The sequence below is a fragment of the Arachis ipaensis genome, chromosome B3 (assembly GCF_059453495.1).
Source record: "Arachis ipaensis isolate K30076 ecotype BB chromosome B3, ASM5945349v1, whole genome shotgun sequence".
Taxonomy (NCBI): domain Eukaryota; kingdom Viridiplantae; phylum Streptophyta; class Magnoliopsida; order Fabales; family Fabaceae; genus Arachis; species Arachis ipaensis.
In genome coordinates, this window is record NC_142438.1 from 51,138,218 (window position 1) to 51,209,560 (window position 71,343).

General features: G+C 37.3%; 3 protein-coding genes, 1 long non-coding RNA gene and 1 other non-coding gene across 22 annotated transcripts; 3 read left to right on the plus strand and 2 right to left on the minus strand.

Annotated features, from left to right (window-relative positions):
- Positions 1-6,849: 6,849 nt before the first annotated feature.
- Positions 6,850-8,321, plus strand: LOC107633100 (uncharacterized). Its single transcript, XM_016336734.1, has 3 exons — positions 6,850-7,760; positions 7,962-8,040; positions 8,097-8,321. The coding sequence occupies exons 1-3, from the start codon at positions 6,850-6,852 to the stop codon at positions 8,319-8,321; spliced, it is 1,215 nt and encodes a 404-aa protein (XP_016192220.1).
- Positions 8,322-24,234: 15,913 nt separating this feature from the next.
- LOC110262505 (pantothenate kinase 2) lies at positions 24,235-29,587 on the minus strand. Of its 7 annotated transcripts, XM_088507121.1 has the most exons (11): positions 28,124-28,262; positions 27,927-27,959; positions 27,657-27,730; positions 27,518-27,535; positions 27,187-27,398; positions 26,630-26,674; positions 26,492-26,540; positions 25,925-26,007; positions 25,681-25,797; positions 24,744-24,801; positions 24,235-24,509 (listed from the first exon to the last, which is right to left on the minus strand). In XM_088507121.1, the coding sequence occupies exons 5-11, from the start codon at positions 27,387-27,389 to the stop codon at positions 24,471-24,473; spliced, it is 594 nt and encodes a 197-aa protein (XP_088363247.1). In that variant the 5' UTR covers positions 27,390-27,398; positions 27,518-27,535; positions 27,657-27,730; positions 27,927-27,959; positions 28,124-28,262; the 3' UTR covers positions 24,235-24,470. The 7 variants fall into 7 exon arrangements, 2 of the variants coding, with proteins under 2 accessions (XP_088363247.1, XP_016189072.2); XM_016333586.3 differs by lacking the exons at positions 27,927-27,959; positions 28,124-28,262 and having other exon boundaries at positions 27,518-27,578; positions 27,657-27,735; XR_015907017.1 differs by lacking the exons at positions 24,235-24,509; positions 24,744-24,801; positions 25,681-25,797; ... (1 more) ...; positions 26,492-26,540; positions 26,630-26,674 and adding exons at positions 28,445-28,520; positions 28,667-28,818; positions 29,268-29,358; positions 29,446-29,587 and having other exon boundaries at positions 27,518-27,578; positions 27,927-28,007; positions 28,124-28,192.
- A 62-nt stretch (positions 29,588-29,649) lies between these two features.
- On the minus strand, positions 29,650-30,958 carry LOC107630457 (uncharacterized). 12 transcript variants are annotated; one of them, XM_088507124.1, is made up of 3 exons: positions 30,407-30,958; positions 30,136-30,322; positions 29,650-30,017 (listed from the first exon to the last, which is right to left on the minus strand). In XM_088507124.1, the coding sequence occupies exons 1-3, from the start codon at positions 30,567-30,569 to the stop codon at positions 30,002-30,004; spliced, it is 366 nt and encodes a 121-aa protein (XP_088363250.1). In that variant the 5' UTR covers positions 30,570-30,958; the 3' UTR covers positions 29,650-30,001. The 12 variants fall into 12 exon arrangements, with proteins under 12 accessions (XP_088363250.1, XP_088363253.1, XP_088363255.1 ...); XM_088507127.1 differs by having other exon boundaries at positions 29,753-30,001; positions 30,245-30,322; XM_088507129.1 differs by having other exon boundaries at positions 29,753-30,001; positions 30,245-30,322; positions 30,410-30,914.
- A 6,324-nt stretch (positions 30,959-37,282) lies between these two features.
- Positions 37,283-38,402, plus strand: LOC148570621 (uncharacterized). The gene is made up of 3 exons (XR_015907192.1): positions 37,283-37,484; positions 37,841-37,939; positions 38,342-38,402. It is a non-coding gene; the product is annotated as an uncharacterized LOC148570621 (long non-coding RNA).
- A 30,876-nt stretch (positions 38,403-69,278) lies between these two features.
- LOC148570622 (small nucleolar RNA R71) lies at positions 69,279-69,386 on the plus strand. The gene has a single exon (XR_015908015.1). It is a non-coding gene; the product is annotated as a small nucleolar RNA R71 (small nucleolar RNA).
- The last annotated feature ends 1,957 nt before the right edge of the window (positions 69,387-71,343 follow it).

The following is a 71,343-nucleotide window of genomic DNA, read 5'->3' on the forward strand; positions in this document are numbered from 1 at the left end:
ACAGCTTGTGCGCGCACATATCTAAGGAAGAATTTCAACCTATGCGGACGCACACATTGGGAAGGCCAGTCTGTTGGGGGAGCTAGCACAGGTTATGCGAGTGAACAGATCTTGGAAATTTTGACACTTGTGTGTACGCACACCTCTGTGCGTACGCACACATTTTAAAACTCAACCAGAACGTGTGCACGCACACTCTTGTGCGGCCGCACACGCCCTATTTCTCAAAATTTTATTTTGTTTTCAACTATTCTACCTTCCCAACAAGGTTGTAAGCTTCTCGAACACCATTTTAGGGCTATTGGGCCTAGTTTTAGAGTTTTGAAATATTTGGAAAGAATGTAGGGATAGTAGATGATATTAATTGGAGAACTTAGAAAACGGAGGCCTAGGTTTCTGGCGTGCTGAGGAATGATAAACTGTTGATGTATGGAAACTAAGATATGAATGGACAGTAGTTGAGATGAGTTGGGGACTCGGAATGTGATGATTGATCCATGTGTACTGAAAATGCTTTCTGAAAACCACTGAAATAATGTTTTTACTGAGATTATGAGACGCTATGCACCCGGCAAGGACGGTGGTTAATCCCGCCTGTCGAGGTAGCGGCGGCGGCGTAAGGATGGTGGTTTATCTCGCTTACGTTGAGATGTGAGGTCTGAGGCAATAGTATCCCGCTCGCATCCCTTCAGATCAATAGAGCGTGCAGGCGCAAAACCTTGGACAGTGATCTGAGCACTATATCTCGGGGGTTCCCATTGATGATTCCGAAGGGCGACATCTCCATGGAGATGTGTCGGGTTGGCAGTTGAACCAAAAATGTGATATCACAGCCAGTAGGACAGGCATTCATCATATGCATTTTCTATCTGTTTGTATGCTTTGTCTACTTGTAATGGCTTGCCTATTTGTATAATATGTCTAATTGCTATTTGAATTAATTGCCTTATATGTAGGGGTGTAAGTTACCGAACCGGACCGAAATTTACCGTAAAACCGAATCAAAATTTACAACAACCGAATGAAAACCCAAAAAACCGGTTTTTTCCGAATTAAACCAATCCGTTCGGTTCGGTTTTTGGTTGGCTCAGTAAAAACCGAACCGAACCAAATCGAACCGAAATATTGGTTCAGAAATCTTGTTTTTACACATTTACCCTTTAACCTAATATGCAATCCTCTAACCTCCCAATCCCTACTCACTCAGCGCAGCCATAACACAAGTCACAACCGCACAAGTCACAACCTCCATCTTTCTCTTCTATGACCGATTGCCTGAGACCCTGAGAGAATGAGAGCTTGAGAGAGCCAGAGAGCCAGAGAGCTGATAGCACCGTCGTCGAGTCACCGTGAAGGACGTCGTCGATCTCCATCACGGGCATTGCAAAGAGCTGTCTTCACGCCATCGTCTCACTGTCGTCGATCTCCGTCTGAGCCGTTCTTCTGTCTAGCAGTCCTCGTCACCGTCCAGCAGTCCTCGTCGCCGTCCAGCAGTCTCTGTCGCCGAGCCTTCTTCTGCAACTCACAATGTCGTCTTCTGAGGTTGGTAACTCGATTTTTTCACAATTTGTTGCAAGTTATTACTTATTAGATGTTCTTGTTGGTAGGTTGATTGAAAGTTTGTTGCTGTTGCTGTTAGTTGAATTGAAAATAAAAAATAAAAAAATTAAATAAAGTTTGTTGGTGGGCTGATTGAAAGTTTGTTGTTGTTGCTGTTCACAATGTTCTTGTTCGTTGATTTTTTTACAATTTATTCTGAATATTAACTCATATAACTAAAATAAAAAAATTTGGTGCTTACAGAGATATTTTACCTACTTTAGTCACTGATTTTGTCTCCCTGATAAAAAAATTTTGTTGATTAATCTTTAGGACTGGTTTTGTCTCCCTGATCTTTAGTTTTTTTAAAATTTATTGCAAGTTATTAGATATTTTTGAGTACCTTTTTCTGTCTATGAAGCTGAGGGATTTGGATACCTTTTTCTGTTTAAGTATCTTCATAATTTAATTTTTGGTGTTCTTTTTTCTTTAAGTTATGGATTTGGGATATTGTAGTTAGCCGGAAATTTTTAAACATGGCATGTCCTTATATCTGCATTATGTCATGCAGTATCCCATATTTAATAAATCAAGTTTAGAGGTAAAAATGAACGTGAATAGTAGTCCTCTTTAGTATTTTCTAGACCAAAAGACCAATAATTACTTTGATGCAGGTTTGATAACACTAACACAGAAAGATTAAATAAAGAGTACTTAATTTAGAAAATAAAGAGTACATAGCACATGGGTTTACTGTTTCTTTCACAATGGTTCTTTCACAATGAAGCTTAGAAATAGGTACATGGCACATGGGTTTACTGTTCTTCATTCAATAATTTAGGCTGCATAAGTGCATATATATGGCTGCATAAGTGCATATATATAGCTGCATATAATTAATATGTTTCACAAGTTTGAATGCTACAATTAATAATTTTTGGTGCTGTTGATGAGTTAAAATGCTAATTTTTTATTGTTATGTTTATATATATGCAGCCAACAAGCAATGAACAGCCCAATGAACCGATGCCTGAAGTTAGGGGTGAAAATTTTGAGTCCGTGGTACGTTCTTCAACGGACAGCGGCGTGCTTACCAAACCCCTGCCCCATCCAAGATCAAAGAAGAGGAAGGTTGATTCAACTAATGTGGGTGCAACTCCGGGAGTAACTCCTACAAATCCAGCTCCAAGCACTGTGGAAACTGATGAAGAGGATGGCAAGGATGATCCCAATGAAGGTAACAGAAAACCTTCTAGACCTAGATCTTGGACTTGGGAACACTTTACAAAGGATCCTAAGTCTAAGCCATCACATCCTAGGGCTAAAGGTAATTGGTGTGGTGCATCATATGCATATGACTCTCATAGAAATGGTACAACTAATATGTGTTATCATTTGTTGAATCAATGTAAAAGATTTCCTAGGGACTCGGGTGACCCTAGTCAAACAATCCTTACCTTCCAACAAAAAAAGAGAGGGTGAAGGGGTATTTACTGTCGTTACTTTTGATGCTGAAATGTGTAGAAAATCCCTTGCTAGGATGATAATTGTTGATGAACTACCGTTCAAGTTTGTTGAGGGGGAGGGATTCAGATTCTATATGAGTATTGTGCAACCTAGATTTCCACTTCCTGGAAGGATTACTGTTGCTAAGGATTGTTGGAATCTTTATATTAGTGAGAAGAATAAGTTGAAAACTGTGTTTAAACAACCAAATCAATCTGTTTGTTTAACTACTGATTGTTGGACTTCTGTGCAAAATCTGAATTATATGTGTCTCACTACTCATTACATTGATCATGATTAGAAATTACAAAAGAGGATTATCAATTTTTGTCTTATTAAAAACCACAAGGGAGAAACATTTGGTAGAAAAATTGAGAGATGTCTTTTGGGGTGGGGGATTTCTAGAGTGTTCACAATTACTGTTGATAATGCTAGTTCTAATGATACTGCAATATCTTATCTAAGAACTAGAATGGAGGATTGGAATTTACATCCTTTGAAAGGAGAGCATTTACATGTTAAGTGTTGTACACATATTCTTAATCTTGTTGTTAATGATGGATTGAAAGAGATGCATGAATCTATTAGCAAGATAAGGAATGCTATTAGATATGTGCGTGCTTCCCCTAGTCACATGAATAGGTTCAAAAATTTCATTAAGGAAGCTAGGATACAAGACAAGTGTACTGTTCAACTTGATGTTCCCACTAGATGGAACTCTACATACACCATGCTTGAAAGTGGTTTGAAGTTTCAAAAGGCATTCAAGAGGCTAGGGGAGAGAGATATAGAATATGCTCTAATGCAAGGTGGGATTCCGAGGAATATTGATTGGGACAATGCAAAACACTTTATAGAATTCTTGAAAATTTTTCATGATGTTACAAATAGTGTGTCTGGTAGTTTACTTGTAACTTCTTCTCAATATTTTCATGAGTTTTGTAAGATCTTGCGAGTGTTCAAGGAATCTTGTGGTAGTCGAGATCCATTACTTGGGAGTATGGCTGAGAGGATGAAGCTTAAGTATGACAAGTACTGGGGTAACATAAAAAATATTAATATGATGATTTTTATTGATGTGGTTCTTGATCCTAGATACAAGTTGGAGTTTATGAACTTTAGCTTTGAAAAGCTATATGATAAGGATGATGCTGATTTTTTGGGTGTAAAAGTGAAAGAGACCTTCCCCAAGATGTTTGAATGCTATGTGAATGCAAATAATGGGGGTAGATATTTTACTTCAGCAACAATGGATGGTGCATCAGATGTGAGAGTACCTGATGGCGACATGGCTGGTGATTTTTTCAAGCAGGTGCATTTTCATTAGATCATCAACAAGAATGAGGTGGATTTGTATTTGATGGATGGTTTAGAGAAGCCTCGTGATCAAAATACTTTTGACATATTGAATTGGTGGAAGGTAAATTCTAGCAAGTATCCTATCTTATCCCAAATAGCTAGAGATGTCTTAGCAATGCTGGTCTCGACTGTTGCTTCAGAATCCGCTTTTAGCACTGGTGGAAGAGTGCTTAACAACTATAGGAGTTCTTTAACTCCAAAGACAGTTGAGGCATTGATATGCACATAAAATTGGATTCGTGCTTCTCCAATGATAACTGATTTTGAGGAGCTTATTGAAGAGTTTGAGAAACTTGAATTAGGTATGCAAAAAAGAAATTTGTAGTTCCTTTTATGGTTTATGTTTATAATTTATAATCTATATTATGTTTATAATCTATATTGATTTTTTGTTTTATTTTTGTAGAAATTGCACCAACCGGAGAAGATGATGATGAGTCTGGTGTGGATTCAGATTAAGCATGGTGGCTATTTGGTTTTTATTTGTTACAAAGTGACTGTTTTAGTTTAAAGTGTGTTTATTTTTGTTGTTTTTCTAGAAATTTTTAGTTGTCTTTGTTTTATGTTTAATTAAGTTGAATTTGTATTGAATTTGGATGTGATATACTCTTGTTATTCTAGTTTATTGAAGGTTTTAAACTTTATTTTATGATAATTTTAATTCTGATCAATAGGTGTAAAAAACCCGAAAAAACCGACCGAACCAAACCGCAATTAGTTCGGTTCGGTTCGGTTTGGTTGATCAAACAGCTGCCAACCGAATGGTTGGTATTATTATAGGACCGATCAGGTCAGTTCGATTGGTTTTCGGTCCAAAACCGAACCAAACCGAACCAATTACACCCCTACTTATATGTCAATTCTTGTGTTTTACTTGCACCGTATATTATCTGTGTTTTCTACTGGGATTGAACAGGTTCGGAAGGCGGTGGCGATGGGATCGCATGGAGGATCGGTTGGTGAAGGCTGGGACAGCGATGCTTGGTTAGAGTAGAAATCCCTAAGATAGATTACCCGGTTCATTCAAGTTAATGTTGTTTTAATTATGCTTATTTGTTTTAGAATGCTATAAGTTTGAATCTTGTGATGGATATGGAGCTTAGGATTGTCTTTGGCATCCCGGGGTCTTATCCTACATCATTGGGCATTGTTACTATACTGAGAACCTCCGGTTCTCATACCATATTCTCTGTTGTGTTTTTCAGATGTAGGTCGTAACCCACCTTGGTGAGTTGCTTTGGATGGTGACAGAAGCGGATGATCTTGGATTCTTTTGGAGTCTTTTTAGTTTATTTTGTTTATATGTCTCTCACTTTGTATTTTGTTTAGCCTAGAGGCTTGTATTTGAGAGAACAAAACTGTATAAGCTGTTTTACTGTCTGGTTCTGTATATCTATATTTGGCTAGCCGGCTTAAACTTCACGAGCCGTGGCTAGTTTCTTATGGTATTAAACTATTATACTATTATCTTTGTTTATATCACATCTATTTCTTGTGCTTTAAGTTAGACGCTTTGTTAGTATGTTTTGCGCTTTGAAATCCTATTTTTAAGTATTATCCTTCATCGGGCTTCTAGTTTATATTATTCTTTCTATAAAGATATTATGTATGAGCTTAGAACTATCGTAATCTCTGATTAACCTTTGCTTTACGACGCGTGGTAAAACTTAAGCTAATTAGGGTGTTACATTTAGTGGTATCAGAGCGGTTCGTCCTCGTGAGCCTGAGGGATGGACTGATTGTGCTTCATTGCATACTCTGTGCCTCTTTTCTTTGATGCTATTAGGTTATCTGTTTGATATTGCATAGCATGCTTGTTTGTGAGTGCCTGTTGGGATGATTGAAGCACTAGGCTTTTGATATTGAGACTGATCACCTTGATATCGATTGTTTGGTGTAGACAGGAACCCTAATGGCCACTCGCGGGCGAGGTCGAACACGTACACGAGAAAGTAAGAACGAGCAACCGGCTGATAACCATGCTGAATTCATGCGGCCATGGCTGACTTAGCGAACACCATGGAAGATAATTCTGCTGCAACTCTGCAAGCTGTGCAGAGATTGGGCCAATCGGCCGGGAACGGAAACGGGAATGGTGAAGGGAATGCCAATGATAATGCTGAGGGAAACAGAGATAACACAGGAAGAGTTTCGATGACCTTGGCGACGTTCCTCAAGGTCCATCCGCTAACTTTTCGAGGATCCACAAATCCTACTGAAGCGGACCACTGGTTCTAGGCTATGGAGCGTGCTTTACAGGCGCAACATGTTCCCCTCAATCAGTATGTCGAGTTTTCCGCTTATCAGCTAGCGGGAGAGGCCCAACCTTGGTGGCAAGCAGAGTGTTGCTTGCTACAGCTTCAGAACGCCGACATTCCATGGGAGGTGTTCTAAACAGCCTTCTACAAGAAATATTTCCCTGAGTCTGCAAGGGAAGCAAAGGAAATGGAACTAATGCAGCTAAAGCAACGTTTCCTATCTGTGGCGGACTACACCAACAAGTTTGAGGAGCTCTGTAGGTTTTCTAGGGTATGTCAAGGTGCCCCGAAGACTTACGAGAGCTGGAAGTGCATTAAGTATCAGAGGGGTTTAAAGGATAGCATTATGACTGCTGTGGCGCCTATGGAGATCCGTGTCTTCTCCGACTTGGTGAACAAGGCAAGAGTGGTGGAGGAGTATGCCAAGACTGTGGCGGATCCGTTGATGAGAGGTATATGTCTAATTGGTGATAAGTCCTTAGTTGCATTATATGATACTGGAGCTTCGCATTCGTTTATTTCATTTGCTAAAGTTGAGGAATTAGGTTTGAAAGTGTCAGAGTTACCATTTGATCTACATGTACATACTCCACATCAGACAGTTATGACTAGGTCAGGTTGTAGACAAGTAGGTTTCAAGCTTGAAGGTAGAGATTTTGTGCATGATTTGATCTGTTTACTAATGGTGGGAGTAGAAATGATTTTGGGGTTTGAATGTTTGTCGAAGAATCGGGTTTTGTTGGACTGCCTTGAGCGGACCATTCGGTTTATGCCGGAAGGAGAGAATGGAGCAGTGGTAGCTACGGGGTATTATCTGAACTCTGTAATGGTGCATTGTAGTGGGAAGGAGTGTCAGGGTTATATTCTGTTGGCTGCTAATGCGTTGGGTGATGCCCAGAACTTGGATCAGATACCGGTGGTTAGAGAATTTCTGGAAGTATTTCCGAAAGATATCCCTGAGTTCCCACCTCAAAGGGAAATTGAATTTGCGATTGAATTGGTGCCTGGAGCTAGACCAGTGTCGATTGTGCCTTATAGAATGGCTATGATAGAGCTGGCAGAATTAAAGACTCAGTTGGAGGAGCTTCTGAACAAGAGGTTCATTCGACCGAGTGTATTACCGTGGGGAGCGCCAGTTTTATTGGTAAAGAAGAAGGATCGAGGAATGCGACTGTGCGTGGATTACCGACAGTTAAACAAAGTGACAGTGAAGAACAAGTACCTGCTGCCAAGGATAGATGACTTGATGGATCAATTGTAAGGAGCTGGAGTGTTTTTCAAGATCGATTTGAGATCCAGTTACCATCAGATACGGGTGAAAGAGGATGATATCCCTAAGACTGCGTTTAGAACACGCTATAGACACTACGAGTTTGTGGTAATGTCCTTTGGGTTAACAAATGCACCTGCTATTTTCATGGATTACATGAACAGGGTGTTTCGTCCCTTTTTAGACAAATTCGTGGTGGTTTCATAGATGACATCTTGGTTTACTCTAACATGGCAAAGGAGAATGAGGAACACTTGAGGATTGTGTTGCAAATCTTAAAGGAGCGGAAGTTGTACGCTAAGTTGTCAAAGTGCGAGTTCTGGAAGGAGGAGGTGAAGTTCTTAGGCCACGTGGTGAGCAAAGGAGGAGGAATAGCTGTAGATCCTTGATGAACGGATTTTTGACGGTCTAGAATTTCACAAATGAAACCTCGTTGCAAGTATAGTTTCTAAACCGACAATAATTCTTTCATACAAAAATTTGGTTGTCACTAAAACAAACCCAATAAAATTAAACCGAAGTATTTAAACCTCGGGTCGTCTCTCAAGGAATTGCAGGGAAGTGTTCTTGTTATTGGTTATGAGTTTTCTGAGAAATTTTAAGAGTTGGAGAATAGAAAAATAAATGATTGTAAATTAAAGCAATGAAAATTAACAAGAGAATTTATATAATTAAAATAAAAAGCCTTGGCAAGGAAAAGATTAGTCGGAAGTTCTATCCTTGTTGAATTTCCCAAGATTAATAGTAATAGGTTATTGTTTCTACTTAGTTAACCCTTACCGAATAAAGGAAAGTCAAGTATGGAGCCAACTTCTATTCACAAGTAGGGAGTCAAGTAGAATGATAAAGACTTCAATGGAGGTAGTAACTCTCTTCAATATCCAACTCAAAAGCATAAAACTAGGAATCCTAAAACCTAGAGAGAGGAGAGAGCCTCTCTCTCTCTAGAAAACTACATCTAAAATCTAAAATTATGTGAATGAATGTTGTATGAATGAATTGATGTGATTCCCCCACTTTGTAGCCTCTAATCTGTATTTTTTGGGCCGAAAACTGGGTCTAAAACCAGCCCAAAATCGCCCCCAGCGTCTTCTGCACTTTCTACACGTGGCACATGTCACGCATACGCGTCAATCAATTCCCTTGTGCTCTTCCTTGACAACTTCCACCTCTTTGCAAGCTTCTTCAATTTCAACCTCTTCCTCTTGGTAGTTTTCTTCCAATTTAATTTCTTCTTCATTGCTTACCAAGGGCATGGGAGGTTGTGCCTTTTGTGTTTTAATCTCCATGTCAAGTCCAATGGGAGAGGATTCAATTGTAGATAAGAATTCATCAATGATTGAATCCATCTCTTGATCATCCCCTTCAAAGTCTTCAACCATGATATGCCTTGGAGGTTGTACACCCTCCTCAATATCAATTTCAAAGTCTTGGAAGGAGGTTCTATGACTTGACTTTCCCATGGAGGTTACGCATCTCCTAAGTCTTCAACCACTTCCTCTTCTTCTATAATTTTGGCTTTCTCCACTTGCTCTAATACAAAATTGAACTCCTCCTTAATGTCTTCCCTCACCAATTCTTCAGCTACTCATTCATCTTCAAGGGTCTCTACTTCCACATTTTGAGCCTCCTCGTGCTTCTGTTGAAGTATGGGTGCTTGAACCCGATCCATTATGTCCCTAAGCCGATCCCTTCTCTCTTGTTCCGAGTCAATAGCATAATTGGGATCATGTTGCTCTTGGATTGATGCATCCACATGGGATATAAAAGCTTGGATAGTAGAGGTTAGACCAGTGAAAGTAGAGGTAATTGTGGTTTGAAGCTCTATTTGCCTTTGGCGAATAACATTAAGGGTGTTGTCATCCAGTGGAAGTTGGGGTGGATAGGAGAGTTCATTATTTTGGAGAAAGGGTTCATAATAGGAAGGTGGTTCTTCTTGGTAAGGATATAGAGATGGTGAATATTGAGGTGGTGGTTCTGGGTATGGCTCATATGGTTCGTATGGTGGTTGGTATGGTGGATATGGGTTATGGTCATATGGAGGTGAATGGTGGAAAAGGGGCTTGTGAGTATGGTGGTTCAGAGTTATGTTGAGGAGGTGGTTCATAAGCATATGGTGGGGCTTGTTGGTAACTACAAGGGGTCCACCATATCAATCGTCTTGGTACGCACCCTGGAATGGCTCTTGACCATAGTAATTTGGTAGAGGTTGGTTGTCACGAAAAGGTCCACCATAACCATTGTCTTGGGATGCATCGTAGAATGGTCGTTGCCCATGACAGATTAGAGGAGGTTGTTGCCAAAAGGGTTGATCAAATTCGGGGTCCCACACTTTATTTTCACACCTGTCTTGAAGTTGATCATCATTATTAGTCCATCCGGGTGGTATGACCGTAGAATTCTCAATTAAGCGACCAAAAATCCCCCTAGACCCAAGCAATCTAGCTTTATACCAACCCTTGCTATTAAGCTTCGAACATGTCACCATAACCATCTCCCTATTGCTCTTAAAGCCATAAATATTTCTAAGTTGACCATCCGTCTCAAGCAAACTATATTCAAGGGGAATAATAAAGCTTAAGTATAAAGAATTTACCCACTTGAATGAAAGAATAGATGGTGATGGCTTAGGGAGAGGTATCTCCAATGTCCTTGCAAGCTCTACTCCCTTATGGTCTTCCTTGTCCACTTCCACCTCCTCACAAATTTCTTCACTTTCAATCCCTTGTTTATCAATTTCATCTAACTCTTCTCCATCACTCAAATCATAAATGGGAGGAAGAGAAAAATCTACCTCCACATTGCTTTCCATCTCATTGGGAAAAGGTTCTTCAAAAAGGATTCACCACCAAGAGGGTTGGATGCAAGATCTTCATCTCCAAGGGAACTCAAGTTTTGCTCCACTCCTTCTAAGTCTTTCTTCAACAATTGTCTTGGAAGTTTTGCACTCTCCTCTTCAACATCAAATTCAATTGTCTTGGAGAGGTTTTCTATGATTTTAGCTTCCCATGGAGGTTCCGCATCTCCTAGGTCCTCAACCACTTCTTCCTCTTCTTCAATGATCATGGGCTCCTCCAATTGCTCTAATACAAAATAACATCCCTCATTTTCCACTGGAGTTTCCAATCTCTCCTTCATATTATGCTCTTCAATTGATTCTCCACATGTGGCCATGGGAGTGCCTTGAGTACTCAAGCATTGGGAGGCTAAAGTGCTTACCACCTTGGTCAAGGTAGCCACAAATTCTAGTGTCTCCCTTTGCATTTCTCCTTGCCCTTGAAGTATAAGGCCAAGGATTTCATCTATTGAGGATTGGGGTGGATAAGAGGGTTCATTGTCTTGGAGAAAGGGTTCATAATAGGAAGGTGGTTCTTCTTAGTAAGGGTATGGTGGTGTATATTGAGGTGATTCTTGGGAGTATTGATATTGGAATGGCGGTTCCATGTATGGCTCATATGGTTCAAAAGGTGGTTGGTAGGATGGATGTGGATTAAGGTCATATGGAGGTTTTTGGTGAAAAGAGGCTTGTGAGTATGGTTGAGGTTCATGTTGAGGATATGACTCGTAGGCATATGGTGGTGGTTCTTGAAAGTCACAAGGAGATTCACCATAGCCATTTGATTGGTATGCATCATAGAATGGCTCTTGTTTATAGTGTATTGGTGGATGTTGTTGCCATGAAGATTGATCATATGCATATGGCTCCACCCACCGTTGATTGTCCCATCCTTGATACACATCTTCATTGAAGCCCTCATTACCTACAAAGTTGTAATCACACTCATAGCCAAAGTGAGAATTCATAATAGCAAGAGAAAAGGAAAATAAACTCAAATAAGAAACAAAGAAGACCAAATTCTAAAGCTAACAAGAACTAACAAAGAAGCAAAAGGCAAACCTATTTACAATATTCACATATATACAATAACCAATAACATAACACCATTGCAATTTCCCGGCAACAGCGCCATTTTGATGAATGGATTTTTGACAGTTTAGAATTCACAAATGAATTCTCATTGCAAGTATAGTTTCTAAACCAACATTAATCATTTCATACAAAAATTTGTTTGTCACTAAAACAAACCCCTAAAATTATAAACTGAAGTATTTAAACCTCGGGTCGTTATCCCTAGGAATTGCGATAAAGTGTCTTGTTATTGGTTATGGAGTATGTTTTGGGGTTTTTGAGATAATAGAGAAGAAATATAAATGGCAAGGAAATAAACTAACAAAAAGGTCTTGGTAAGGTTTGGTGGTCAAGGATCTCTATCCTAGTCACTAACCACAACATGAGAATTGGCAAGAATCAATCCCATTAAGTCATCCTCTAACTAGGTAAAGGAAAGTCAAATGAGCTATATCAATCCAAGTCCATAAGTCCTAGCTCTCCACCAATTCAATTAGTGAGACCTAGAGTTAATGGCTCCCAATCATCAATCACTTGGACATTAGTAACTCAAGAGTTCCTAAGTTACCTTCCCAAGCCAAGAGCATAAAATTTTACCCTAACATCCTTCCAAGCATTTCATCAAACACTTGGAAGGCATAAAAGGAAAGCATAGTGAAATTGCAAGGAAATTAAATCTACACTACTCAATTGCAAGGAATTAAACAACAACAAATCAAATCAACAATAAAGAAACATGAATCATAAATTGCATTAAAGAAAAATGGAAGAAGAAAAGTGCATCAACATGAAAGTAGAGAATTACAAGAATTGAAATACAAAACTAGAGAGAGGAGAAGTAGAGGAAGAAGAATTGATAAAGGAAAAGTAAATCTAAGCATGAAATTAACTTAGATCTAAGAAATTCTAATCTAGATCTAACTTAATCCTAATTCTAGAGAGAAGTGAGAGCTTCTCTCTCTAGAAACTAACTCTAAACTATTCCTAATGTGTGTGAATGAGCTAAAGATGTGAATGATCCCCATTCCCCTTTAATCCTTGGTCCTTATATGCATTTTGGCGCCAAAGTTGGTTGTAAACTGGGCCCCACAGCTCTCAGAAATCGCTGGGCACATTTTCTATTTAAAAATCACGTACGGCCACCGACGTGTACGCGTACAGTGCGCGTGCGCGTCCCTTGCATTTTCGCGATCCACGCGTGCGCATACAGTGCGCGTGCGCGTGGATTAAGATATCTAAATCTTTGGCTTTTTCATGTGTTCTCCACTTTGCATGCTTTCCTCTTCACTCCTTTGATTCATTCCTAGCCTTTTCAACCTGAAATCACTTAACAAACAAATCAAGGCATCTAGTGGAATCAAAGGCGAATTAAATTTAGCTAATTAAGGACCTAGAAAGCATGTTTTCACACTTAAGCACAACTTGGGAGACAATCATGAAACCATGCTATTTCATTGAATAAATATGGGTAAAAGGTCATAAAATCCCCTAAATTAATCATAAGATAAACCCTACAAATGGGGTTTATCATTAACCCTTACCGAATAAAGGAAAGTCAAGTAGGGAGCTAACTTCTATTCACAAGTCCTAATCCTCTCCCTTGGGAAGGATTAGCGTTAGTGACTAGATAGCCAGCCAACAATTCCCAATTACAAATTAACTCTTGAGTCTTCCAATTCAAGGGTCTCCAAATATTAATCAATTCCAAAGCCAAGTTGGAAGCCTACTCCATTGACATGGATGCCAATTTTGCATACATGTAAAGAGAGTAGAAAGAAGACATGATAATTGGACTCAATTGAAAATAATCAAGAAATAATAAAATTAAATAGAAAAGTATCTTTGCATTAATTAATTCCAAAATCGAAGGTATCCATATAACATTAAACAAAGTAAATGGGGAATAAAAAGAGTAAAGGAAAAGAAAACAAACTAGAATGATAAAGACTTTAATGGAGGTAGTAACTCTCTTCAATATCCAACTCAAAAGCATAAAACTAGGAATCCTAAAACCTAGAGAGAGGAGAGAGCCTCTCTCTCTAGAAAACTACATCTAAAACCTAAAATTATGTGAATGAATGTTGTATGAATGGATTGATGTGATTTCCCCACTTTGTAGCCTCTAATCTGTGTTTTCTGGGCCAGAAACTGGGTCTAAAACAGCCCAAAATTGCCCCCAGCGTCTTCTGCCCTTTCTGCACGTGGCACATGTCACGCGTACGCGTCAATCATGCGTACGCGTCGATTGTCATCTTCGCGTGTCACGTGTACGCATCGGGTACGCCCACGCATCGCCGTGCAAACTCCGATTCACGCGCACACGTGAGCCATGCGTGCACGTCACTTCTCGCTGGTTGTCTCCTTTATTTCTTGTGTTCTTTCCATTTTTGCATGTTTTCTTTCCATCCTCTAAGCCATTCCTGCCCTATAAAGTCTGAAAATACTTAACACACATATCACGGCATCGAATGGTAATAAGAGAGGATTAAAATTAGTGAATTAAGGCCAAAGAAACATGTTTTCAATCATAGCACATAATTAGGAAGGAAAATGTAAAACATGCAAATTATATGAATAAGTGTGAGTTTAGTGGATAAAATCCACTCAATTAAGTACAAAATATACCATGAAATAGTGGTGCATCAATCCTTCTAAGGTAGAGGCAGTGATGGAATGGGAAAGACCGACAACGGTGACAGAAGTCAGAAGCTTTTTGGGTTTAGTTGGATATTACCGAAGATATATCAAAGGATTCTCCCGGATTGCGCTACCGATGACGAAATTAACGAGGAAAGAGGTGCCTTTTATGTGGACGTCAGAGTATGAAGAGAGTTTCCAGACTTTGAAGCAGGTTAACTTCAGCATTGTTTTAATCTTGCCAGAACCGCATGTACCATTTGAAATATATTGTGATGCTTCCTTGAAGGGTTTGGGTTGCGTGTTGATGCAACACCGGAATATGGTGGCTTACGCATCGCGTCAGCTGATACCACATGAGGTGAATTACCCCACTCATGACTTGGAATTAGCAATAATTGTGTTTGCATTGAAAATTTGGAGACACCACCTGTACGAAGTAAGGTTTAGCGTCTTTTCTGATCATAAGAGTCTCAAGTACATCTTTGATCAGAAAGAGTTTAATATGCGCCAGAGAAGGTGGATGGAGTTGCTTAAAGATTATGATTTCGAGTTGAGCTATCACCCTGGAAAGGCGAATATAGTAGCAGACGCTTTGAGTCGGAAATCCTTAACGATTGCTTGGATGAGGATTAAGGAAGAGGAACTAGTAAATAAGTTTATGGATCTTAAGCTGGATATTGGTGAAGTTTTCGGAAGGGTTTATTTAAATCAATTGCAGATCTCAAGCACGTTTAAATCAGAAATACAAAGGGCTCAGCAAGATGAGCATAAGCTTCAGCAATTGTTTCAACCAATTGGTGATAATAGATGTGAAGAATTCACTAAGGATGTGAAGGATTATGGAGATACAAGGGAAGGATCTGTATATCGGATGTCAGAAGTTTGAGACAAGATTTGTTGTCAAAAGCTCACAATAGTGGGTTTTCTATTCATCCCGGAGGCACAAAGATGTATTATGACTTGAAGAATATGTTCTGGTGGCCTGGGATGAAAGGTGATGTAGCAACTGTGGTATCCAAGTGTTTGACTTGTCAGAAAGTGAAGATAGAGCATCAGAAACCGTCGGGAATGTTACAACCACTTGAGATTCCTCAGTGGAAGTGGGAAGGAATTGCAATGGATTTTGTGACCAGTTTACCGAGGACTAGATCGGGATTTGATGCGATTTGGGTGATCGTAGATCGCTTAACCAAATCTGCTCACTTTCTACCTATCCGAGTGAACTGTTCTATGGAGGAGTTAGCAAGGTTGTATATAAAGGAGATAGTAAGGTTGCATGGTATGCCGTCAAGCATAGTATCGGACCGTGATCCCCGATTCACTTCAAGGTTTTGGGGAGCTTTCCAAAGAGCTTTCGGTACGAATCTATGTCTCAGTACCGCATATCATCCGCAAACTGATGGACAGTCGGAAAGGACTATTCAAACCTTGGAAGATATGCTGAGAGCATGTGTTTTAGATTAACTCGGAAGTTAGGACCGATACATGCCATTAGTGGAGTTTGCGTATAACAACAGCTTTCACGCGAGCATTGGGATGGCTCCGTATGAGGCCTTGTATGGACGGAAGTGCCAGTCTCCACTTTGTTAGTATGAATCTGGCAAAGCAATTGTTTTGGATCCTGATGTAATAGCAGAGACTACTGAGAACATTAAGAAGATTCGTGCAAGGATTCTAACTGCTCAGAGTCGACAGAAAAGTTATGCGGACCAGAGGAGGAAACCATTAGAGTTTAAAGTGGGAGAGCACGTATTCCTTAGGGTTACACCGACAAATGGGATTGGAAGGGCGATTAAGACCAAGAAGTTGAACCCAAGATATATAGGACCGTTTGAGATTTTGAAGAGATTCGGGCTGGTGGCGTATCAAGTAGCTTTGCCACCTCATCTGTCTAACTTGCATGACGTATTCCATGTGTCACAGCTTCGTAAGTACACGTCGGATGCGGCTCATATGTTGGAGCCTGAATCGGTCGAGTTGAAAGAGAACTTGACTTTCCAAGTAACACCAGTGAGGATCGATGACACTAGTGTGAAGAAGCTCGAGGAAAGGATGTTCCATTGGTTAAAGTTGCTTGGGAGCGAGCAGGAATTGAAGAGCGTACTTGGGAGTTGGAGTCTGAAATGCGAAAGGATTATCCCGAGCTTTTCTCAGGTAATTCAAATTTTGAGGGCAAAATTTCTTATTTGGTGGGGAGAATGTAAGAACCGCAACTAATCAACCGGTTAATTAAGTGATTAATTGCCCAAATTAGACTTCGAAAAGTTAGAGTGAGAATTTGAGGATTTAAAGGTGATTTTCGGACTCAGTAGGTCTTTCTGAGTCATAAAATGTGCTTTCTGCGAAAAACCGTGAATAACTGCGAACCGACAGTTGAACCGGTCTAAGTCTGCCCGGTACCGCACGAGAAAAGTGAAAACCGGCAAAAACCTTAGAAAAATATTAGAAGTTAAAAACCGGACATTAATTTTAAAGGTTTGACCCGAAGTTGGGCCAAACGGGCTAAAAACGCTAGCGAGTTGAACCGGGTCCAAGTTGGGCCCAAGCCCAATATATAAAAGGCTCATTAAGTGAACCAAACCAGCCACAACTCGATTAAACACACACACACACTTCAGAAATAGAAAGGGGAAGAGAGGAAGAAGAAGCACTATTCACCATCTTCTTCCGAATCTCATATCTTTAGCTATAGAGCTCCGATCGCCGCACCGTTTGCGGCTACGCATTCCTTGTGAAGAGATCTACAAAACCCATACAAGAAAATGGAGAGGTAACCCCGAAATCCTTTCTATTATTCTCTCCAAAATTTCGATTCTTAGGGTTTGTGATTAAGTGAGTTTTTGTGATTTTGGATGTTTAGGTTTGTTCTAATCCTTGCTTAGCCTTGGGTTTTGACATCCAAATATATTGGAAGAGGTAAGAGCCATTAAACCCCTGTGAACTTATGTTTAATTGGAACCCTAGGTTGATTTGAGGTGATTTATATGTATATAGTTTGATTATTGTGGCTTTGGGAGCTTTTAGAACTTAATTGTGCTTATTGGAGTGGAAGTGAAAGCTTGGATTTTGGTTGAAAGCTCTTGGGTGCTCAATTTTGAGTTTTGGACATATAGGAGATCGGCCAAGGTATGGTTTCGGTTTCCTCTATGTATTATATAATATTCATGGACACTTAGGCTAGTGACCGATAGGATAGGTTTGAATTTAAATGGTTGTTGAGTTGTTAAATGATGATATGTGGTGATTTATGATGAATTAATGATTGTTGGGTTTGAGTATGATGAATGATGGTAATATGATAATGATGATTGATTGTGTAACTTGAAAAGGCATAATGATGATGTAAGTGATGTTGAATTTGATGATTTGGCATTATGGTTGTAAAAGTGTGATATATTGGTGTTGATGTTGAAGATGATGAAATGTGAAGGAAAATGTAGTAATGTTGGTATATTATGGCACAACAGGTTAATTTTGATGAAAGATGAAGTTTTTGAATGGTTTGGTATGATTTGGAATGTGTATGGTAAGAAATTGTGTAAATGGTGAAGTTTGGTAAAATTGGGTTTTTGGTGAACTTTGCTTGATCATAACTTTTGCCTCGGTTTTTGAAACTGATTGAAATTTATTTAGAATTAAAGATCTTTGAATACCCTTTATATCGATATAAAGTTTGTGAAAATTTGAATTTTGTAGAGGAAGTTATGATCATTCAAAGTTGGTGTTAAAAATCTGAAATTCTGCAGAGTTGCAGAATTTTGTGATTTTTGATATGTGCGCACACACAGCCTTGTGCGGATGCACAACCTGCAAAAATTTTAATCTGTGCGGACGCACACACTTGTGTGCACGCACAGGCAGGGAAATGCGTTCTATTTGCAGCGCTAGCACAGCTTGTGCGCACACATATCTAAGGAAGAATTTCAACCTGTGCGGACGCATAGGTCTGTGCGGACGCACACGTTGGGAAGGCCAGTCTATTGGGGGCGCTGGCACAGGTTGTGCGAGTGAACAGATCTTGGAAATTTTGACATCTGTGCGTACGCACACCCCTCTGCTCGCACACATTTTAAAACTCACTGGAGCGTGTGCACGCACACTCTTGTGCGGCTGCACACGCGCTGTTTCTCAAAATTTTATTTTGTTTTCAACTATTCTACCTTCCCAATAAGGTTGTAAGCTTCTCTAACACCATTTTAGGGCTATTGGGCCTAGTTTTAGACTTTTGAAATATTGGAAAAGGATGTAGGGATAGTAGATGATATTAATTGGAGAACTTAGAAAACGGAGGCCTAGGTTTCTGGCGTGCTGAGGAATGATAAACTGTTGATGTGTGGAAACTGAGATATGAATGGACAGTGGGTGAGATGATTCGGGGACTCGAAATGAGAAGACGGATCCATGTGTACTGAAAATATTTTCTGAAAACCACTGAAATAAAGTTTTTACTGAGATTATGAGACGCTATGCGCCCGGCAGGGACGGTGGTTAATCCCGCCTGTCGAGGTAGCGGCGGCGGCGTAAGGACGGTGGTTAATCCCACTTACATTGAGATGTGAGGTCTGAGGAAATAGTATCCCACTCGCATCGCTTAGGATCAATAGAGTGTGCAGGCGCAAAACCCTGGACAGTGATCTGAGCACTATATCTCAGGGGTTCCCATTGATGATTCCGAAGGGCGACATCTCCATGGAGATGTGTCGGGTTGGCAATTGAACTGACAATGTGATATCACAGCCAGTAGGACAGGCATTTATCATATGCATTTTCTATCTGTTTATATGCTTTGTCTACTTGTAATGGCTTGCCTATTTGTATAACATGTCTAATTGCTATTTGAATTAATTGCCTTATATGTCAATACTTGTGTTTTACTTGCATCGTATATTATCTGTGTTTTCTACTGGGATTGAGGAGGTTCGGAAGGCGGTGGCGATGGGATCGCATGGAGGATCGGTTGGTGAAGGCTGTAGGACAGTGGTGCTTGGTTAGAGTAGCCTAAGATAGATTACCCAGTTCATTTAAGTTAATGTTGTTATAATTATGCTTATTTGTTTTAGAATGCTGTAAGTTTGAATCTTGTGATGGATATGGAGCTTAGGATTGCCTTTGGCATCCCGGAGTCTTATATCCTACATCACTGGGCATTGTTACTATACTGAGAACCTCCGATTCTCATACCATATTCTCTGTTGTGTTTTTCAGATGCAGGTCGTAACCCACCTCGGTGAGTTGCTTTGGATGGTGACAGAAGCGGAGGATCTTGTATTCTTTTGGAGTCTTTTTTGGTTTATTTTGTTTATATGTCTCTCACTTTTGTATTTTGTTTAGCCTAGAGGCTTGTATTTGAGAGAACAAAACTGTATAAGCTGTTTTACTGTTTGGTTCTGTATATCTGTATTTGGCTAGCCGACTTAAACTTCGCGAGCCGTGGCTAGTTTCTTATGGTATTACACTATTATTCTATTATCTTTGTTTATATCACATCTGTTTCTTGTGCTTTAAGTTAGACACTTCGTTAGTACGTTTTGCGCTTTGAAATCCTATTTTTGAGCTATATCCTTTATCGGGCTTCTAGTTTATATTATTCTTTCTATAAATATATTATGTATGAGCTTAGAACTGTCGTAATCTCTGATTAACCTTTGCTTTACGACGCGACGTAAAGCTTAGGCTAATTAGGGTGTTACAGTGGTCAATGACTAGGATAGGTAATCTTAGCTCCCAATCCTTGCCAAGAGGTTTTTAGCATTTGAATTTTCCTTTTCTTTGATTAATTGTCTTTGAATTTAATTGTTTTCATTGAATTTCTTGCATGTTAACTTACTTTCTTACTATTTACATTTCTTGCTTCTCTTGCAATCAATCATAGCCAATAATTGATCACTTAATTGCAACTCCTAGAGAAGACGACTCGAGAGTTTAAAAACTACTGGTTTATAATTGTTTTGGATTGTGATAATCCTTAGAATTAAATTTGATTGTTGGCCAATTGTTGGGTTGGGAGATATACTTGCAATGGCAATTCTAATTTGAGAAAAATTTCCTAACCGCTTTGGCCCTTACATCAAATTTTTGGAGCCGTTGCCGGGAGTTGCAATGGTGTTATATTATTGGCTATTATAAATATGTTAATATGTAAATAGCTTGATTTTTGGTTGTCTTTTGTTTGTGTTAATGGTTAGGATTGGGATCCCGGAGGACATTGGAAATTTAAGCATTGGTGGGGAAGTCAAGCACAAGCCACCATAGCAAGGGCTCTCCCAATTGTCTAACTTAAAGACAATAAATGAAAGTGCTAGGTGGGAGACACCCCACCTTGGTAACACCTTTCTAACCCTCTCTTGTATATAGTTTTAATTCATTGCATTTTGTTTCTTGTAGATAGCTTAGGTTTAGTTTAATTTCAAGCTTAATTTGATTAGATTTTAGTTTTGATCATGTGTTCTTGAGGAATAATATGTTTTGGGGTTGAAAAGCTATTTTGGATGTCAAGTTTGGTGCCTTAAGACACTAAATTTTTTTTAGAAAAAACAGAGCATGTGCGCGCGCACACACCTGTGTGTGCACACACCTCCCCAATTTCGCATTCTGGGTGTGTACGCACACTTATGAACACCCCCTGTTGGGAGCGCTTGCACACCTTGTGCGTTCGCATCCCCCTTCTTTTTTGCCTCTCGTGCGTACGCACGGACCTGTGTGCATACGCACAGATGGCGGATCAGGCGTTACATTCTGACGCTTCATTTTCTCAAAAAAAAAAATTTACCTTTCTGTGCGTGGGCACTCTTTCATTTAAGGCCTCTGCCCATGGCGTTCACACACATAGTACGAACACATAATCTTTAAAATTTTTCTTTTCACGCGTACGCGTCGATCTCCATTTTCGCAAGCATCACGCGCACGCGTCCCCACGCGTATGCGTGACCCCTTGTGCATACGCGCGGCCCTGTGTGCGTACGCACGCCCCTGTTTTCTCACCACTATACTTCTTTTCTTCTTTTCTTCTCTTCTCTCTACTTCTTCTCTTCTTTTCTCTTCTCATCTCTTCTTTCCCTCCTTCAACCACCACTCGCCACTATACTTCACCAGCCACCACATTCACCTTTAGTTAGTTAGTTAGTTAATTTGTTAGTTAGTTATTTGTTTAGTTAGTTAGTTTAATTTTCTGTTTTGGTGCTAAGTGTTGGATGATTGAGTTGATTGATTGATTCTGTTGAGATATTCCTGCTTAATTATTGATATTGTTAATGCTATTTATTTAATGGATATCCTTATTGAGGTTATAAATTGTTGATTAGTATTGAGTTATTAATGTTGAATGTTTTTACATACCAAGTACTTATGACATTACCTTCATGAATCCTTTTGGATTTCTAAATTGTATGTTTTGGCCACCATGTGATTTGATTTTATTATCTATTAATAGGCAATTTGTTCTTAGTTGATGCATATTTTGTTAGGTGATGCTCATTTCCGATTGATTTTTATTTAAGTCACCTACTTGATGCATTAACATTAGGAATTGTAAAATTGGATCATAAGCTTACCTAATGACACTTTTTGAGCTTTTTAAGCTTTGTGGATTACGCTTGCTATGTTTTTCACTTCATGCCAATTAGGTGTTGCTTTATTATCCAATTCACAAGTACCTAATTCTTGCTTGAATGCTTTAATGCTTCTTTATTGCTTGTTTTTTTATCTTGGCATACAAGTTTCTTTTTAAGCATCTCAAGCACACTAGAATGAGTGAAGTGCATGTTTATTTTGTCTAATTGTGGCATAGTCTTCTATGTTAATGTGTGTGTTCTAAACTGCACAACTTAGAATTCACACACTTCTTTTCATCAATGTCACAAACTAACTCACTCACTCATTCTAGTGAATACCACCTCATTCCAGCAATCCATGCTTCCTTGTTTTTGCATTTACTTGTATTTCCATCATGTTTTCTATTTTTTTCATGGATGATGCACCATTAAGCAACAAGGGAAGCGAGAAAAAGAGCATGCAGTAGCCGATCGATCCACCAGCTGAAGGTGGCAATCCGAAGTCGGCATACTCCCTTTGCTCACCTTTGAGTGCACGGAGGACCGTGCAAACCCTTAAGTATGGGGAGGTCGCCACTGATCGACGATCTTGGGTGACATACTCTAATCCTAACATTTTCACATTTTTTTGAATTCTTAGTTGCATTTTTCTTCTTGGTTTGCATATATATTTTAGAGCTTTAATTGCATTTTTCCATAGTCTATTGAATTTCTTTGCATACATATAATAAGCTTAGTTAATTTAATAAAATTTTCCAAGAAAAAAAACATTCTTGATAGGGCATTGATATCCTAATTGATTTAAGTTAGAACTTTTGATTGAAACTTGCTTGAAATGTATTGTGGAATATGTTTTTGAGCTAAGAACACATATGCATGTGAGTTTTGAGTCTAATTGTGTGGTTACATCATATTAACCACTATCTTCATTCTTTTGTGTGTTATTCTCCTTTTATGATTGTAATATTTGATTTGTTTGATTCTTTATGTCCATTGTTTGATGTGATTGAGGACATCTTTTCATTAAGCTCACTTGTCCCAACTAGCCTACCCTTTTATCTTCCCTTGTTAACCAACTTTGAGCCTATTTCAATCCCTTCTTGTTCTTAAAGTTAGCACATTACTAGCCTTAAAGTGAAAAACAAATAAATGTCCCTTATTTAGATCTTTGATTAGTTTAGGCTAGTGAGAGTGTATCATCTAAGTGTGGGGAAGTTTGAGAACTTTGGTTGAGGTAAAAGTAGATTTTTGTACCTTTATTGGAAATCTTGGGAATTGGGTACATACTCATGCATTAAATACTTAAACCATATGCATTGACACCTTTGTATATATTATGTATTGAAAAAAAAAATAAAGCAACAAAAAAAGGGGACAAAATGCCCCAAAGTAAAGTAACAATAACAATGCATAAGAGTTGTGATTAAAAAGAAAATGCATGAGTGTGTAAGAAAAGTGAGGAATGGGTAGTTAAGTTTGCTTTGAGTTTTATAGGTTGTTATGTAGGTTAAGTGAGATCTTAGACTAATCAAAGATGCAAATTTCAAGCACACTTGACCATATATAACCTTACCTTTACCCTAGCCCCATTACAGCCATGAAAAGTCCTCATGATACTTGTATGCATGCATTGAATAAGTGTTGATTGTTAGATGAAAAATAAATCTTAGAAAGCTTGATTAAAGAAGAAATGAGTAATCATCCTATGGATACACTTGAGTAATTAGAGCGGATACATATCCAGTGAGGGTTCAAATCACAACTAGAAAATTGATTAATACAGACAGATTTACAGACAGATTTAGTCTTTATTACAGACAGATTTTTTGTTACCGACGAAATTACCGACGGATTTTTTTCCGTCAAAAAATTACCGACAAATTTTTACCAGTTACCAACGGATTTTCCCTCTATAAATTCTCCATCCATTTCCCGCAAGCGACGAACTTTCTGACGAATTTTCCGTCTGTAATTATAGACGGATTTTTCGACGAATTTTCCGTCTGTAATTACAGACGAATTTTCCGACAGATTTTCTGTCTGTAATTTGAACTTTGGAAAATCATCTCACTCTGATTACAGACAGAAAATCCGTTTGTAAATCCGTCAGTAAGGTAAAATAGAATTTTTTTTTAAATTTTTCCATTGCAAAATGAATACTTTAGGTTTGTTTTCTAAATTTACTCCATCTAACACTGTAAATTGAAAAAAGAAAGCCAAAAATCACATAAATAAACATAATATTCATTACATGATACCTATAAAATTGGATGTTATTTTTCAACATCATTGGCCAACATCTCACTGTTTTAATAAAAAGATACCCAAAAAAAATAAGATGACCATCCTAATGTTACATGAATGTCACAAATTACACTTAGCACTTAAAGATAGAATAATCTAACATATTAATAAATAACTAAATTGCATCGGTAGCATCAAGCTTCACATTGAAAGTTAATCTTGATATCTCCTGACTGAAATAGAATCAAAACCCGAATTGGAATTGGAGTGAATTGGAATGCTTGAATAAAAATAAAGCATATTATTTAAAGCATTTTACACTCCAGAAGTAGTCTCTTTTTGCATGAACAATTTTCTATAAAAGAATCAATAAATAGAGAATCACATCTCTTCTTAGAAAGCAATAACCATGAGCTTCTTAAAGGAGGGTAAAGGAGGAACTGTAGTAAAATTTGAAGACATAATACCTCATAGTAGCTGAATGCAAGCTTGCTAAGTAGTAGCATTATCCAAAATAAAGTATACCTGCCATAACAAAGTACAATCATATACTTTAATACCAAAATATACAAAGAGCTAAACGAAAACTCTCAATTGAACCATTATCAAATAGTGGTTGTATACTTTAATGCCCCATTATCACTGCCAACTTCACTTCTCTATATTAAATGTACACACGACAAATTTTGCTTCACTCATAAAGGTACCTCTAGAACAATTTATGCCACAGAATCAAAACAGAGAAAAACAGAGATCAGAATAAAAATAAAATAATTAAAAAGTGGATTAATTAAGACTAGCAAATTTTAAGGCAAACCCTCTACTAGAATAAGCAAAAATGTGGATAAGACTAGCACATAGAGAACTTAATGACAACGAAGACTTCTTAATTCAACTAAAGCTTCACTAATTGTTAGTGTCAGTAAAAGTTGTGTTTCAGTGTCAGTAAAAGTTGAGAAAGCTTGATTGAACTCCTACAGATGGAAAGAAAGAATAAGAGATTGTGATTGGGGATGGAAAAGAAGAAAGTAAGAGAGAGAGAGAGAGAGAGAGAGAGAGAGAGAGAGTTAGAGTATTATTTTTATAAAAAATACTTCTAGCAGTGAAAAGATAATAAACATTGCATTGGTGTATTAACAAGGGAATGAAAATGGTGATGCAAAGAATTAGCATGAGTTTTGGGAAGATGAGAGCAAAAACACATAGATGAACATCCTGCTTAGTAAATGGCATAAATAATAAAAATATAAAGTTCATAAGAAAAAAAAAACAAGGTATATGGGTTTTGGCCATGGCAACAACTTCTCTGACCACTATGTATAAGGTAGTCTAAGTTTGTTGACAAGAAATCAAGACAGAAAAACCTTGGTTTTATGGCTATATGAAGAAAGAAAGCATAGTTACCTCTGTTTTATACTTCTATAGGCATCAACAAACTGGAACTCTCTCAAGCACTCTTCCCTCATTTCCAATAAATTGGCTAGGCCTAATTTCCCATATGCAGCAGCCTCCTCTATCAACCTATTGAATTGGTGTGTTAGTTTATTGAGAGAAGAAAACAAAAGCCAAGTACAGAATAAGCAAATAGATGCCAAATTTTCAACAATGGTACCAAACCATCAAAACATAATAGGAATGTCGGTATTACCGTGCCAAGTGAGCAGAAAATGCTCGAGCAAATGCATCACCCCTTCGTTTGGCATCATCTGTTCTGCCTTCACTTGCTACAGCCTATCATATTTTAATCGAGAACTTACAAGCATATACTGCCATGAAAGAAGTTTCACACAATTTGTTTTGAAAATTTACTTCAACCAAGATGGACAACACAATATACCCAAACAATAAAACAAATAAACGAAGGCTCTGATGCACCCCACTGTATGTTCTTCTCAAGAACAATAAGCATTTATATTATGTGGTCCAACCAATGGAAAGGAAAAATATGAAAGCTAAAGTATAAATGAGAATGCTTATCATTAACATTGCAATTAGTTAATAAATTCAGAGACGCAGACCAGAAAAAGCTTTTTATTGTGACGTATGTTTTAAATTTCCTTTCATCTTTTCTCTTCTTTTATATTCGTAATTTTTCATATGTATGTATGCATGCATGTATTAACATTAGTGAAAATTGATTATCAGTTTGATTATTGTAAGAAATGTCTATACACAGGTAGAACCTAATGGCTCTTTTTCGAGACAACATGATTACCTTGTCCACAAGATCTGGCAAGTGCTCTGACAAAATAGTGAACCAATATCTACATCAGTTGTGAATTTCATGTTAGCCATAAAAGCATAAAAAACTATGAATCATGGATCAAGTGTGAAACGATGGTCAGTTACTTACTCTAATTCACTAGGATCTGCAAGATCAATTGTATTAGGCTCATACCTGTACAAACACAATTCAATATCTGTTAAAACATTAAAAGAATACTATTACGACGACACCAGCCTTTGCCTTGTTAGGTTGGGTCAACTATGATCCATATTATAAAGATTCAGCAATATCTTTCATGTCATCTGTCAATTTCTTGACAAAATTTTCCTTTTTTATGTAGGTTTGGGACCCACTATATAAATATTTACAATAAATGGAGGGGACAAAACAATAACATATAACCACCTTAGAATAAGAACTTTGAAGTAGCAAAAAGATTCAGTGATGAATGACCAAATCTTGATTATTGGGTCTTTCAAGTATGGCAAGAACAAAATTATTTACAAAGATTTCATAAACAAGATTTGTTTCCTTACAATAACCACTAAATCTATGTGTATTGGTTCATGCATGCACTGCGTGTACACACACACACACAACTCTCCATAGGTATCACAAACAATTGAAATCAACAAAAAAATATAGGCAGCCCATCAGCCACCTCATTCAGCAATCAAGCTTACGTTTTTGGGTCTTCTAACAATGGGAACACATCCAAAGTGGGGACAAGATGGAGAACACCAACATTCAAAGCACTTGCATTGGACCGTAGAGAACTTCCTCTTGATAGTTGAACATCAAAACCACCAAGTCCAGTAGTTCCAGCAGCTGGTGTCATTGGAACAGGCGCAGTGATCTTAGTTCCCTTCCGCAAAAACTTCTCCATCCACGAAATCTGTGTTGGAAAGTCAGAGTTAGATAATGTAACTACCAAGAAGAAAAGAACACGTCTAATTGAAGTTCAAATTCATGGAAATGATTGATCAAAATGAAATTGAAATAAGAAGGAAGTACCTCTCGAATAGCTTGAACCTTCCATCAACAATAGCAGGGAGTTTCTTGAAAGGGTTGATAGCTGATAGAGACGGATTATAGAGGTTTAATTAAAGAGGTAGATAAGTGTCTTCGGAAGCATAGTAATTGTAACGATTACCTGCAAATTCGGGAGATAACTGCTGTCTTTTGGAGATTTCAACTTTAATCTCGTCGAATTCTATTCCATTAACTCTATTGAGAAATTAAGCATTAGCAGTAGTAGTAGCAGAATTCAAATTCCAGCAAAGAAATAACACATTGAAATAATTTTCAATTGGCTTCCATCATTTTCTTTTTGCTTTCTTTTTTCCTCTTAATGCCTAATGTTTTACAAATGAAATAACACATTGAACCAGATTAATGATGTAGCAAGCAACTGCCAAGTTACCTTTTCAACAAGGAGGATGTGAAAGAAGAAAAGCTGTGCAACATGCAAGGTAGCAATCATAGTCAGAATGGTGCAAACAGACTGAAAACAAAAGAAATGAAATATATTCCGATTTCCGAACACATAATAAAATAATATGTTATAGCAGTATAGTAGCCATGTACTAAGATAAGAGAAAGACAAGGCAGAATGCTTACCACCACAATGACAAAGGGAACAATAGAGAAACTACTTCCCAACTTAGAGGAGATGTCAGCAGAAAATTGCTTTCTCTCAACAAAACCATAGATAAGCACAAATATCCCAGTCAACCGTTGAAGCAAATCAGTAAGAACACAGTAAGAGGATTTGGCGATTCAACAAAAAAAAAAGGAAATCAAGTGAGAAATAATGCACAACTAAGCTTCTAATATAAACAAAGTATCATTTGGAAGATCCACAATAAACCATACAAAGTATTAAATCCAATAACAACAAAACAAGACAAATAAGATGCATAAACCAACGAAAACACTGACCAAAAATGTGGATAACTCGGTTGACATCTCCAGCATAAGACTGAATGAATGGAATCTGCCGCAGCAGAAGAAAACTCTACAACAAGCAACATAAAAAAAAGAGTTAATCCATTCCATTCCCTTGCTTTCCTCTCCATCTTATTCCATTCTATTAGCTTCCACTAATTACCAATCCAAACATAAATATGACATTGGTTTATCAGAATTTAGCACTCTTAGTACCTTGTCTGGATGAGGAAGGAGGCAAGACCCAACAGAAAATGAAACCTCTGACCTATCAACATAGAAGAATGAAGGAGTGGTTGAGAGTGAGGAATGATTGCAGCCCTCAATATGGGAATTTTCATTGCTTCCTTCTTCCTCTCCTTCACACACTGCCACTGCCATGAATTGTGAAAATGAACGTTTATCGCTTACGATAAAAGAAACAAAATTACAAAGTATGATATAAATGTTAAACAAAGTTACAAAGTATGAATGTTTATCCATATTGAAGAACTACTAAACTAAACAATCAAGAGATTTTTCTTGGTCTCGTTAGGCACCTGAGCAAGGGAGGCAGCACTTCAATTGCTTAATTAAACTACTAAACTAAACAAAGTATGAACGTTTATCCTTAATTGATCTGATCATCACTTCAATTGTCCCCTTCTTACCATATTTGCTACCACTCCTCCTTCAAAATTCTCTTTGTTTCTTCTCTAATGTAAACAAATCATTTTATCCTTCAAATTTTAGGGACATACATAACTCTGTTCTGGTTTTAAGACTTTTGCTAATTATTAAAAAGAAAAAAGAAAAGAAAGAATTGCTTGTTTGTCACCTGATCTGGAAAGGCTGAATGGAAAACCAATTCTTTCTGAATGGTGGCATGTCCCATCACCAGCACCATCCAATTCATCAGTTTGAAGCCGCTTCAATGCAAACAACATGGCGTCATCATTCGTCATCATCATCATCCATGGAAATTCATCAACAAAATAATGTTGTAAATTGCTCACCTGAGAATAATAATCACCAAAACCAAGATTCCTTCTACAACAACAACAACATCGATCATAACAACCTTCAATTTGACTCCTCAGCTTTGAGCTCAATGGTTTCATCTCCATCAACAGCAGCACCGAATTTCAACATGATCCAAAACGACAACAGTTTCGTCATAAGAGAACTCATCCGAATTTTATTGAAGATGACCATGGTAAGCATTCAGACAAGCACTGATTCAATCAACAGAGTAGCAAACACCTAAATTTTAACTAGAGAAACTATTCCAATTTTTTAAATACTTTCTCACCTCTCCCTGGAATTAAGTTCATCACCTAAACATAATCTCAAGATAAAATAGAAAACCCATAGCATCAAAATGACAGCCAACAAATAACAGCAGCTAATTGTTTCACAGCATCTGTGAAACCAAGCAAAATGCAAGGAAATTTCTAAAGCCTCAACTATAGACTATAACCTTTATATGACATACTCGCTCTCTATTAGTCACAAATGTTCCACCTTTCTCAGGATTTTGTGCTGTCACCTGCACTCCATTCAGGAGAGAACCTATAAAGAGTGATATCTGCTTTTCTTTAAACTCCTTATATATCCAAAGCATCCCAATTATACTCAACATAGTAAGAGTCATAAACAAATAAACTCTAAAAAGGGGGAAATGATGGAAAAAAAGTTGTTCTCACCGTTGTGCTAGAGCTTTCAAATCTTCGTGCAGTATCAACATATAGATACCTTGATTGTGTACAGTAATGAAGAGCAGAAGCAGCATAAACACAGATAATAATGATATACCTTGAAGGCGAAACAGGGGAAGGTTCACAACAGAATCACCATCCAAGAAAGCTGTTCTGTGGCGAGTGTCTTCAATTTCTGTGGCATGCAAGTATTATTAATTAGGTTAAACAGAAATGCATTTCTCTTCATAAAAAACTAACCTATATAAAAAAAAAGTACCACCGAGATATGTGTGCAAAGATGGTTCAGCTAAGTGAACAACACCATCACCATCGTCATCCTCGAGGCGGTCTTCCTCTTCCAAATATTGACGAAGAAAGTAGGTGTAGTCTTGTTCCACCTCATCATCTTCTAACAAAAGGTCCTGATCCTCCAGATCCATGGCTATTGTGCTAGGGTTTAGGATTTTGTGGAAGGGTAATTGAGCATAAATTTCTGTGTGTAGTTTGCAATTGGAGCTCACTGGTATGGGGTAACTGCATCGGTGTTAGATTTGAAGGGAAGAAAAAGTCGCTGAAGGAGGATTAGGGTTTGTCCTCGTAAAAGAGGGGAAGAGAAGGGACAGCACGGGAACAGCGATGATTGACGATGACGAGTGATAGAAGTCCCAAAGGTGTTGATGATGGAAGAATGTGGTGGATGAAGGCGCTGAGAAGAAAGGTTTGGAGTGTAAATGGAGTTCTCGTTTGGAGTGTGGAGAAAGGCGCTGATGGAAGATGACTCTGAAGTTCGCGGAGCTCGAGATGATGGAGGGAGAGTTGGATTTAACTCGATATTTCTGACAGAAAATTTTAAATTATAGACGGAAAATTGGTTTGTAATAATTTAATAAAATACAGCATTTTTGTCTCTTTAATTACAGACTGATTTTCTGTTTGTAACTATTTTTCACGAAAAAAATTAATTTTTTTGACAGAATTATCGACGGATTCTCTTTTCTATCTGTAATTTATACTAATTCATTTTTTTTGTTTTCCGACAAAAAATTTCTCGGAAATTCCGTTTGTATTTCCGTGGGATAAAATCCGTCGGAAATATCCGTCTGTAATAACTAGTTTTCTAGTAGTGAATGCTCAATTACATACATGTTCTTACCTATGCTTAATTCTTATCTTGCAAGTTTATAAATTCTTTTCTAGAACTTAATTCAATTATGGATTTAAATTGCTTTAACCCCCATGTTCATATATGCTTTCTTGGAATTTGATTTATTTTGACTAAGTAGTTGTATTCATGTAGATAGATTGCATATAGATAGTTTCCTTGCTTTGAATAAATATAATACCCCTTGTTTCTTTCTTGAGTATAGCATGAGAACATGCTATTGTTTAAGTGTGGGGATGTGATGAATCCACATTTCATGATATTTATTTGCTCTAATTGGGTGGATTTTATCAACTTTTCTTGCACTTATCCTTTGAAATAGCATAGGTTCATGATTTCTTCCTAAATTATGCTTGAAAGTAAAAACATGCTTTTTAGGCCTTTTAATTGCTAAATTTTATTCATTTTAATCCCATTTGATGCCTTGATTTGTTTGCTAAGTGATTTTAGGTTTTCAAGGCAAGTATGGGTTGAAGAAGTGAGAAAAAGAGCATGCAAAAGAGAAGAAACCATGAAGAAATGGAGTTTGGAAGTTCTAGCATCCGTGCGTGCGCACAAGTGATGTGTGCGCGTGCACAAGTGCGAGCTCAGCGACACGTACGCATGATCCATGCGTACGCGTGGGAGTGAATTTCGCCAGGTGACGCGTACGTGTGACCCTGATTTAACGAGATTTGCCATGTCGATGTAAAATTTCTTCAATTGAATGAATTCTCGTTGCAAGTATAGTTCTACACCAACAAAAAATCCTCCCAATCAAATTTTTTTTTTTTGGTTGTCACAAAGAACAAGCCCCAAATAAGAATTAACTGAAGTATTTAGACTCCGGGTCGTCTCCCTAGGATTGCAATGAGGTGGTCAATTATTGGCTATGAAGGGGCAAGGAGGTTTTGGTTTATAAAAGGGCAAGAAAAGTAAATCAAGCAAGCAATTAAAGAAAGCAAAATAAAGAAAAGTAATTAATAAAGAGAGACATTCATGGCAAGAATTGAGATCATAGGCCTTCCATCCTAGTCACTAATAATAATAATTAACAAGAATTTATCTTATTACGTCATCCCCAATGATGGAAGAAGATATAGGTTATCTTCCATGAGAGAAAATCTAACAAGACTAGCTAATCTCAATCCAAACGCCCTAATCAACTCACTAATTGGATTAGCAAGAGATTAGAGTCAATGGAAATGATATTAACTAACCATTCTAAATCACCAACATAGGTTGGGTTTTCGTGACTCAAGATTGCCTAATTACTCTTTCCAAGCCAAGAATGCTCAAGGTCTACTCTAAAAAATAACCAAGCATTTTGTCAAACACTTGGTGGGTAATAAAGGAAAGCATGGTAATTATGCAAGAATAATAAAATCTAACAACTACCAATTGCAAGGAAAGTAAATCAACAATTTAATTCATCAATGAAAGAAATATCAACATCAAATTGCATTAAATGTAAACCAAATTCAACATGAGTTCATCATTACAAAAGAGAGCAAAATGAGAAATTAACATTACAACTAAGAAAATCAAGATGTAGAAATGAGAAATTATAGAAGAAACAAGATGAGATTAAGTAATTAATTCAAGATCCAAGACAATCTAACCTAATCCTAACCTAATTCTAGAGAAAAGAGGGAGCTTCTCTCTCTAGAAAACTAACTAAAGGCTCATGTTGACTAACTAATTGCTCCCCCTTTGCTTGAACTTCAATTCTGCATGAAATACACTCAGAAACAAATTGGATTTGGGCCTGGGCAGCTCAAAAATTGCCCCCAGCGTTTTGCCTTTAAGTGAGTCACGTGAGAGTATCGGCGCGTACGCGCCATGTGTGCGTGCGCGTCGATTGGCTATTTCTTCATCCGCCCGGACGCGACGTGTACGCGCGTGCGCGTCTCTATGCAAAATCACTTCTGGGCGTGCGTACCTTGTACGTGTGCGCGCCCATTAATGCATTCCCAATCTTTGTTTCTTCATGCATTCTCCACTTTGTATGATTTTCTCCTCATTTCTTCCATCCAATACTTGCCTTATGAACCTGAAATCACTCAACAAACACATCAAGGCATCGAATAGAATTAAAGTGAAACAAAATCACCAAATTAAGGGCCTAAAAAACATGTTTTTACACTTAAGCACAATTCAAGGGAGAATTACAAAACCATGCTATTTCATTGAATAAATGTGGGAAAAGATGGTAAAATTCTCTAAAATAAGCACAAGATAAACCACGAAATCGGGGTTTATCAGACCCGTGTCACGTGAGCTCATTAATTACAAATCGCTTAGGGCGAATTTTGGGCCTCCAAAACCCAATCCAACTCATTTCTGAAGCTATTTCAATCCTAATTCAAGTGGAAGCAAGGGGGGCAATTAGGTTTAGCTTTTCTATGTTTTTCTCTTAGTTTTCTAGAGAGAGAAGCTCCCGCATCTCTCTAGAATTAGGTTAGGTTTAGTTAATTTCTCTTTAATTTCATGCTTTAATTCTTGTTTTAATGTAGTTTCATTTATGTTTTCATGCTCTCTTGTCTTAATTCTCTTAGTTCTTCTTCTTAATTTCTCATTTTTGTCATTTTTATGTTTATGGATACTCTTGTTAATTTTTTAATTTTAATTAATACAAATTTATATTTTCAAGTTAATTGTAGCTTCCTTTAATTGTTATTATCATTTTCTTGCTTTTGGTAGTTATATTTTATTTTTAATATAATTTAATATTATTTTATTTTCATGCACACCAAGTGTTTGATAAAATGCTTGGCCTAGTTTTTACTTAGTTTTTCCTCACTCTTGGCTTGGTGTTGAGGACTTTGGTGATTCTTGAGTCATTGATGTCCATTCTTGTTTGATACAATAGAGTAGTTAGTTGATTTGGTTTTTGTTGACTCTAAGTCTTCCATTAATAGAGTAGTTAGTTGATTTGGTTTTTGTTGACTCTAAGTCTTCCATTAATAGTGTTGACTAGGACTTATGGATTGGGATCAACTATGCCTATTTGACTTATCCTCGATGTAGGGTTGACTAAGTAGGATTAACTCTTCATAATCATCATGTGTTTGTGGTTAATGACTAGGATAGGTAATCTTAGCTCCCAATCCTTGCCAAGAGGTTTTTAGCATTTGAATTTCCCTTTTCTTTGATTAATTGTCTTTGAATTTAATTGCTTTCGTTGAATTTCTTGCATGTTAAGTTACTTTCTTACTATTTACATTTCTTGCTTCTCTTGCAATCAATCATAGCCAATAATTGATCACTTAATTACAACTCCTAAGGAAGATGACCCGAGATTTTAAAAACTCCCGGTTTATAATTGTTTTGGATTGTGACAATCCTTAGAATTAAATTTGATTGTTGGCCAATTGTTGGGTTGGGAGCTATACTTGTAACGCCAATTCTAATTTGAGAAAAATTTTCTAACTCGCTTTGGCCCTTACATCAGATATCCAGAAATATTGAAAGCCAAATTACTATAGAATTTCTGATGGCCTTTCATTGGATTTCTACTTTTGTTATTTTTTAGTTAACATTTCAACCATGAAAATCATACTCAAATAATATATTATGTTTAAAGTTTTAACATGCTAAAAGTAAATATATTTGGTTCTGTTTTAAGAGCCGAAAAGGGGTTTGGGTGGACTTGAGTTGGTTCAAAACTTAAAGGATGCTTTATTTAGTTTGTCTTTAAATGTGATATAAAGGAAAAAGGGTGTGGTTTTAAGAAAGTGTTTAGGTTGATGATTTCAAGAACTTTATGCTAATTAGTATGACATCCTGCCTAATGAAAAACTTATGGAGCTAACACAATGTAAATTACTTTTACTAAATGCTTTCCTATGTTAACAAAATATTGCAGCTTGTCCACCCTGATTGAAAACAGGATTTTCAGATAGGAAGACAGACTATAAAAGTGAAATTGAAGATGATTCAAAATGAAAGAATTTTAAAATTGTGTATATACTTCTAATCCCTTTCTGAATCACTCAATCTTGATATTGGTTGTGAATTGTGATTTGTTAATATTGGAAGTGTTTATGAATTTTTATGTTGGTACTTTTCTTTATAAAGTGATTCATTGATAAAATATCAAAAAATTTTAGTCTAATAAAGTAGGTGAGCCAATTTGTGCATGTGAGTCAAGAAGAGTAGCTGTGATGTACTTAGGTAACTTATGACCCACTCCTTTCTCTTTTGGTTTTTTTCTTCTGATTTAAAAAACTCATTTCTTTTTTAGTCAGAAGTCATTCAAAACAATTGAGATAAGCTAATATCTACCGTTATCGTGACATCATCGGTGAGTAGTATGGTGTGGATGAGGTGTTGTCAAGATTTTCTCCTAATGCTAGTGTTAATTTCAAGTTAGGTTTTTAAATTTCGTTCATCTTTAAATTGCCGCATGTCTGGGAGATTCTAGATTGTTTTTTTTAAGTCATACATATATCAATCTATAGTTTCATTGCAAGATCCATTTTATTGTTTCATCAATGGTAGTTTATATGTTGAATTCTATTGATGCAGAATTTTGCCCATTCATATGTTTCAGAATTTATTTGTTTAAAACATCTTCTTCAATATATCTATACATAACTAGCAACATTATAAATTCTTCACCGAGGTGGATTCTTCTCCCACTTTGAATTCTTTTTTCAAAATAAAAAAATGAATTCATTGTGTTTAGGTGGGGAAATTGATTCTCTTTCCTGATTTTTAGTGGACTCACACATGGAAAACCAAATTTTGGTGATTTGGTGGGTGAAATGACATCCTTTGCTATAACAAATAGTACTCTTTTCTGATTTTCAGTGTGCTCTCACATGAAAAATTAGATTTTGGTGATTTGGTGGGAGAAATGATGTCATATTATATAATATATAGTACTATCTTCTATTATTCTGTCAAAAAAATATTTTGTCAATGAGAATAGTTACCGTAACTTGTGGCCTCCTCTCATTCCCACTCTCCTTTTTCATTTTTTTTTCTTATTATTACTCTATAATATTAAAGAATGTGAGAAGAAGAAGATTTCACTAGCTCATTATTGTTGGGCTTGTAATTTTGTTGTTTTACTTTATGAATGGCAATATATTTTGGAGTTATGACTCATGCTTAGGGGTAGATATCTATGGATCTACTAAGGATGGAGACATATCAATTTGAATGTATGGCTACTTGATAGATCATATTTGTTTGCTATTTATGACAATATGAAATTTATAGAAAGTTTTTTCTTGACTTCTAAACTTCTTCTCTAATGTATGAATGTATATAGGGAATCATTCAATAATATCAAAGTTTAAAGCATTGGATCCTATCAGGAGGCTCAAACTTGATTTGGTTGAGGTGATTATTTTTAGTTTATTATTTTTTAGAGTCTTTTTTCATGTAACTTTTTTTATATACCTGCAGAATAGAGGTGTTGAGTTGAGGTAGGTTAGTAGGTTACATAAATTTGATAAAATTGTCTACCAAAAATTTATAATTTTATCTACTATCTTAGTATATTTTTAGTGTTTCTATCGTAATCTAAATTTTGGTAACAAGTGTGATTATTTTTTGCCCCTACCAAGAGCATACCCTTGATACTAGAAATTTTCACTATAGGTGAACTAAAAACTATTGAGATTAAAAAAGGCTTGTGATTTTAAAGAAATAAAAGTAAACAATTTTCTGATTGCCTCGGCTGAGAAAAATTGCTTCAGGCATGTGATTTCAGAAATATTTACCAAATTTAGATTCATTAAAATAAGAACACCAAAAGTGCCACTACCAGAAGTCCCACATCTACCCTCCAAATTAACATCTAATTTAATTTTTGAATGTACTTAGAATAAAACATAATGATTAATCCATTGCTGTGTCTCCTACTATTACTGATGAATTATGAATAAAAGATTTGATTACTATTAATGCACAAAGTAAACCTGCTTCCTTGAAAGACTTTTAATTTATCTTTGCTTCGATGCACTGAAATCTTCATAGTAGAGAGGATGCAATGTCTTACGTTGTAGTAGTTATAGGAGCTTAGTGTGTCTTCCATAGAGGAAGCAAAGAGTTCATTTGCCTCTGATCGGTTTCTTTCGTGTTGAGCATCGCACAAGCCATAGTGCAAGATAGAGTTGTCCAGTTGATTAGAGAGAGGAGGATGGAAGAGAGACGAAAGAGGCAGTAGCAAATCAAAGTCAGAGAAAAGAGACAGAACAAAGTGAGTACTTTTTTTCTTAATTTTTCTCTTTCTAAAATTTTAAGCTATGTATGTTTATTTATTTACATTAGTTGATGAAAACTTGGAATTGGAGGTAGTGGACTTCTTTTGACTTAGTGATTAAATTCTATATAGATTGATCATTGACGTAGTTGAATGAGTTGTAACTGTTTATATTATATCCAATGTTTTTTTGGTGGAGAGTGGAGGATTATAGCCTTTCTTTGTAAATTATATACTAGAAACAGAGCTTTATGTCTTTACTCTATGGTTATTTTCCATTATCTTTGTTTCGAAGATAAATAATTTGATGCAAAAATAACTATTTAATTATTTTCTATACAATTTTGTTGCAGTCGGGTCTTCATTCATGGAGACCCTGAAGGGGGGGTTACTGACATGGTCTTCAAAAATTTTTCACTTAAGGAAGAAATAAATTGATTGGTTTTATAAAGGTAGTGCTGCTGCAATATTCCTTGATGGTTGGTATATAAAGCATTCTTTTTTCTTTATTTATCTTAAATTATGTTTAAATACCTCTATGCACAGTGAATTTTTATTTCAAAATGAAGACAATTTTAACTTTTTTTTAATATATAAAAGTAGGTTGAAGCTTTTTATTACGCCACTTTCATTGAATCTGAGAAATTTAATGTTTTCATTGAGGAATATGATAAGATGAACATTGGTTATGATATCTTCCGTACTTTTATTTTATATTTATGTTTAGTATTATCTTGAATTAGGGTAATAATTTTTATGCTTTGATATTGTTACATGATGTTGTAACAAGATAGGGTACCGTGACTTTAATCTTATAAAGAAAATTACACCTTTTTAGTGATTCAATATTGAAGGTGAAACTTCCTGATAGATCAAGGATTGTTTATTTGTTGATCGTGTTAGAGATGGAAAAAGGTAAAAGATTCAACAATTATACTTGGAGCAATTGATGTAACATATTTAGTGTATTTCTGATTCTTTTTTCATTTTTCTCAAGCTTCTTAAGATTTGAAACGTCAATGATTTTTTTGGAGGAGTTGGGATATTCAATTGCCAAGGCGTTGTGTGGTGCAAAGTTAGAAAGAGGAATCTCATCCACGACAAAAATCCGGGAATGGTTAGCGGTGTCATTAGGGCTAAAGATATGGATTATTTATCCAAAGTCACTGATGAAAATTGGATTGAAGCTTCTATTGTATTCTCCCATGTTGATGTGTTTAATTTTTAGACTTTACATTATACTTTTAATTTAAGACATTACATAATTTAATCCATTTTTTATGATGTTAATTTTGTAAGAGATGTTATTAATATAGAAAGTTGAATTTAGATATGATGAAGATTCTGGATTAGTTACTATTGATCTGAGCGTGCTAGTGAAGGAGTTATACCAATGAAACATTTTTATTGGCTTTTGAATCAACCAAATAAGACTTAGATTAAGCCTTGCAACCACAAAATTACTGTTTTTAAGAGCCAGAAGTACTGAGTTATGTTCATATGTTCATAGAATAGTAAATGATTTTGCCATGCATAACATAATAGCTAAAAATTAAGAGCGTTATAAAAGAATCTCAAAAGTTAATGAATTATGAATTTAATTAAGATAGTCAAACAACACATTTATATTGATAACTTGTAGTTCTAAAATGCTTCATTTATTTTAGAAACTCAAGACTTCTAAGTGTCATATTTTTATTACATGTTAAAGACTTCATATAAGTTTCTTGGAATTTTTAATATTATTTTTCTTTTTTTCTCTTTCTTTTTTTTTTTTGATATCCTGTAAAATTGTGTATTATACTATTCTTTTGTCAAATTTGACAATATTAATTCAAAATAAGAAAATAAATGACAACCTAAATTTCATGTTGTTGCGGGTTGGAAAGGAAAAATATCCTTTGTGTAAATATCAAAACTCAAAATACACAAATATAAATACCTTTATATTTGTTTTCTTTCTCACAAAGTTAAATCCTAATATGTACGCATTTCGTTATTTTTTTATTTTTTTGGTTATTCATAAATGTATGAAGTAAAATTTTAATTAATTGTGTTTACTCATTCTAATTGAAATATCAAATTATTTATTTTTCATATCATATATAAAACCGTGTAAATGCACGGGGCATAGTTATCAGAACCGAACTGATGGCAATCGACCCGACTAAGTTATTAGGTCATTGGGTTAATGGTTCAACCGATGAGTCACTGGTCGAACCGTTTGACCCGGTAATAATTAAATAAATATATACAATTATAATAAAATTAAAATTTTGATGTATTATATTTAATTATGTAACACTACATCAGTAAAAATAATTATTCTTTATATTAATCGCATAAATAGTTATTCAAAAGAACAGAGGTGATTGTATTGATAATTATGTAAAATATCTTATATTGTTAGTATATCAAAATTAACTATAAAATAAACAAATACAATATTATTATGGAAGAATAAAAATAATATTTTATATTTTTTAAATTGTATTGCTTTAATTTAAATATAATTACTTTTACTATAATATATATAATTATTAGTCTTTAGTATGATAACTTAATAAGTGCTTGGCATTACTTTTATAATATATATAATTATTTATCCCTAATAATATTAAAGGAGAAGTTGCCATAGCGGAAGATCAACACCTCTTTATCTCAAAGTCCCCAAACTCAAGCCATACTGACGTTAATTTAAACAGAATCGGGGAAAAAAGGCAGAGCAATAAGGTTTAGAAATGGTGGCTCATGTAGCTAGGGTCACCTTCGTCACCTCCTTCATCTTCCCTCACATAGCAGCGGCTCTCCCAGTAATTATTCATGTTTCTTTATGTTCCTTTATATTCCTACCTATGTATGCTTATCTGTATTTAATTCTTTTATCGCTTACAATGTTTTTATGATTTAAAAAAAATTACTCGTAAAATTGGTAACGCTCTAACAAGACACATGCTCATATATTAAATAATAGTTAATACAATAGAAACCAAACCTGCATATGAATGTTAGCATGAGATTCCTCACCTTACCCTTGCCTGAAATTTTAGTGAAAATTTGATGAAATTTAATAATATTCAAGCTATAAATGCATGTTCTTGTGGCTGTTGGAATTTCGAACCTTAACCCTTAAATTGGGATTGATTTTGTGTTAAAATCAAGTGAAAAAGATGGGGTTTTAGTGGCTGCCAATTTATTATGAATTATGGTAAAAATCGGTTACTGAAAAGATTGAAAAACGGGTAAAAACAGAGAAAGAATCTGAAGAATTTACGAGAACATGAAAAATACTTTGAGTGTGATGAACATTGAAGAACACCTTTTAAATCTTAAAAAAGGCAAGGTGGAAATTATTTTGTTATTTAAATGGTTAAATTGTAAATATAAAAAATTTAGGGAGTTAAAAAAATATTAAAAGTTACGAAAGGTAAAAAGTAAATTTATGAAGTTAAAAGGTAAAAGAAAAGTAATTTTCGAAAATTTAATAATAAAATAGTAAATAATAATAAAATTTTAAATAATATTATTACATTAAAAAATGTTTTATTAAAAATAATAAAATAATACAGAAAAGACAATTTTTCGTAAAAACTTTAGGAAGACAACTTTAAGCCCAGAATCTCATAATTACCTTCATAAAACACTTAGGGAGTGGTAATAAGGCAAAGACAAAGGAAAGATAAAAAGTTGAAGAAAAGATAAAAATCGAAGAAAGAGTTGGTAAAGTTTTAATGACAGAAATAAATGGTGAGTAGTGAGCAAACTAGGAGCAACATAGTTAGTATTTGAGTTGCGCCTAGGGTTAGGTATTATATGAAAAGTTATACTAGTTCAGCATAGACTTAATGAACCTATGCTTGGAACAGACTGACTATTCATACCGAAACTGACATAAGCTATATATGTACAAATATTAACAAGATAACAAGTGCAGAATCAAGAGACAAAGAGAATAGAGAAAAAGAGGATGAGAATAAAGGGTTAAGCCTTGTGGTATGAAAAATTTTTGTATGTTCATCTGCTGCAGTGAGACAGTCAGATAGATAGTGGTATGACCATAAAACGCTTTCCTGCGGTACTGATCCATAATATATTCCTGTAAGGCAGAGGGGTTATTTTCTGCGTACAGAGGTACCGTGACCACCTGTTCCATCTCTGTAGGGCAGAGGGGTTATTTTCTACATACAGAAGGTGTCTTGGCAAGTAAAGACTGAATGCCACCCTGTAGGGCAGATGGGTTATTTCTTGCATGTAGTGTGTGTTGCCATTAGGAATGCCATAATCATTTCAGCTGCTTCGGGCTATGTCGGAAGCAGGTAGAAATCGACAAATGAGCTCATTACATGCACTAGGAGCAGACATGCATAATTCTTGTGTGCACATTATTCTCTGTTTCATATTCTCTGTGTTGTGCTTTATTTTCTGTGTTTCTCTGTTTGCTCTCTATTTTTTGCTTTCTTTGTTTTTTTTTTATTTGCTTTCTTCCTTTCCTCAATTTTCTGTAAAGTATCATGTGATCTGAAAAGCTCGACGGAGCCGATTAACATGACTAATTAACCCGACTCTACTAATAACTTCTCAGTTCTTATCCTTACTCTCCCTCTTCCCCTCCAGATGGAAATGAGTGTGATATTCTATGAGTTCGAGGACCCTTGCATTTACGAGGATCCAGTGCACCACAATTACTTCATCTTGGGAGTGGACCTCGTATTAAACGTTATACGTTACAAAATCATCCATTCCAATAAAAAGAAGTTATTTATCTAAGTGCATCTCTTTGGGGAGCTCTAGTGTTACTCGTAAAGCAGATGAACCAGAAGATGTACACCAAGATTAAGATAAATTATGGAGATACAAGAACAAAATTTGTGTACCTAATCCTGGAGATTTACAATAGTAAGCTCTCATAGAAGCTCACTAGAGCAAATTTTCTGTGCATTTTGGAGTGGCAAAGGTGTATCAAGATTTGAAGTAGATGTTTTGGTGGTCCAATTTGTCTACAATGACAGTTACCAGCAAAGCATCGGGATGGCACCATATGAAGTTTTCTATAGAACAAGATGTCAAATACCGTTGTGTTGGTATAACGGAGGAGAAGCTAGTATCGTGGGTCCAGCTTAGTGCAAGAAACTACTGACAAGATAAAAAAGATTCGTTAGAAGATCCAAACAGCACAAAGCCGTCAAAAGAGCTATGCTGATAATAGACGTAGACCCTTAGGGTTTAGAGAAGGAGACCACATTTTTCTAAAAGTAATCCCAATTACTAGAGTAGGTAAAGCCCTCAAGACTAAAAAGCTTAGCCCTCGATAGGACTTTTCTAAATACTTGAAAGAGAGGGCCCGGTGGCTTATCAAGTAACCCTTCCTCCTTATCTATCAAACCTTCATGATGTTTTTCAAGTCTCACAACTTAAGAAATATATTTCCGACGAGAGTCATGTTTTACAACCAGAGACAGTATAGTTACGAAATGATTTGACATATCAAGCATCACTAGTCCAGATCGTGGAAAGAAGTGATAAGCAACCGAAAGACAAAACTGTTCGCTTGGTCAAGGTAGCTTGGGAACGAAGACGAGAAGAGGAGCACACTTGGGAACTGGAAGACAAAATGAAAGCCGATTTTCCGCATCTATTCTTAGGTAACTAAAATTTTGAGGGCAAAAATTTTCTTTTAGTAGTGTAGAATGTAACAACCTAGTTTTTGAGTACGCGAGATCTTTTCTGAAGATACGAAGTTCTCTGGAAGATCACTGAAGGAAGTACCTCTGTTGTATCCTCAAGCATCTCAATCATCATTATCATTATGTCATCTTTAAGCCAGAACCTATTTTGAGGCAAGATCGACAACGCAGCCACGAAGAATCTAGTTTTTGAAAAGTACCGGTTAGGAGTGATAAACCACTATTTTATGGTTTATCTTGTACTCAATTAAGTGGTTTGATCAAGTCTTTGCACACTTATTCATACAATTCACATGATTTTACAATTCCTTCCAAATTTTGTTATATAATTGAAAACTTGCTTCCTAAGACTTTAAATTGTAAGTTTTTTATTCCCCTTTTATACCATTCGATGCCGTGATCTGTGCGTTAAGTGTTTTCAGGCTTTATAGGGTAGGAATGGCTTAGAGGATGGAAAGAAAGCTTGCAAAAATGGAAGGAACACAAGAAACTAAGGAGACAACCAGCGAGGAGTGACGCGCATGCATGGCTCATGCATGCGCGTGAATCGGAGTTCGCACGGCAACGCGTGCGCGTGCTTGACGCGTATGCGTGAGACGCAAAGTTGACGAACGACGCGTACACGTGACTGACGCGTACGCGTGATGTGCGCTATCTGCAGAAATCACAAAAAATGCTGGGGGCAATTTTGGGCCAAGTTTGGACCCAGTTTTTGGCCCAGAAACACAGACTAGAGCAAGGGGACAAGCAAAAACTCAACACACATTCTCATTCGCATAGTTTTTAGTTTTAGTTTAGAATCTTAGAGAGAAATCACTCTCCTCTAGGTTTTCTTCACATTCATAGTTCTAGTTTTTATGCTTTTTATGCTTTCGCTTTGGATTTTGAGAAGAGTCCCTACTTCCGTTGAAGTCGCTATTATTCTAGTTTGCTTTCTTATTCCTTTACTCTTTTAATTGCCCATTAACCCTGTTCAGACAAGGATGTTGCATTTTGGGATTTATTAATGCAAAGTACTATTTTTACTTTTAATTAATTTTCAGTTATTATTTAATTTATCATGTCTTCTTCTTATTCTCTTTATATGCTTATGAACGTTGTATTCATGTCAATGGAGTAGACTCCCAACTTGACTTGGGATTTGATTAAAAGAAAACCCTTGAGTTGGAATACTCAAGTGTTAATTTTGATTGGAAGTTGTTGACTGGCTCTCTAGTCTCTGACTCTAATCCTTCCTTAGGAGAGGATTAGGACCTGGGATTCAGAGTTGGTTAGTTAGTTACTTGACTTTCCTTTATTCAGTAAAGGATATCTAAGTAGAACAACAACCTATTACTATTGCACTTGAGGAACCCAACAAGGATAGAACTTCCGATTAATCTTCTCCCATTCAAGGCTTTTATTTTAATTATATAAATTCTCTCGTTAATTTTCATTGCTTTAATTAATTATTATTTTAATTTCCCGTTCTCCAACTCTAAAAATTCTCAGAAAATTCCTAACTAATAAAATAGCACTCTTTTGTCAACTCGTTGGGAGACGACCTGAGATTTCTACTCCCAGTATTTTTATTCTTAAATTGTGACAACCCTTTCTAATTGATAAGCGGATTTTTCGTCAGTTAAGAACTGTACTTGCAACGCTGTTCTATTTATAATTTCTTAATCGGCAATTTTCCGCCACGTTAATTTTTAGCGCCGTTGCCGGGCAGTTGCAATAGTGTGCTAAATTATTTGTTGGTGTATATATTTTTAATTTTTGCATATTTTTATTTTACTTATTTACCATGAGCTGTATGTTTCTTTCATTGAATGACGCGTTCACTGCCTGATCCGAGCTTAGCCACGTTTGATCCTAAAATTGAAAGAACTATTTCACGTATTAGGTGAGCTCGGCGTCGGTTAGCCTCTGAAGGCGAATCTGAAGTGCCATCTGAGGAAGAAACACGCTCCCTTTCTACTCATTCTGCTAATTTATGTGCAGGTAATATGGCAGAGCCCAGAAGGATTACTCTCCAAGAAGCAAGAGCTCCAAACTTTACACTGCAACTATATCAAGCGCGTCACCGAAATCTGGCTGCAGATTTTGAACTAAAGACTACGCTAATCAACTTACTGCCTAAGTTTCATGGCTTACCTACACAAGAGCCCATAAAGCACCTCAGAGATTTTCAGATGGCCTGCTCAACTACTAGGCATCATGGTGCAGAAAAGACTACTATTTGGCTGTATGCCTTCCCATTTTCTCTTGAGGGAAAGGCAAGGGAGTGGTTCTACACTCAACCTGAAGCAGTCGTTACCAACTGGGATCTGCTCAGAAGGGAGTTCCTAGAAAAATACTTTCCAGCTAAAGTTACAGATAGACTGAAGAAAGAGATTTCTTGCATTATCCAAGGCGAGTCAGAGACCCTTTATGAGTATTGGAAAAATTTTAGGAATCTCCTAGACTCATGTCCCCACCATAAGATTGATCAGATGGTGTTGATCAGCTACTTCACACAAGGCATGAAGCCTCGGGATAAGACTACATTAGACGCTGCAAGTAATGGTTCTCTGAAGAAGTACAAGACGGCGGCAGAAGCTTGGCAACTGATCACCGATCTAGCAGAGTCTACCCGGAATGTCAGGCACATGAACAACCATCCTAAGGCTATTGCGGAAGTTTCCTCTAGTAGTGAGACTACTGCTCTCACACAGACTCTGGAAGAGATGACCAACTTACTGAAGCAGCTATAGCTAAATCAACAACAGCCTCAGCCTCCCCTACAACAACAATGTCAACAGCTGGTTCCTCAAAGAGTGTGCGGAATATGTGCCTGTTATACTCATTACACTGATAAGTGTCTGCAGCTCCAACAAGAAGACAACACCTTGGCAGCTACTCATAATTTCTATGACCACCCGAATTAAGGATACTATCAACAAGGCGGCAATTATAACCAAGGTGGAAGCTACAATCAAGGTTGGCAAGATAACTCCACCCATGGATGGAGAGATAATCCCAACTAGGGATGGAGGGACAACTACAACAGAAGAGGCAGGGATAATAGTGGGAATCAGAGGTAGAACAATAATAATAGACAGCAGAACCAAAACCAGCCTTACAGAGCACCTCACCAAAGGCAGTCCCAAGTGCCTCAGAACAACCAACAGCAGGCCCCTCAAATCACTTACCCTTCTTCTTCTAATGATGAGATACTTCGTACTATTACGCAAGGACAACAAGATATTTAGAATTCAATTCACTCTTCCATAAATGGTCTTAGCTCCACCATCCAAGCTCTCATCTCCCAGATGGATTCACTAATTACTCCCAACAATCAACTTTCAAGCTCCAGTGTAATTCCTTCTCAACCTATACCCAACCCCAAAGGTGGAATCAATGTCATCACTTTGAGGTCCAGAACCACACTGCAAGAGAGGAGTCATGAGGAGCGAAGCTCAAATGAAGATACCCAAGTTGAAGATGTTGTTGAGATAGAAGATGCCGAAGAGGAAGATGAAGTACAGGACATGGTTGAAAAAGAAGCAGCTCAACCAGAGAATAGCGCACCAAAGGAAGCTGAAGCTACAAGAGGCGTCATCCCTATCCCTTTTCTACACCTTGCTAAGAAGTCCAGAAAGCAGATAGAGCTCGATCCAAAAGTAGTGGAGATCTTCAAAAAGGTTGAGGTAACCATTCCCCTTTTTGATGCCATTAGCCAGGTACCTAAGTATGCGAAGTTTCTTAAGGATTTATGCATGCATAAGAATAGAATACAGGATTTAGAAATTATTCCCTTAGGTAGCTCAATATCTGCTTTAATGGGTGATATACCAGAAAAATGTAGTGATCCAGGTCCATGCATGGTTACATGTGCCATTGAGGGTGTAACATTTTTTGACTGTATGTCTGAATAGGAGCGTATGTTAGTATTATGCCATTGTCTGTATATGATGCTTTGAGGCTCCCTCCCTTAAAAAGGTCGGCAGCTCGTTTTGTTTTGGCAGATAAAAGTATAATCACAGTTGTTGGGATTACTGAGGACGTGCTGGTGAGCATTAAGGGGCTCACATTTCCTATTGACTTCTATATTTTGGAGATGCCCCGTCATGACTCAGGAAGACCATCATCCATCCTGATTGGAAGGCTATTCCTGAAGACTTCAAAGTTCAAATTAGATGCCTTCTCAGGAACTTACTCCTTTGAGATAGATGGTAGAGCAGTGAGCTTCAACTTGGATGAAGCTATGAAGCACCCTCCGGAAGATCATTCCATCTTCCAGTGCGACATCATTGATGAGACTGTAGCTGCAGTCCACCAGGAAGAAGTAGAAGAGATGCACATGGAGCACGGTCCAAGTGTGGGGAAACCCTCTAAACACAATGAGGACACTTTGCCATCATCACTAGCTCTAGATGATCCAGTACCTAGCCATAAGCAGAAAATGGAATTAAAGCCCCTTCCACCCCACCTCAAGTATGCTTACCTTGAGGATAATTAGAAGCTCCCAGTTATCATTGCAAGGGAACTCACTTTCCAACAAGAGGGACAACTGCTTAGTGTACTGAGAAGACACAAGAAAGCAATTGGGTGGAGTTTGGCGGATATAGTAGGCATCAGCCCTCAAGTTTGTGAGCACAGAATATTTTTAGAAGAGGGAGCAAGGCCTGTCCATCAACCTCAAAGGCGGTTGAACCCCACCATCTTGGAAGTTGTCAAGAAGGAAGTGACCAGACTGCTTGAAGCTGATATCATCTACCCCATCTCAGACAGTGAATGGGTCAGTCCAGTACAAGTAGTGCCTAAGAAGTCTGGAGTCACAACAGTGAAGAATGAGCATGGAGAGCTCCTAACAACTAGAGTGCAGAATTCATGGAGGGTATGCATTGACTACAAGCGCCTCAACCAAGCTACTCGTAAGGATCATTACCCCTTGCCATTTATCGATCAGATGTTTGATCGTCTGTCATGTAAATCACACTACTGCTTCTTAGATGGTTACACAGGCTATTTTCAAATTCATATAGCTCCTGAAGATCAGGAAAAGACTACTTTTACATGTCCATTTGGAACGTATGCATACAAGAGGATGCCTTTTGGCTTGTGTAATGCACCGGCTACTTTCCAAAGGTGCATGATGAGTATCTTCTCGGATCTTATTGAGAGCTATATGGAAGTTTTCATGGATGACTTTAGCGTTTATGGTGATTCATTTAGCTTTTGCTTGGATAGTTTAGCTAGAGTATTAGACAAGTGTGTTAGTTCAAACTTTGTATTAAATTTTGAAAAATGTCACTTTATGGTAAAACAAGGTATTGTTCTAGGACACGTTGTTTCTAATATTGGTATTTCTGTAGATCCAGCAAAGTTAGATGTAATTTCTAGTTTACCTTACTCCTCCTCCGTGAGGGAAGTCCATTCGTTCCTTGGTCATGCAGGTTTCTACCGGAGATTTATCAAGGACTTCAGTAAGGTAGCGTTGCCTTTATCCAGACTATTGCAGAAAGATGTTGAGTTCGAGCTGAGTGAGGACTGCATAGAAGTGTTTGATAAGCTGAAGATCGCCTTAACTCAAGTTCCGGTTGTGAGAGGACCAGACTGGAGCCAGCCCTTTGAGATTATGTGTGATGCCTCCAACCATGCAGTAGGAGCAGCGCTGACTTAGCGCGAAGGTAAGGATCCTTTTGTAATTGCTTATGCTTCTAAGACCCTAGACGTTGCTCAATCTAATTATACTACCACTGAAAAAGAGCTTCTGGCTATTGTTTTTGCTCTGGATAAATTCCGAGCCTATATACTTGGTACTAAGGTGGTAGTGTACTCGGACCATGCAGCTCTAAAATATTTATTAGCTAAAAAAGAGTCCAAACCAAGGCTAATACGTTGGATATTGCTGTTGCAAGAATTTGATTTAGAATTCAAAGATAGGAGTGGTTCCCAAAATTTAGTGGCAGACCACTTGAGCCGCCTTGAGCACATTAAGGTTGACTCCACTCCTATCAATGATGCTTTTCCATTTGATAGCTTGCACACAGTATCTGAAGTAGTTCCTTGGTATGCACCTGTAGCTAATTATCTAGTTAGTCATACCTTCCATCCCAATTTTACTAAGCATTAAAGGGACAAGCTGAAAAGTGAGTCCAAATATTATATATGGGATGACCCATATTTATGGAGGTATGGTTCTGACCAGGTAATTCGAAGGTGTGTGCCTCAATCAGAATTTCAGTCAATTATAGAGGCCTACCACTCTTCTGAGAGTGGTGGTCATTTTGGCCCTCAAAGAACAGCTAGAAAAATTTTAGACTGTGAATTATGGTGGCCCATTCTTTTCAAAGATGCTACTGCCTTCTGTAAATCTTGTTTTCCATGCCAAAGGTTTGGTAATATATCCAAGAGGGATGAGATGCCCCAACAGCTTATGCTATTCTGTGAAATTTTTTTATGTTTGGGGCATTGACTTCATGGGTCCATTCCCAAACTCTAGTGGTTTCTTATATATATATTGTTAGCTGTAAACTATGTTTCTAAATGGGTGGAAGCAATTCCTACCCATACTAATAATGCTAACACTGTTGTCTCCTTTGTTAGAAACCATATTATCTGTCGCTTTGGATCACCACGAGCAATCGTGAGTGATCAAGGCTCTCACTTTTATAACAGGAGATTAACCGGTCTACTGAAGAGACATGGCATTTTGCACAAGGTATCAACAGCCTACCATCCTCAGACCAATGGACAAGCCGAGGTGTCTAACAGGGAGATAAAGCACATACTGGAGAAGATAGTCAAGCCTTATATGAAGGACTGGAGCACCAGGCTTGTAGACGCGTTCTGGGCCTATCGGACAGCATACAAGACGCCAATAGGGATGAGTCCCTTTCGCCTAGTATATGGAAAGGCTTGCCACCTCCCAGTGGAGGTGGAACACAAGGCTTTTTGGGCTGTGCGAGAATGCAACATGGGATTTGGGAAGGCTGGTGCTGAAAGAAAGCTGCAACTAGCAGAACTGGAGACCCTTCGCTTCGAAGCATATGACAACTCCAGGCTATATAAAAAAAAAGTGAAGGCTGTGCATGACAAGCATATCAAGAGAAGAGAGTTCAGACCTGGGAAACTAGTCTTCCTTTACAACTCAAGGCTGAGGCTCATGCTAGGCAAGCTGAGATCCAGGTGGGAAGGCCCCTATAGAGTAGAGAAGGTAGAGCCATATGGAGTCTTTCACCTGAGCCATCCTTCAAGTTCCAAATGCATCAAGGTCAATGGACATCGCTTAAAGCTATATCATGGTGAGAAGATGAAGAACAATAAGGAGCTCGAGAACTTCCTCTTGGAGGATCCACCAGCAGCAGAAAATTGAGCTTGTGGACCGTCAAACTTAAGGACGTAAAAGCAAAGTGCTAGGTGGGAGACAACCCACCATGGTATGTTCGTTCTTTTGCATTCCCAGTTTTATTTTCTTTTGTTTTTAATAGAAGTTATTTTAATTTCTACAAACTCATCTGCATTCTGCATTAAAAAAAATGCGCAGTTGATGCGCGAGCGTCTACGACGCGTATGCGTCATATGTGCCTGTGTAAAATAAATGAATTGAACAAAAAGTTAGGCTGGAGTGGTGCTGGACACATGCCTTGCGCACAAGCAAGTCCACGCGTACGTGTCCCTGACGCGCACGCGTGACCATGTAAAATTGGCGTAAAAGGTGTTTGGCCAGAAATTTATGATGGTATGGGGCTGGAATAGTGCTAGGAGCACAAGCCCCATCACGCGTACGCGTCCCTGACGCGTGCGCGTCGTTTTCCCATCATGGCCATCCACGCGTACGCGTCCCTGACCCGCACGCATCATATGCAATTTTGGCTCTCGTGCGTATCTCATATACAACACTGATCATCTACTCATTATCCCAACACACTTTGTTGATTTTGTGGAGCCTCGCATAGAGCGGAGATAGTGGAAATTTTTGAGGAAGCAGCCGCGAGAGGCCAACTTATCCTGGGTAGTTGAATTCTACTCCAACTTCTACTCACCTACTCTGCAGATTGTCTACGTTCGTCAGCAGCAAGTCCCTGTCTCCAAAAGTGCCATACAGAGAGCACTGGACCTTCCACCTAGTCCAGAAGGATGGGATGCTTATCAAGCAGCCTCTTTTAAGCGTCAGATGTATCAGTTCGACTAGGATAGCGTTCTTGGAGTTATAGCCCAACCTGACAGCAACTGGATCTATGGGCATCATCGTTCAAAATCCAAGAGCATCTCAGCCCAGTCACTCACCCTAGAGTCTCGCATGTGGGCACAAATTATGTCCCACTATATCTTTCTGAGCACTCACGAGTCAACCTTCACAGTAGACATGGCTGTCCTCATCTGGTGCATCCTGACAGAACAACCCCTCAACCTACCCCGACACATCCGGCAAGCCATGGGACACGTACAGATAGCGGGTAATCTACCTTTCCTCACCTTGGTCTCAGAATTAGTCTCCGCAGCAGGTGTGTCCTCTCGGGCAAGTGACACGAAGGTCATGATCCCTAAGGCCGACCAGTATGTCCCAAATGGGAAGTATATCAGGCCACCAGTCCCCTCTGCGAGCCAGCCTGTAGGCTCATCTTTGGATACTCCTCCTACCTCTACTCCACCATCATCTACACCACAAACACCATCCATCCATCAGATGTTCCTTCAGATCCTTGAGAGGTTCGACCGGCAAGACCGGCGGATGGAGCAAATGGAGCGTCGTAACAAGCGCCGATACAACTATTTGAAGGACCTCATAGTTGGTACACACCCACCTCCAGAACCATAGGACACCCCGGACTCCCCTTCATCCAGTAGTACAGAGAGCCAAGGCGAACCAAACACTGGAGGTGACGCTTCCAGCCCTCCCTTGCTCCTTACTGATGGCACGGAGGACCGTACCAAGCCTTAAGTGTGGGGAGGTCAGTCCTTGACTTCTGGAGGTAAGCTCTCTCTCTCTCTCTCTTAACACCAACATTTGACTTTTTCCTTTGTTAGATAGGATAGATTGCATGTTAATAATTATTTGCATGTATGTTTTGCTTGGTTAAAGTAATGAGTTTCCTTTCAAGACCCTTTTTATAGTATTCCACTAATTTAAATTGAAAAATTGTGTTAAACTTGTTTGAAGACTATAAATTGAAACATGAAGTATAGCTAAGAACACACAACCTGTAAGATTTGAGCTTAATTACATGGTTATATTATTTAACCATAATATTTTATTCTTGTGTGTTTTCTTCTCTATGACTGCAATCTATATTTGGTTCCATTCTATATGTCCATTGTTTAGTGTATTTACATGCTTGCATATGATTGAGGCCATCATTTGTTATTAGCTCACTTATCCCAAATAGCCTACCCTTTCCATCATCTTTGTTAGCCACTTTGAGCCTTTTAATCCCCTTTTATTCTATATTTTACCACATCACTAGCCTTAAGCGGAAAAATAATTAATTACCTCAATTGAATCTTTGATTAGCTTAAGTTAGAGAGTGTGTATTAATTAAGTATGGGGAACTGTGGGAACTTGGGGTTATGAAAGTGTGCTGTGTTTTATTGACAAAAGTATTAGGAATTTGGGTGCATACTCATGTGAGACCAGAAAAATTAAAAACTCATGTGCATTGATAAGTTATGTTTGCTTTTATGATTCAAAAAAAAAAAATAATAATAAATTGCAATATAAGTGAATAGATAAATAAGGGGACAAAATTACCTCAATGCTAAGTTCAATAAAAGATCAATGCAGATGTGGTGAAATTAAGGAAAATTTGATACATGAGTATGTGATGCAAAAGTGTGAATTATGGGTAGCTAGGCATGATTTTAGAGTTACATAGAGTGTGTGTGTGTTTAGGTGAGAGCTTAGGTTAGTCAAAGATTCATATTATAGCTCACTTAGCCATACATATACCCTCACCCTTACCTTAGCCCCATTACAACCTTGAAAAGACCTCATGATGTTTGCATTGGTATACTAAATATTTGTTGATTGGTTAGATGAAGAACAAAGTTTTAGAAAGCATGATTACGGAAGAGTAGAGCGAATTAACCCTAGACACTTGAGCGATTAGAGTGCATATACACCACCAATGAGGGTTCAATGCTTGATTCTATGTTCCCTGCTTTCATGAGCTACCTTCTCACAAGTTTACTTGTCTTTTATTGTATAATTTGAATTAGTGGAATCTGATTTATGTTTGTCTTGAAGAGCTTATTTACTTTTGACCAAGTAAGACAAAATTATCTCAGCATATAGTTGCATTCATAGGTTGCATCTCATAAGTCTTACTTTCTCCCATTCATTCTTTATATCTCCTTGAGCTTAGCATGACGACATGCTAATGTTTAAGTGTGGGGAGATTGATAAACCACTATTTTATGGTTTATCTTGTACTCAATTGAGTGGTTTTATCAAGTCTTTGCACACTTATTCATACAATTTGCATGATTTTACAATTCCTTCCTAATTTTGTTATATGATTGAAAACTTGCTTCCTAAGCCTTTAAATTGTAGGTTTTTAATTCTCCTTTTATATCATTCGATGCCGTGATCTGTGCGTTAAGTGTTTTCAGGCTTTATAGGGCAGGAATTGCTTAGAAGATGGAAAGGAAGCTTGCAAAAATGGAAGGAACACAAGAAACTAAGGGGACAACCAGCGAGAAGCGACGCGCACGCATGGCTCACGCGTGCGCGTGAATCGGAGTTTGCATGGCGACGCGTGCACGTGCCTGACGCGTACGCGTGAGACGCAAAGTTGACTAGCGATGCGTACGCATCACTGATACGTATGCGTGATGTGTGCTATCTGCAGAAATCACAGAAAACGCTGGGGGCAATTTTGGGCCAAGTTTGGCCCCAGTTTTCGGCCCAGAAACACAGGCTAGAGCTAGGGGACAAGCAGAGACTCAACACACATTCTCATTCGTATAGTTTTTAGTTTTAGATTAGAATCTTATAGAGAAATTACTCTCCTCTAGGTTTTCTTCACATTCATAGTTCTAGTTTTTATGCTTTTTATGCTTTCGCTTTGGATATTGAGAAGGGTCACTACCTCCGTTGAAGTCTCTATTGTTCTAGTTTGCTTTCTTATTCCTTTACTCTTTTAATTGCCCATTAACCCTGTTCAGATAAGGATGTTGTATTTTGGGATTTATTAATGCAAAGTACTATTTTTACTTTTAATTAATTTTCAGTTACTATTTAATTTATCATGTCTTCTTCTTATTCTCTTTATATGCTTGTGAACGTTGTATTCATGTCAATGGAGTAGACTCCCAACTTGACTTGGGAGTTAATTAAAAAGAAACCCTTGAGTTGGAATACTCAAGTGTTAATTTTGATTAGAAGTTGTTGACTGGCTCTCTAGTCTCTGACTCTAATCCTTCCTTAGGAGAGGATTAGCACCTGGGATTCAAAGTTGGTTAGTTAGTTACTTGACTTTCCTTTATTCAGTAAAGGATAACTAAGTAGAACAACAACCTATTACTATTGCACTTGAGGAATTCAACAAGGATAGAAATTCCGATTAATCTTCTCTCAGTCAAGGCTTTTATTTTAATTATATAAATTCTCTCGTTAGTTTTCATTGCTTTAATTAATTATTATTTTAATTTCCCATTTTCCAACTCTAAAAATTCTCAGAAAATTCCTGACTAATAAAATAGCACTCTTTTGTCAACTCGTTGGGAGACGACCTGAGATTTTTACTCCCAGTATTTTTATTCTTAAATTGTGACAACCCTTTCTAAATTGATAAGCGGATTTTTTGTCAGTTAAGAACTGTACTTGCAATGCTGTTCTCTTTATAATTTCTTAATCGGCAATTTTCCGCCACGTCAAGGAGCTTTTGATTCTGGTTTCTGTAATTAGTCTCTGTTTGACGAACTGAAATCGATTTATGAGAGAAGAAACATAATAATATAATATTATTATTATTATATTTATATTAGAGCTACTTGAATAACATTATAATATTAGCTGATTTGTTTTAGTTAAAAATAGGAGATCGGTTTGACCGAGATCGTAGTCTACTAGTGTAGATTAACACCAGTACTCTCTGATGACTTTAGCAATACTAATAATTCATCATATATGTTCTATTCTCATATTAAACATGTTACTAGTTTCATTTATACTAGTAGGTTAGAAAAGAATTTTTAGATGTGTTTTTACGTGTGTTTCGATACATCTAGTTTTAGTAGTTATATACCGGAGATATTTTAATATTATTTTAAACCACCTCCAAGCCAACCAATCACAGCCCTCCTCCACAACCCCAAGACCCCCAAGGCTGGCTCATTTGCTCCTTGTGGTCGAAAATAGCAAGAGAGAAAAGAGAGAAAAGTTCTTAGTTCCAAATCTTCAAAGCTTGATTTCTTCTGAACTAAAACTCAAATCAAAATTCCAATTACACCAAAATGATCCTCTCTTCATTCTCTTCACAATTATATGACTAATCAAGGCTGGAATCAAGGTGAGTGGGCTGTTCTTTCTCCCTTTTGTTTCGGTTTTCAAGAAAAACATGCATGAACATGTGTTTTCTTAATGTTCTTCCTTAGGAATCATGTTTAGCTTGACTTGAGGGTTAAGAAACTTCAATTTTCAGCAAGGGTAAGGTGAGAAACCTCATCCTAATATTCATATGAAGGTTCAGTTAGTTGAGGATTTTTGTATTTAAAGTTGTTCTTGATGTGATTTAGGAGGAAAAAGTGCTCTAAGAACACCTAGAAGCTTAACCGAATTTAAGGTAGCAAATCAAGGTATGGTTTGGTGAAATTAATCTTGATTAATTTTTTGAGTTGTGTGATTATGATATGGTTTGGTTATGCTCGAAATTGATTATTTATATGAGTGATTCTTGTTGAAATTTGGTAAAAAATTGATGAAATTTGATGATATTCAAGCTATGAATGCATGTTCTTATAGCTGCTGAAATTTCAACCCCTAACCCTTAAATTGGAGTTTATTTTGTGTTAAAATCAAGTGGAAAAGATGGGGCTCTAGTGGCTGCAAATTTATTATGAATTATGGTAAAAATCGGTTACTAAAAAGATTGAAAAACAGGTAAAAACAGAGAAAGAATTTGAAGAATTTACGAAGAATATGAAGAACACTTTGAGTGTGATGAAGAACATTGAAGAACACTTTTTAGATCTTAAAAAGCACAACGTGGTAATTATTTTGCTGTTTAAGGGACTAAATTGTAAATATAAAAAGTTTAGAGGGTTAAAGTAAAAATATTAAAAGTTACAGAGAGTAAAAACTGAATTTATAAAGTTAAAAGGTAAATGAAAGGTAATTTTCAAAAAATTAATAATAAAATATTAAATAATATTATTTAAAAAAATAATAAAATAATGCAAAAAATGTAATTTTTTGTAGAAGCTTTTGGAAGACAACTTTAAGCTCAGAATCTCATAATTACCTTCATAAAACACTTAGGTAGTGGTAATAACATATTAATAAGGCAAAGACAAACGAAATAAAAAGTTGAAGAAAAGATATAAATCGACGAAAAAGTCCGTAAAGTTTTAATGACAGAAATAAATGGTATTAGTGAGCAAACTAGGAGCAACAGAGTTAGTATTCGAGTTGCGCCTAGGGCTAGGTATTATATGAAAAGCTACACTGGTTTAGCATAGACTTAATGAACCTATGCTTGGGACAGACTGACTATTCATACCGAAACCGACATAAGCTATATATGTACAAACATTAAGATGATAACACATGCATAATCAAGAGACAAGGAGAATAGAGGAAATGAGGATGAGAATAAAGAGTGGAGCCTTGTGGTATGATAATTTGTTGTATGTTTATTTGCTGCAGTGAGGCAGTCAGATAGATAAGTGGTACGACCACAGAACGCTTTCTTGCGGTACTGATCCATATTATATTCCTGGAAGGCATAGGGGTTATTTCCTGTGTACAGAGGTACCGTGACCACCTGCTCCATCTCTGTAGAGCAGACGGGTTATTTCCTGCATATAGAAGGTGTCGTGGCAAGCAAAGGCTGAATGCCACCCTACAAGACAGAGGGGTTATTTATTGGATCCAGTGAGTGTTGCCATCAGGAAAGCCATACCCATTTCAGCTGCTTCGGGTTACGTCGAGAGCGGGTAGAAACTGACAAATGAGCTCATTACCTGCACTAGGACTAGACATGCATCATTCTTGTGTGTGCATTATTCTCTGTTACATATTCTCTGTGTTGTGCTTTATTTTCTATGTTTCTCTATTTGCTCTCTGTTTTCTGCTTTTTTTGTTTTTTTGTTATCTGCTTTCTGCTTTTCTCTATTTTCTGTAAAGTACCCTATGGTCTGAAAAGCATGACGAAGCCGATTAACATGACTAATTAACCCGACTCTACTAAGAATTTCTCACTTCTTTTCCCTTCTCCCCCTCTTCCCTTTCAGATGAAAATGGGCATGATATTCTATGAGTTCGAGGACTCTTACATTTACGATGATCCATTGTACCACAGTTACTTCATCATGGGAGTGGAGCCTCATATTAGATGTTTTGCGTTACACAATCGTCCCTGGCATGATGGTCATCCTGGCTGCATCCAGACACACCTGGTCATCCCTTCTCTGATGGTTACACACACCCTATTCCAGCTCAACCTCTGTACCAGGCGGCACCTGAGCCTATCGTTTCTGAGGAGCCTAAGTTGGTTGGTGATTATGTACCTGCGATTCCACCAGAGTGGGACTTCCCTCCTGAGCCGATTCCTGATTTTTTGCAAGACAATGAGCCGGTACTACCGGATGATGGAGTAGTCCCTATACACGTGAACGGACCTTTGCTCGTGAACGGATTTGTACATAGCGACAGTAGCGCCTCTGGTGGTTCCGAAGGTATAGCTGTAGTTGCTGACAATGAGGAAGAGGTTTCATTAGTGAAAGTGGCATGGAGTCGAGCCGGTGTTGAGGTACACACTTGGGAGCTTGAGTCAGAGATGCGAGCAGACTAGCCACACCTATTCTTAGGTATCTGAACTCGAATTTTGTGGGCAAAATTCCAATTTAGGTGGGTAGAATGTAAAACCTGGTTAATTAATAGTTAATTAACCCATAAATTATAATATATTCTAGAAAGTGAGAAATGAGATTTTTATGGCCTAATGGGATAGAGAAATTTAAAACGAGATTTTCGACACCAATTTTAAAGAAATCGGCCTAAGATTGGGCCGAACGGGCCAAACCGGGCCAACCGGATCCAAGTTGGGCCCATGGCCCAGCCAAGCCTCTCTTAATTAAGAGAGCTCAGCTCTCTTTCTTCCCAAAACAAACACACACACGCTGAACAAAGAAAAGGGAAAGGGAGGAGATTGAAACCCTTGTTCCTATTCATCTCAACCTTCCATTGAACATAACTTTTGATCCGGAGCTCTGATTCACGCATCGTTTGTGGCCACGCGACCGCGGCGTCGAGCTCTAGAAAACCCACACAAATTAATCTTAAGGTAAGCCATAGTTTGCTCTTCGAATTTTCAGCCTTGATTTTCGAATTTCTTGGGCAAAAATGTTGAAATTTGTGAGCTCCTTGTATTATAGGCTCAAATTAACTTGAACGGAAGGCTTGTCCTTGCTTCCTAGATCCTAGGGTAAGGTGAGATTTTCAACCCTAAGCTAAAGACTTGATATTTTGTGATTTAGTGATTAAGTTATTGTGTTTGGGTGTGATATTGTGGCTTAGGCAGTATATATGTGTGTTTTGGAGCTTGATTGGTATTTTGGAAAGTTTTGGTGTGGAACCCAAGCTTGGAAATCTATTGGTGAGCTTTTGGAGACCTTGGAAGTTGAATTTGAGAGTGTTTCGGGTGGAACGGGAATCGGCTAAGGTATGGTTTCGGTTTTCTGTATCTAAAATGTAATGTGGTTGTGAAAACGTAGACTAGTGGCCCTAGGATAAGATTTTTGAGCTATTAATGTGGTTGATGGATGATATAAGTTGTGTTGTTATGTATAAATTTAATGGATTGTGATATGTTAATATATTTAATGAATGAATTGGATTGGGATGGATATATGGATAGTGGATGAATGATTGTGAGTAATGATGATTGTTGCAAAGCATGTGGGGTTGTATGTGGTATGGATTGATATGTTTGATTAATGAAACGATCGAAGCTCTTGTGGATGAGTGTGTTTTGGAGTATGATATTGATATGTGAATATATGTAGTGATTGATAAAATTGATTGTTTGTTTTGGGAATTGAGATATTGGTTAAACATGGTGTAATTGATGGGTTGATGATTAAATGAGGTTTGGAAATTGTAAATGTTGGAATGGTTGAGGTTTTGGTTGATTTTGATTGGATTTGGTAATTGTATGTTTTGAAATGGGGAGTTTATGAGTTTTGGTAAAAATATAATTTTGATGAATTTCAACGGATCATATCTTGAGCTATTATTTTCGGAATTTGATGATTTTTATATCAAAAGAAAGACGACTTCATAAGCTTCAAAATTGTTTAAATTTGGTGAAAATATGAATTTTGTGGAAGGAGATATGATCGTTGGAAGTTCGGGCCAAAAATATGAATTCTGCAAACTTCTGCAGAATTTGTGATTTCTGGTTTGTGTACGCATGCACAGCCCTGTGCGCACGCACACCCCGCGAAAATTTGGACCTGCGCGCATGCACAGCCCTGTGCGTATGTACACGCGGGAATGAGGCTGCTGCTGGGAGCGCTAGCACGCTCTGTGCGCGCACACGGGCAAGGAAGTCTTGCGAGCTGTGCGTATGCACAGGCCTGTGCGTACGCACACGTTGGGAATGGCCTGCTGTTGGTGGCGCTAGCACACCTTGTGCACGCACTCAACCCTGGAGATTTTGCTTTCTATGCGTATGCACAGACCCGTGCGTACGCATAGACCCGTACGTACACACACTTTCAAAAATACTTCTGGGCGTGCGCGCGCACACCTCTGTGCGTACGCATGCGACACAATTCTCTTCTAAAGCTTTTGTTTTCAAGCTCTTCACATTCCCAACAAGCTTGTAACCTTTTGAGATGTTATTTCACGCTTATAAATCCCCAATTTCATCTCTTGAATCTTAAATTGATATAGAATGCCTAGCGAATGAGAGTAAGGTAGGGGAGAGGGTAACTTGTGGGTGAAGAAAGGGGATGTTATGTTGAGTATGATGAATTATGATGATATGAGTTGTTGGGGAGGATGGTGGAGTGTTGTATAGGATATGAGCCAACTGGCTGGGGTATGATATGAGTCGAATGGCTGTGTGTAATGATGATTATGGCTGATTACTGATTATGATTTGTATGCCGGATGGTTGTGATTTATATGCATTTTGTATTTAGATGCTTATATTCTCCACTGTATATGTATTTTGTATTTACTCTTCTTAGAGGTTATTTTGGAGAAATAGGTTTTGTATTTTGGCCTTTGTGTTCTTTTGGGCAATTCCTCTATATATGTATATATACTTATTCGCTCGGTTATCTTCGCAAGCCGAGTCCCGAGTCTTGATATATGTATTTTGACACTCTTTGTATATCTCTTAGCGTCGGTTTACTCTTTATCTATTTAGTTTACGTTATCGATCGGAGTGTTGCACATTTTGATTTAACGGTTTTGATTTACCTCTTTTTCTTCAAAGGCTCCTAGTTATGAACATCTTTGCAATACTATGCGTACTAAATTTTGTTTTTAGAGGTCGTAATACCTCGCCACCTCTATTTTATGACTTAAGCATAAGACTCTGTGTGGTAGGGTGTTACATTATAGTATTAGAGCAGTTCGTTCCTGTAGAGCCTGAGGGACGGACTGACTATGCTTCTGCTCATTCTCTGTGTTTGTGTTTATGTGCTATTAGGATATCTGATTGATATAACTGGCATAAACGTTCATGAGCATACATTTGGGACTTTGAGCACTAGACTTCTGATAAATCCCAGTTGTAGGGTTTATCTTGTGTTGAATTTAGAGGGTTTTATCATCTTTTCCCACATTTATTCAATGAAATAGCATGGTTTTGTAAATTCTCCTTTAATTGTGCTTAAGTGTAAAAACATGCTTTTTAGGCCCTTAATTGTTTAATCTTGATTTACCTTTGATTCCATTAGATTCCTTGATATGTTTGTTAAGTGATTTCAGGTTTAGGAGGCAAAGATTGGATCAAGGGAATGAAGGAAAAGCATGAAAAAAATGGAGAACTCATGAAGAAATGAAGGAATCGCAAAAGCTATCAAGCCGACCTCTTCGCACTTAATCGATCATAACTTGAGCTACAGAGGTCCAAATGATGCGGTTTCAGTTGTGTTGGAAAGCTAGCATCCGGGGCTTCGAAATGATATAAGATTTGCCATATTTTCATTACGTTATGCGGGATTGGATCAAAACACACATTAGGATTAGTTTTAGTAGGAGTTTTAGAGAGAGAAGCTCTCACTTCTCTCTAGGATTAGAATTAGGATTAGGTTTAGTTCAATAATCTAGATCTAGGTTTCAATTCATGCTTTCTTCTTCTTCTACCTCTCAATTCTATATTGTTACATTCATCACTTTTCTATTGTTGTTATTACTTTCTTTTATTTTGTTTGTGGATCTACTCTTGTTCATTCTATTTTCTCTTAATGCAATTTGAGGTAACTCATGTAGATCTTATTATCTTTGATTGTTGTTGTTAATTTCTTACATTCAATTGTTGCTAGATTCTATTCTTGTATCAATTTACTATACTTTTTTTTGTGCCTCCCAAGTGTTTGATGAAATGCTTGGTTGGACTTTAGTATAGATTTTATTCCTCTTGGCCTAAGTAGAGTAATTAGTAAAGCTTGAGTTATCTAATTCCTTTGTTAATCGATAATTAGAAGTTGCTAATTGATTTGGATATCACTAATGCTAGTCTTTCCCTTGGGAGTTGACTAGGACTTGTGGAATCAAGTTGATTCATCCACTTGACTTTCCTCCATGGTTAAAGGTTAACTAGGTGGTAGCAAGGGACAATTTATGATCACAATTGAGGAGGATAACTAGGATAGGACTTCTAATTCTCATAATCTTGCCAAAAGCTTTTCAAAGTTGTTAGTTTATTTTTATTGAATTTTACTTTACTTGTCTCCTACCTCAAAAACCCCCTAAAGATACTTCATAACCAATAATAGGGACACTTTATTGCAATTCCTAGGGAGAACGACCCGAGGTTCTAATACTTCGGTTTATAAATTTAGGGGTTTGTACTAGTGACAAACAAATTTTTGTATGAAATGATTATTGTTGGTTTAGAAACTATACTTGCAACGAAAACTCATTTGTGAATTCTAATCCGTCAAAAGTCCAATCATCAAAATGGCGCCGTTGCCGGGGAATTGCAATGGTGTTATGTTATTAGTTATTGTATATATGTGAATAGTGTGAATATGTTTGCTTTTGTTAGTTCTTGCTAGTTTTAGGATTTAATTTTCTTGCTTTTTATTTGATTTGATTTTTCATTTTCTCTTTTCATTATGAATTCTCATTTTGGCTATGAGTGTGATTACAACTATGTTGTAGGAAATGGGAGCTACAATAAGGATGTGTATCAAGGATGGGACAATCAAAGGTGGGAGGAGCCATATACACAAGATCAAGTTTCATGGCAACAACCTCCACCAATGCATTATGAACAAGAACCATTCTATGATGCATACCAATCCAATGGTTATGGTGAGTCCCCTTGTGACTTCCAAGAACCACCACCATGTGCCTATGAGCCATACCCTCAACATAGCCATCAACCATACTCACAAGCCTCTTTTCACCAAACACCTCCATATGACCATGATCCATATCCACCATACCAACCACCTTTTGAACCATATGAGCCATACATGGAACCACCAAAAACTTAATACGTATGTTCATAATCTTAGTTCTTTGTCACAACTACGCACAACTAACCAGCAAGTGCACTGGGTCGTCCAAGTAATAAACCTTACGTGAGTAAGGATCGATCCCACAGAGATTGTCGGCTTGAAGCAAACTATGGTTACCTTGTAAATCTCAGTCAGGCGGATTCAAATGGTTATGGAGATTTGATAATTAAAATATAATTAAAATATAAAATAGGATAGAAATACTTATGTAATTCATTGGTGAGAATTTCAGATAAGCGTATGGAGATGCTTTTGTTCCTTCTGAACCTCTGCTTTCCTACTGTCTTCATCCAATCCTTCATACTCCTTTTCATGGCAAGCTGTATGTTGGGCATCACCGTTGTCAATGGCTACATCCCGTCCTCTCAGTGAAAATAGTCCAAAATGCACTGTCACCGCATGGCTAATCATCTGTCAGTTCTCGATCATACTGGAATAGGATTCAGTAATCCTTTTACGTCTGTCACTACGCCCAGCACTCGCGAGTTTGAAGTTCGTCATAGCCATCCCTTCTCAGATCCTACTCGGAATACCACAGACAAGGTTTAGACTTTCCGGACCTCAAGAATAGTCGCCAATAATTCTAGCCTATACCACGAAGACTCTGATCGTAAATCAGAAGGCTAAGAGATACACATTCAAGCTTGTTACATGTAGAACGGAAGTGTTTATCAGGCACGCGTTCATAAGTGAGAATGATGATGAGCGTCACATAATTATCACATTCATCATGTTCTTGTGCATGAATGAATATCTTAGAGAAGAAATAGGCTTGAATTGAATAGAAAAATAATAGTACTTTGCATTAATTCATGAGGAACAGCAGAGCTCCACACCTTAATCTATGGTGTGTAGAAACTCTACCGTTGAAAATACATAAGTGATAATGGTCCAGGCATGGCCGAATGGCCAGCCTCCCCAAATGGCATATGAATTCGAAAATAGGGAAAAAGACCCCTAGTACAATAGTAAAGAGTTCTATTTATGCTAAACTAGTTACTAGGGTTACAGAAATAAGTAAATGATGCAGAAATCCACTTCCAAGCCCACTTGGTGTGTGCTTGGGCTGAGCATTGAAGCTTTCACGTGTAGAGGTCTTTCTTGGAGTTAAATGCCAGTTTGTAACTTGTTTCTGGCGTTTAACTCTGCCTTGCAACCTGTTTCTGGCGTTTAATGCCAGAATAGGGCAGAGAGCTGGCGTTGAACGCCAGTTTTTATCATCTAAACTCGCGAAAAGTATGGACTATTATATATTTTTGGAAAGCCCTAGATATCTACTTTCCAACGCAATTGAGAGTGCACCATTTGGACTCCTGTAGCTCCTAAAAATTCACTTTGAGTGCAGGGAGGTCAGAATCCAACAGCATCTGCAGTCCTTCTTCAGCCTCTGAATCTGATTTTTGCTCAAGTCCCTCAATTTCAGCCAGAAAATACCTAAAATCACAGAAAAATACACAAACTCATAGTAAAGTCCAGAAATGTGATTTTTATTTAAAAACTAATAAAAATATACTAAAAACTAACGAAATCATACTAAAAACTATGTATAAATAATGCCAAAAAGCGTATAAATTATCCGCTCATCACAACACCAAACTTAAATTGTTGCTTGTCCCCAAGCAACTGAAAATAAAATAGGAAAAAAAGATGAGAATATACTATAAATTCCAAAATATCAATGAAACTTAGCTCCAATCAAATGAGCGGGACTAGTAGCTTTTTGCCTCTTGAATAGTTTTGGCATCTCACTTTATCCATTGAAGTTCAGAATGATTGGCATCTATAGGAACTTAGATTTTAGATAGTGTTATTGATTCTCCTAGTTCAGTATGTTGATTCTTGAACACAGCTACTTTATGAGTCTTGGCCGTGGCCCTAAGCACTTTGTTTTCCAGTATTACCACCAGATACATAAATGTTACAGACACATAATTGGGTGAACCTTTTCAGATTGTGACTCAGCTTTGCTAGAGTCCCCAGTTAGAGGTGTCCAGGGTTCTTAAGCACACTCCTTTTTTTTGCTTTGGACCTTGACTTTAACCGCTCAGTCTCAAGTTTTCACTTGACACCTTCACGCTACAAGCACATGGTTAGGGACAGCTTGGTTTAACCGCTTATGCCAGGATTTTATTCCTTTAGGCCCTCCTATCCACTGATGCTCAAAGCCTTGGATCCTTTTTATTACCCTTGCCTTTTGGTTTTAAGGGCTATTGGCTTTTTTTCTGCTTGCCTCTTTTTTTTCTTTCTTTCTTTTTTTTTCGCCATTTTTCTTTTCTTTTTTCTTTTGCACATTTTTTTTTGCAAGCTTTGTTCTTTACTGCTTTTTCTTGCTTCAAGAATCATTTTTATGATTTTTCAGATTATCAAATAACATTTCTCCTTTTTCATCATTCTTTCAAGAGCCAAAAATTTTAACATTCATAAACAACAATTTCAAAAGACATATGCACTGTTCAAGCATTCATTCAGAAAACAAAAAGTATTGTCACCACATCAAAATAATTAAACTAATTTCAAGGATGAATTCGAAACCATGTACTTCTTGTTCTTTTGTTTTTAGAATAGTTTTCATTTAAGAGAGGTGATGGATTCATAGGACATTCATAGCTTTAAGACATAGTCACTTAAACACTAATGATCATGTAATAAAGACACAAACATAAATAAACATAAATCATAGTAAACAAAAAATAGAAAAAGTAAGAACAAGGAGATTAAGGAACGGGTCCACCTTAGTGAGGGTGGCGTTTTCTTCCTCTTGAAGAACCAATGGTGCTCTTGAGCTCCTCTATGTCTCTTCCTTGTCTTTGTTGCTCCTCCCTCATAGCTCTTTGATCTTCTCTAATTTCATGGAGGATGATGGAGTGCTCTTGGTGCTCCATCCTTAGTTGTCCCTTGTTGGAGTTTAATTCTCCTAGGAAAGTATTGATTTGCTCCCAATAGTTTTGTGGAGGAAAGTGCATCCCTTGAGGCATCTCAGGGATTTCATGGTGAGGAATTTCCTCATGCTCTTGTTGAGGTCCATGATCTCTTGTTTGCTCCATCCTTTTCTTAGTGATGGGGTTGTCCTCATCAATGAGGATGTCTCCCTCTATGTCAATTCCAGCCGAATTGCAGAGGTGGCAAATGAGGTGAGAAAAGGCTAACCTTGCCAAAGTGGAAGATTTGTCAGCCACCTTATAGAGTTCTTGAGGTATAGTCTCATGAACTTCCACTTCCTCCCCAATCATGATACTATGGATCATGATGGCCCTGTCTATAGTAACTTCAGACCGGTTTCTAGTAGGAATGATTGAGCGTTGAATGAACTCCAACCATCCTCCAGCTATAGGCTTAAGGTCTAGTCTTCTCAATTGAACAGGCTTGCCTCTTGAGTCAACTTTCCATTGCGCTCCTTCCACACATATGTCCATGAGGACTTAGTCCAACCTTTGATCAAAGTTGACCCTTCTAGTGTAGGGGCGTGCGTTTTCTTGCATCATTGGCAAGTTGAACGCTAACCTTACATTTTCTGGACTGAAATCTAAGTAATTCCCCCGAACCATTGTAAGCCAATTCTTTGGATTCGGGTTCACACTTTGATCATGGTTCCTAGTGATCCATGCATTTGTATAGAACTCTTGAACCATTAAGATCCCGACTTGTTGAATGGGGTTGGTGAGAACTTCCCAACCTCTTCTTCTAATCTCTTTTCGGATCTCCTTGATACTCATTCTTTTTGAGCTTGAAAGGAACCTCAGGGATCACTTTCTGGCCACAACTTCATAGAAGTGGTCTTGATGGACTTTTAAGATGAATCTTTCCATCTCCCATGACTCAGAGGTGGAAGCAATTGCCTTCCTTTTCCTCTTTCTTGAGGTTTCTCTGGCCTTAGGTGCCATTAAGGGTTTGGAAGGGAAAAGAGTTTGAATTTTGGAGGTACGTGGGGTTTATGGGGAAGAGTGATTAAGGTGATTGGTGAAGGGTATTTGGGGAAGAGGGTTATGAAAAGGTGTGAAGAGAGAGAGTTAGGGTAGGTGGGGATCCTGTGGGGTCCACAGATCCTGTGGGGATCTTGTGGGGTCCACAGATCCTGAGGGGTCAAGGACTTAGCATCCCTGCTCCAATTAGGCGTGTAAAACACCCTTTGTATGCAATACTGGCGTTTAACGCCAGACTGCTGCCTGTTTTTGGTGTTAAACACCCAAATGTAGCCTGTTTCTAGCGTTTAACACCAGGTTGATGTTTGTTTCTGGCGTTAAACGCCAGCTTGGTGCTTGTTTCTGGCGTTAAACGCCAGACAGATGCTTGTTTCTGGTGTTTAAATGCCAGAGTGCTCTTCCTCCAGGGTGTGCTGTTTCTTCTGCTATTTTTTATTCTGTTTTTAATTTTTCAGTTGTTCTTGTGACTTCACATGATCATCATCCTAATAAAACATGAAATAACAATAAAAATAAAATAGATATAATTAAATAACATTGGGTTGCCTCCCAACAAGCGCTTCTTTAATGTCAATAACTTGACAGTGAGCTCTCATGGAGCCTCACAGATGTTCAGAGCATTGTTGGAACCTCCCAACACCAAACTTAGAGTTTGAATGTGGGGGTTCAACACCAAACTTAGAGTTTGGTTGTGGCCTCCCAACACCAAACTTAGAGTTTGACTGTGGGGGCTTTGGTTAACTCTGCAGTGAGAGAAGCTTTTCATGCTTACTCTCCATGGTTACAGAAGGAGATCCTTGAGTTTCAAATACAAGATTGTCCTCATTCAGTTGAAGGATCAACTCTTCTCTATCCACATCAATCACATCTTTTGCTGTGGCTAGGAAGGGTCTTCCAAGGATGATGGATTCATCCTCATCCTTCCCAGTGTCTAGGATTATGAAATCAGCAGGGATGTAAAGGCCTTCGACCTTTACTAACACGTCCTCTACTAGTCCATAAGCCTATTTTCTTGAGTTGTCTACCATCTCTAATGAGATTCTGGCAGCTTGCACCTCAAAGATCCCAAGTTTCTTCATTACAGAGAGTGGCATAAGGTTAATGCCTGACCCCAAGTCACACAGAGCCTTCTCAAAGGTCATGGTGCCTATGTTACAGGGAATTAAGAATTTACCAGGATCCTGTTTCTTTTGAGGTAATTTCTGCCTATCCAATGCATTCAGTTCATTGGTGAGCAAGGGAGGTTCATCTTCCCAAGTCTCATTACCAAATAATTTGGCATTCAATTTCATGATTGCACCAAGGTACTTAGCAACTTGCTCTTCAGTAATGTCTTCATCCTCTTCAGAGGAAGAATACTCATCAGAGCTCATGAAGGGCAGAAGCAGGTTGAATGGAATCTCTATGGTCTCTGTATGAGCCTCAGATTCCTTCAGGTCCTCATTGAGGAACCCCTTAGTTTTCAGAGGACGTCCCATGAGGTCTTCCTCATTGGGATTCACGTCCTCCTCCTCCTCTCTGGGTTCGGCCACACAAAGTAAGGTTATGGCCTTGCACTCTCTTTTTGGATTCTCTTCTGTATTGCTTAGGAGAGTACTAGGAGGAGTTTCAGTGACCCTTTTACTCAGCTGGCTCACTTGTGCCTCCAAATTTCTAATGGAGGACCTTGTTTTATTCATGAAACTTAGAGTGGCCTTAGATAGATCAGAGACAATATTTACTAAGCTAGATGGATTCTGCTCAGAATTCTCTGTCTGTTGCTGAGAGGATGATGGAAAAGGCTTGCTATTGCTAAACCTATTTCTTTCACCATTATTAAAGCCTTGTTGAGGCTTTTGTTGATCCTTCCATGAGAAATTTGGATGATTTCTCCATGAGGGATTATAGGTGTTTCCATAAGGTTCTCCCATGTAATTCACCTCTGCTATTGCAGGGTTCTCAGGATCATAAGCTTCTTCTTCAGAAGATGCCTCTTGAGTACTGTTGGATACAGCTTGCAATCCATTCAGACTTTGAGAAATCATATTGACTTGCTGAGTCAATATTTTATTCTGAGCCAATATGGCATTCAGAGTATCAATTTCAAGAACTCCCTTCCTCTGAGGTGTCCCATTATTCACAGGATTCCTTTCAGAAGTGTACATGCACTGGTTGTTTGCAACCATGTCAATGAGTTCCTGAGCTTCTGTAGGCATTTTCTTTAAGTGAATGGATTCACCTGCAGAATGGTCCAATGATATCTTTGATAATTCAGACAGACCATCATAGAATATATCCAGGATGGTCCATTCTGAAAGCATGTCAGAAGGACACTTTTTGGTCAGTTGCTTATATCTCTCCCAAGCTTCATAGAGGGATTCACCTTCTTTCTGTTTGAAGGTTTGAACATCCACTCTAAGCTTGCTAAGCTTTTGAGGAGGAAAGAACTTGGCTAAGAAAGCCGTGACCAGTTTATCCCAAGAGTTCAGGCTGTCTTTAGGTTGAGAGTCCAACCATATTCTAGCTCTGTCTGTTACAGCAAATGGGAAAAGCATAAGCCTGTAGACCTCGGGATCAACCCTATTGGTCTTAACAGTATCACAGATTTGCAAGAATTCAGTTAAGAACTGAAAAAGATCTTCTGATGGAAGTCCATGAAACTTGTAATTCTGTTGCATCAGAGAAACTAATTGAGGCTTTAACTCAAAATTGTTTACTCCAATGGCAGGGATTGAGATGTTTCTTCCATGTAAACTGGAATTTGGTGCAGTAAAGTCACCAAATATCTTCCTTGCATTATTATTATTTTCAGCCATGCCTCCTTCTTTTTCAAAAATTTCTATCAAATTATCTCTAGAGAGTTGTGCTTTAGCTTCCCTTAGCTTCCTCTTCAGAGTCCTTTCAGGTTCAGGATTAACTTCAATAAGAATGTCTTTATCCCTGTTCCTACTCATATGAAAAAAAAGAGAACAGAAAATAATAGGGATCCTCTTTGCCACAGTAGAGAGGTTCCTTTATTGTGAGTAGAAGAGAAGAAAAAGAATTCGAACACAAAAGGATGGAGAGGGTTCGAATTTTTAAGAAGAAGAGAAGTGTTAGTAGATAAATAAATAATTAGAAGGAGATGAGAGAGGGAAATTTTCGAAAATTAAATAAATTAAGATAAAACATATTTTTATTTTTAATTTAAAATTAAAGTTAAAATTCGAAAATTTTTTTAAAAAAGAAAAATTAAATTAAATTAAATTAAAATTTAAAATAATTAGTTAATTAAAAAGGAATTTTGAACAAAAGGGTAGTGATTTTCAAAAATTAGAGAGAGAAAATTAGTTAGGTAGTTTTGAAAAAGATATGATTGAAATAGAAAACTTTTAAAATCAAACAAAAAGTCAAGTAGTTAATTGAAAAAGATTTGAAAATCAATTTTTGAAAAGATAAGAGGTTAGAAAAGATTTTGAAAAAGATGTGATTGAAATTTATTTTGAAAAAGATTTGAAAAAGGAATTTAAAAAGATTTGATTTTAAAAATTAAAGTTGATTACTTGACTAACAAGAAATAAAAAGATATGATTTTAAAATTTAAAGATTGAACCTTTCTTACTAGGCAAGTAACAAACTTAAAATTTTTGAATCAATCACATTAATTGTTAGCATTAATTTCAAAAATATGAAATAGAAATAAGAAAAAGATTTTGAAAATAAATTTTAAGATTTTCGAAAATATTAAGAAGAAAATTGAAAAAGATTTGATTTTTTTGAAAAAGATTTGAAAAAGATAGAATTTTGAAATTGAAAATTTGATTTGACTCATAAGAAACAACTAAATTTTAAAAAGTTTTGAAAAAGTCAACTCAAATTTTCGAAAATTTATGAGTGAATAAGAGAAAGATATTTTTTTATTTTTGAATTTTTAATGAGGAGAGAGAAAAACAATGAAAAGACTCAAAACATGAGAATTCAAGATCAAAACACATGATGCATGCAAGAACACTTTAAATGTCAAGATGAACACCAAGAACACTTTGAATGTCAAGATGAACACCAAGAACTTACTTTTGAAAATTTTTTTTAAGAAAAGAAAAACATGCAAGACACCAAACATAGAAATTTTCAAACTTTAGACACTAACAAATTGAAAATGCATATGAAAAACAAGAAAAGATACTAAACAAGAAAAATTTAAAGATCAAACAAAGAAATTCATCAAGAACAACTTGAAGATCATGAAGAACACATGCATGAGTTTTCGAAAAATGCACAAATTTTAAAAACATGCAATTGACACCAAACTTAAAATTTGACACAAGACTTAAACAAGAAACATCAAATTTTTGGTTTTTATGATTTTATTAAATTTTTTTATTTTTCAAAAATTAATTG

What these genes read in the sequence shown, in the direction of transcription:
- LOC107633100 (XM_016336734.1), top strand. Translation starts at nt 6,850, where the DNA reads ATGGAACTAATGCAGCTAAAGCAACGTTTCCTATCTGTGGCGGACTAC. An exon ending in GAGGAGCTTCTGAACAAGAG is followed by an intron (nt 7,761 to 7,961) that starts GTTCATTCGACC and finishes TTTGAGATCCAG; the next exon opens with TTACCATCAGATACGGGTGA. An exon ending in ATAGACACTACGAGTTTGTG is followed by an intron (nt 8,041 to 8,096) that starts GTAATGTCCTTT and finishes TTACATGAACAG; the next exon opens with GGTGTTTCGTCCCTTTTTAG.
- LOC110262505 (XM_088507121.1), bottom strand. Translation starts at nt 27,389, where the DNA reads ATGGAGAAGTTTTTGCGGAAGGGAACTAAGATCACTGCGCCTGTTCCA. An exon ending in GCAGATCCTAGTGAATTAGA is followed by an intron (nt 26,541 to 26,629) that starts GTAAGTAACTGA and finishes CAACTGATGTAG; the next exon opens with ATATTGGTTCACTATTTTGT. An exon ending in TTGCATTCAGCTACTATGAG is followed by an intron (nt 24,510 to 24,743) that starts GTATTATGTCTT and finishes ATTCTATTTCAG; the next exon opens with TCAGGAGATATCAAGATTAA.
- LOC107630457 (XM_088507122.1), bottom strand. Translation starts at nt 30,569, where the DNA reads ATGGATCTGGAGGATCAGGACCTTTTGTTAGAAGATGATGAGGTGGAA. An exon ending in TTTGCACACATATCTCGGTG is followed by an intron (nt 30,323 to 30,406) that starts GTACTTTTTTTT and finishes TGCATGCCACAG; the next exon opens with AAATTGAAGACACTCGCCAC. An exon ending in TTGAAAGCTCTAGCACAACG is followed by an intron (nt 30,002 to 30,135) that starts GTGAGAACAACT and finishes CACTCTTTATAG; the next exon opens with GTTCTCTCCTGAATGGAGTG.